The sequence below is a fragment of the Triticum urartu genome, chromosome 4, assembly GCF_003073215.2.
Source record: "Triticum urartu cultivar G1812 chromosome 4, Tu2.1, whole genome shotgun sequence".
Taxonomy (NCBI): domain Eukaryota; kingdom Viridiplantae; phylum Streptophyta; class Magnoliopsida; order Poales; family Poaceae; genus Triticum; species Triticum urartu.
Genome location: NC_053025.1, coordinates 168998780 through 169070868, shown reverse-complemented (window position 1 = coordinate 169070868; position 72089 = coordinate 168998780).

Below are 72089 nucleotides of genomic sequence, written 5' to 3'. Positions count from 1 at the left end.
GCTCCCTGCATCCGTCCGGCCGTTCGTGTTGCTGCCGCTGGACACCAAGACCCGGGGCTCTTTAGCTGTTGCACGCTTGCAGTGCCTCCTCCCGAGCAGGAGCAGCTTGAACCGATGCCTCCGTGAAGCCCGATTGGGAATGTTTGTGTGCACCGGTTACGCCAAGACCCGAACCGACAAGTACCACGACATCCGTCGATTGCCAACTACCCCTACGCGTGGATACGCCAAGTTCCTCTTCGACCGATGCAAGTTCCGCTACCGTCGCCAAAACCCGAGACGAAGTACCCTGACAGAGATCGGCAAGTCACAAGATTGTCCTTGATATTGTCAAGTACCATGATGACCCTCGAAGAGTTCGGATTCGACAAGTTCGACTATGGAATGGGAACCACTACTTCCACTACCGCCGTCTTCGGAATCGCTAAGAACGTCAAGTTCCTCCACGACGCCCGACGCCTAAAACGATCATCGAACCGGAAATAACGCCAAGTACCAGGACGACGAGGACCGCCAAGTTCGTCTTCCGCCGTCTCCGAAATCGTCAAGTACCGCTATGAGATGTGCAACTACTTCCACGACGAAACGAGAACAACTACCGCCGTTGAAGGCCGTCAAGTGAACATCTACCGACGACGTGTACGACCTACTCCGTGAACGTGTACCACTATGTCCGGAAACCGTGAACCCGTCAAGTCCGACAATGTTTGTGTACAACTATCGACCACGCGCATGTTTCCAAGTACCCTCTCTAGATCGTCATGTTCGACTACCGATAAACATGTACCACTACCGTCGTCGAGATCGTGAGAACCTCTACCGTCGATCCTAGAGCATGCGAGATCAACTACTTCCACTACCGTCCCCTATGCACGCTCCGAAAGGTATAACCCCGAGACGACGTCCGTGAACAAATGCTTGCGATGTTTGAGATGCACCTGTTGTTTTGCACCATGTCCATATTGTCACTCGTTTCCTTGTCGCCAACTCATGGGACACCCGGAATCCGGGATCACCCCACCATCTTTTGCATGCTCCCTCCATTTTCCTTTTGCACCGGTATTTCCATGAGCTATCGGAACCTTGCCGTGGCACTGTTTCGTTATCGTTGCCGTGGCACCCCTTTTCTTTCCACCACGGTGACAAATGCTTCATAATGCTCTTGTCAACTTTTAATAAAAATTGCATAAACTTGCACATGTCATCCGCATCATGATAACAACAATTAAAATGTTTAAAGTGTTGTTGCAATAAATTACTAATGCATATGGGGATTTACCGGGTTTGTTGTTTATTATACCCGGCCCCATTTAAATTGTTTGGATAGTATAGTTTTGTTATGCTTCACCATCTTGCCATGCTAATCAACATTTAATATTGTTGGGTACATAAACGAGATCAAACTAAATAATGGATTGTGGTGTTTTGTCAATATGCATGCCGATGTATATTGACATCCACTTAATTTGTAGTTTTTGCTTGTGCATTTTTGCCATGTCGTGCCTATTTAAACCGGACATGCATCATATTTGGTTGTGCTTCATGCCATGTTTATGTGTTGGTTGTTTACTATGTTGTTTGCTTCTTTCCGGTGTTGCTTCTTTGGGTTAGTTCCGATAACATCGTGTTTGTGAGGATCCATTCGACTACGTCCGTTTGTCTTCTTCATGGACTCGTTCTTCTGACTTGCGGGATTTTAGGCAAGATGACCATACCCTCGAAATCACTTCTATCTTTGCTTGCTAGTTGCTTGCTCTTTTGCTATGCCTATGCTACGGTACCTACCACTTGCTTATCATGCCTCCCATATTGTTAAGCCAAGCCTCTAACCCACCTTGTCCTAGCAAACCGTTGTTTGGCTATGTTACCGCTTCACTCAGCCCCTCTTATAACGTTGTTAGTTGTAGGTGAAGATTGAAGCTTGTTCCATGTTGGAACATGGATATTTGGTTGGGATATCACAATATCTCTTATTTAATTAGTGCATCTATATACTTGGTAAAGGGTGGAAGGCTCGGCCTTATGCCTGGTGTTTTGTTCCACTCTTGCCGCCCTAGTTTGTGTCATATCGGTGTTATGTTCCCGGATTTTGCGTTCCTTACACGGTTGGGTTATAATGGGAACCCCTTGACAGTTCGCCTTGAATAAAACTCCTCCAGCAATGCCCAACATTGGTTTTACCATTCGCCACCTAGCCTTTTCTTTCCCTTGGGTTCTGCAAACTCAAGGGTCATCATTATTTTAACACCCCCGGGCCAGTGCTCCTTTGAGTGTTGGTCCAACCTGTCAGCCGCCGGTGGCCACCAGGGGCAACTCTGGGCTGGCCTACCGGAAGTTTGGACAATCTGAGTGTGCCCTGAGAACGAGATATGTGCAGCTCCTATCGGGATTTGTCGGCACATTCGGGCGGTGTTGCTGGACTTGTTTTACCATTGTCGAGGATGTCTTGTAACCTGGATGCCGAGCCTGATCGGATTGTCTTGGGAGAAGGAATATCCTTCGTTGACCGTGAGAGCTTGTGATGAGCTAAGTTGGGACACCCCTGCAGGGATTTGAACTTTCGAAAGCCGTGCCCGCGGTTATGGGCAGATGGGAATTTGTTAATGTCCGGTTGTAGAAAACCTGAAGTTGACCTTAATTAAAATGCATCAACCGCGCGTGTAACCGTGATGGTCTGTTCTCGGCGGAGTCCGGGAAGTGAACACGGTGTTGGAGTAATGCTTGACGTAGGTTTTTCTAGGATCACTTCTTGATCATAGTTGTTCGACCATGCTTTTGCCTTCTCTTCTCGCTCTCATTTGCGTATGTTAGCCACCATACATGCTAGTCGCTTGTTGCAGCTCCACCTCATACCTTTTACCCTACCCATAAACTTAAATAGTCTTGATCGCGAGGGTGTGAGATTGCTGAGTCCCTGTGACTCACAGATACTTCCAAAACCAGTTTGTAGGTGTCGATGATATCGTGCAGGTGATGCCACCGAGCTCGACGAGCTCTATGAAGATCGTGTTCTTTATGTTGTTCTGTTTTCCAGTTGATCAGTAGTGGAGCCCAGTTGGGACGATCGGGGATCTGTGTAGCATTTGGGGTAGTCTTCTTTTATTTTGGTTCTGTGGTCGGACCTTGAGTGTATCTGGATGATGTAATGCTTTATTCATGTATTGTGTGAAGTGGCGATTGTAAGCCAACTATGTATCATTTCCCCTTATTGCATTACATGGGTTGTTTGCGAAGATTACCTCACTTGCGACATTGCTTTCAATGCGGTTATGCCTCTAAGTCATGCTTCGACACGTGGGAGATATAGCCGCATCGAGGGCGTTACAGGTTGGTATCAGAGCCTTCCCCGACCTTAGGAGCCTCCTGCTTGATCGAATCGCTGGCGTTGTTGAGTCTAGAAAAATGTTTTGAGTCATTTAGGATTATATATATCGGAGAGTAGGATTCTTTTTACTCCTCAGTCCCTTCGTCGCTCTGGTGAGGCATCCTGACATAGAGTTTTGACTCTTCTCTTCTCAAATTTCACTAAAAAAAAATTTAGGATCAAGCAGGTATCTTGGAATCGTTCCGATGGTTTTGTGACGAGAACATTGTTCTTGGTGCCTCCTGTCATTTAGGGGTTGTGGCAGTGTCCCGGGGAGTTGAGCTCCGAGGTGTTGTCGTCACAATTTTATCGTTGCAGTTCTGGAATACCTGAGTTTAGTTTCGCCGACATTGAAAATCACTTTTATGTAGTTGTTGGTGAAATAACCTCGACGCCACCCAGTATTGGGGCGGGAGTTCGGGAGTATTGCCATAACTCATATAACGGATGCTTTTCGAAGGTTGAGGTAAATGATTTCCGAAGGTTTGTTGGTTATGTGTTGAAGGATGGATACAGCTGGATGTAGGATTTGTTAGTTTTGGGTGAGATATTATGCTTCCCCTGTATCCCCAACACCTGATTGCATAACCGGAAAATTTCGGGAGTTTATAAGTGGGAATTCAAGTAGCTCTTAGGATATCTTGCCGTCAGATGTATGATATGAAATTGGGGTTTGACGTCTAGTGGTCCGCCTATCCATGGTTGGTTTTACAGTGGTCTCGTTGTGTCTTAAAGAGTCCTTGGCTATGCCGACTCGGGGACGCTTCGTATGCCATGTGCACTGCCTTGTACATGACTGTGCTGTACGATCGAGCCCGTGTAGGCCCCACCACAAAAACTTCGGACAAAATCTCTATCATATGTTTGTTTCGGCTTATTTTGCAAGCCAATCCTTTGTTTTGTGTTGAGTTGTGGTATTCGAGTTGCTTCGAAGTCAAATGCTGATTCCATATCTTCTCTAAACGGTGTTCTCATACTCCGATGTGCATACCAATCCTTCATGATAATTGAGATTGTCATGTTAATTCTTTTCAACCGGCGTGTTTTCTCTTCAAGTGGATCCGAACATTTCAACATCCGCAAGATCAAGTATCAGTTCTTCTCAACGGTGTTTGTTTCATCCGTCTCCAAGTTGCCTTTGTTTTTCCCGCCCACCCACCTTTTTTCTTCAAGAACTAAGATTTCTTAATCTAGTATCATCTTATTGATGAGAAGCCTCTCCATTCTTTTTCCGTCAATGTTCTTATCCATCTATTCTCATGAAGATTCTAATGGAGCTTCAAGTTCGTCATTCTTCATTCTTTCTTCTCCGGTGGATTCAATTCAAGCTTTGTCGATCATATCTTTTCCTCGTTTCAATGCTTTTCTTATGCCGGTGCACCTCATAATAATTCACTTCTCACTATTCAATTGTTCTGGAGTGCTCAAGATATCTCGAAGATTCGTGTTTCCACTCTGCTTTCGTTCAAGCTCTTTCGAGATTGTTATCTCATTCAAGCCATTTAATTCAATCGGTGCATCTCTCTTTTCAAGTAATCATCTCAACGGTGTATCTTTTGAGTGGGCCCTAACCCAAAGGTCTTTTCCCAGGATCTTACCTGACTCTTCTTATTTTACCGGTGCTTCTCAATTTCTTTTCAAAGTTGACGTAAGAATGAAGCATCATCAGTCAAATGTCTTTCTCCAAGATCTTTCAATTTCTTTCACCATTGGCTCAACCTTTCTAATTTTTTATCCCGGAGTATCTCAATAATTCATGGTGGTGTTTCTTGTTGTCATTCTCGGATTTTGAAGACCGAAGAAGAGTTTCTCTTTAATCTTGCTCCATTCACCTCAAGATTCGTGGTTCTAGTTCAAGGCCATCCTCTCATAATTGTTTTGATTGTGAGAATTCTTTTCACCTATCCGGAGCAAATCAAGAGTCTTCTCAGTTTGTTTATCCGGAGTCCATCAATTCAGGTTTATTCATTCTCAGCTGTCAGTTATCATTCTCCAATCTTACAGATGCATCATTCAAGTATTCTCTTGTCAGCTCGTGACCTCTTCATTCTTATGTATCTAAATCCCCTCAAGTATCCTGATTCATTCTCTAATTCGTACCGGTGATTCATCCCTTTACTTAGTGCATTTTCAATTCTACCAGTGGCTCTTCCAAGATTCTTCTTCCTTCGTTATAATCTCAATTGACTCTTTCTTTCCAATTCCTACGGTGGTTCGTGCAAGAGTTCTCGTCATTCATCATCATATCAACTCTTTCGTTCTTTCCAATCCTACCGGTGGATCATTGAAGACCTTCTCAAGCTCAAGTTATACCTCTCTTTAATTCTTTCCACGAGAATAAGTAATATGTCAAATCCGTTGATTGTCATCAATTTAATTGGTGAAGGATAAGCATAATGTAATTCTTATTCTTGTTTCATCCATATGTTAATCTTTTCTTCCAGAGTTTGTTCACGATTATTATATTCTTGGTTTCAAGTGCTCGTCTTTCTTTCCCGGAGTTCCAAGCTCTAATTATCACGGAGATCCATCTAAATCATTACAAGGTTTCACCTTGTGTTTCCAACTTTTCTTTATTTTCGTTATTCTTTTTGTTTACCGGAGTTCTTCATGAAGGTTCTACATGATGGTTCATAAAGGATGTTATTTCTTCTCGAAGTTTTAATCGAGATTCTTTTCTAAGGAGCACAAGTTTTTCTTCATCTTGCAATCCGGAGTGCAATTCTTTCTTCCATATCATTGGAGGTGGTATGATGTCATTCTTGATAATTAGACTTCATGTTTCATGTTTCACAAGTTATCAAGAATGAGATATTTTAAATCCATCAACCTCTGCATTGGAATTATCTTGGGTTATATTTCACCTCAAGCTTTCCCTAAGGATTGTTGCTATTAATGGTGATAATATATGATCCAAGTTCTTCATCTATCCTCCCAGTGAAATAAGTTCTCGTCTCCTTGTTGATATCAATCAAATCTTTTCCGTGGGTGGCAAGTTGTCACCTCATATTGTTGAGAGGCCTTCTATAAGCACATGTCAAGCTTATCCTTTTCGTTGTTCGTTTTCCAACAACTCCGTTCGACCCTTCTCCTAAGATGCCTTTTCAAGCTCTTTTGTGGCAGATGTTGGCATTTTTCTTCTCCATTATCCTATTTCAATTATCTATCTTCTATTCTTATGTCCCGGAGGCATTGTCATGTTGCTCTTTTAAACCCATCATCTTGTTTTGTCAAAGATCACGTTCTTTTCATGCCTACCCATTTAACCGGAGTGTGTGCCTGCTTCTCAAGTTCTTTCATTTTATCAAGTCTTTCATCTCTTTTAACTGGAGTGCTTTCAACATTGTTCTTCTTCGTTGTATTCTTTCTTTTAATTTGTCCAACCTTTTCAAGGTTCTTTGGTCTCACTCGCTTGTCAAAGAAGCAACTTAGCTTTACCTCTCCTCTTTCTCTTTCGTTTTCCCTCCGGTGCCATTCTAGATCTCGACACAAGATCCTCTGATAGTGGTGGAGTGTTGTGACGCCCCAAGACCGATGCTCGAGAAGACTTACATAGGTTCCGGGTTTCTCCGTGTGTTTCATTCTTGCTTGCTCCTTTTATTTTGCATTGCATCATGTCATCATGTCATAAATCTTTTGCATCTCACTTAAATAAATTGCATAGATCGTTGATCTATTTAAATCGAGGGAACTCACTTGGTGGTTTCTCTTTATAACCTATCCTCCCGATAGTAGGGAGCTATATTCAATATTTCTTTAATTTGATATTCACCATAACACAGGTGCAAAAATAATCCTCATGCCTATTTCCACTTCGAGTTTGACCTTCAAATCTTGTCCACCATTCTGTATCTCTTTTATCGAGGTTCCTCTAAAAACCGAACATTTTTGGACCTTCCAAACCTCCACTTCCTATTCACCCATTTGTATTTAATTCAAATGTGTTTGAATCTAACCTTGCATCCATGCCAACTCCTATTTTCTTGGATTAGACTCATTTTTATGAGTTTGAGAATATATTCTTTCTCCTACCATCTTCTTTTCTCTCTTTTCTTTCTTTCTTTCTTGTTTTTTTCTTCTCTGTTTTTTTGTTCTAGAGTGAGGGAGAGAGCCCAGCCTAGATCTCAGACAGGCCCATCTGCGCCTAGGCGCAGCCCCCTCTCTTTTGGGCTAGCCTCCAAGGCCCAACCGCGCCCCCGGTAACCCTAGGCCCGAGCGAGACCCCATCCCGAAAGACCCCCCTCCTCCCCTTCGTTTCCTCCTCGCGCCGTCAGCTTAGGGAGATGCTCCCTCGATCCGATCTCTCTCCCTCCTGCCCGTTTCCTTCGATCCCGACCTCTCTCTCGATATCCCTCCAGCGCAGCCCCGTGCTCGATCCCTCCTCCCTTGATGCACCGCTAGAGAGGAAGAGAGAGACCAGCGTCGCGCCCTCGTGCTCGCAACCACCTCGCCATCCCGCCGCTGCGTCCGGTCACCGCCGGCAACCACGACCCGCGCCGCTCCTGCCATGGCCTCGCCTCTGCACCTCGCGTCCCGTCGCTGCCGCCCCATTGCCGCTTCATCCTCCGCCGTCCCCTGCACGTTCGTCGCCTTCCAGCCGCCGCGGGCTAGCGCCACCGCCTGCCAGCCTCCTCCTGTACTTCGCCCCCTTCTCTGCTCCCCCAGCCATGGCGCTCCGCCGCCCCTTGTCTCGCCCATGCTGGCGACCAGTAGCAGGTCGCCGCTCCACGCCGTCCGCCCCACCTGCAGCTCCTCCACCTCGTCTCTGCAGCCTCCCCTTCTGCTCCCTGCATCCGTCCGGCCGTCCGTGTTGCTGCCGCTGGACACCAAGACCGGGGGCTCTTTAGCTGTTGCACGCTTGCAGTGCCTCCTCCCGAGCAGGAGCAGCTTGAAGCGATGCCTCCATGAAGCCCGAGTGGGAATGTTTGTGTGCACCGGTTACGCTGAGACCCAGACCGACAAGTACCACGACATCCGTCGATTGCCAAGTACTCCTACGCGTGGATACGCCAAGTTCCTCTTCGACCGATGCAAGTTCCGCTACCGTCGCCAAAACCCGAGACGAAGTACCCCGATGGAGATCGGCAAGTCACAAGATTGTCCTGGATATCGTCAAGTACCACGACGACCCTCGAAGGGTTCGGATTCGACAAGTTCGACTATGGAACGGGAACCACTACTTCCACTACCGCCGTCTTCGGAATCGCTAAGAACATCAAGTTCCTCCATGACGCCCGATGCCTAAAACGATCACCGAACCGGAAATAACGCCAAGTACCAGGACGACGAGGACCACCAAGTTCGTCTTCCACCGTCTCCGAAATCGTCAAGTACCGCTATGAGATGTGCAACTACTTCCACGACGAAACGAGAATAACTACCGCCGTTGATGGCCGTCAAGTGAACATCTACCGACGACGTGCACGACCTACTCCGTGAACGTGTACCACTACGTCCGGAGACCACGAAACCGTCAAGTCTGACAACGTTTGTGTACCACTACCGACGACGTGCATGTTGCCAAGTACCTCTCCGGATCGTCATGTTCGACTACCGATAAACATGTACCACTACCATCGTCAAGATCGCGAGAACCTCTACCGTCGATCCTAGAGCATGCGAGATCAACTACTTCCACTACCGTCATCGCGAGAATGCCTACTTCCCTCTACGAACGAGATCCGTCCCCTATGCACGCTCCGAAAGGTATAACCCCGAGACGATGTCCGTGAACGAATGCTTGCGATGTTTGAGAGGCACCCGTTGTTTTGCACCGTGTCCATATTGTCACTCGTTTCCTTGTCACCAACTCATGGGACACCCGGAATCCGGGATCACCCCACCATCTTTTGCATGCTCCCGTCATTTTCCTTTTGCACCGGTATTTCCATGAGCTACCGGAACGTTGCCGTGGCACTGTTTCATTATCGTTGCCGTGGCACCCCTTTTCTTTCCACCACATTGACAAATGCTTCATAATGCTCTTGTCAACTTTTAATAGAAATTGCATAAACTTGCACATGTCATCCGCATCATGATAACAACAATTAAAATGTTTAAAGTGTTGTTGCAATAAATTACTAATGCATATGGGGATTTACCGGGTTTGTTGTTTATTATATGCGGCCCCATTTAAATTGTTTAGATAGTATAGTTTTGTTATGCTTCACCATCTTGCCATGCTAATCAACATTTAATATCGTTGGGTACATAAACGAGATCGAACTAAATAATGGATTGTGGTGTTTTGTCAATATGCATCCCGATGTATATTGAGCTTCACTTAATTTGTAGTTTTTGCTTGTGCATTTTTGCCATGTCATGCCTATTTAAACCGGACATGCATCATATTTGGTTGTGCTTCATGCCATGTTTATGTGTTGGCTGTTTACTATGTTGTTTGCTTCGTTCCGGTGTTGCTTCTTCGGGTTAGTTCCGATAACGTCGCGTTTGTGAGGATCCGTTCGACTACGTCCGTTTGTCTTCTGCATGGACTCGTTCTTCTGACTTGCGGGATTTCAGGCAAGATGACCATACCCTCGAAATCACTTCTATCTTTGCTTGCTAGTTGCTCGCTCTTTTGCTATGCCTATGCTGCGGTACCTACCACTTGCTTATCATGCCTCCCATATTGTTAAGCCAAGCCTCTAACCCACCTTGTCCTAGCAAAAAGTTGTTTGGCTATGTTACCGCTCTGCTCCGCCCCTCTTATAGCATTGTTAGTTGCAGGTGAAGATTGGAGCTTGTTCCATGTTGGAACATGGATATTTGGTTGGGATATCACAATATCTCTTATTTAATTAATGCATATAGATACTTGGTAAAGGGTGGAAGGCTCGGCCTTATGCCTGGTGTTTTGTTCCACTCTTGCCGCCCTAGTTTCCGTCATATCGGTGTTATGTTCCTGGATTTTGCGTTCCTTACGCGGTTGGGTTATAATGGGAACCCCTTGACAGTTCGCCTTGAATAAAACTCCTCCAGCAATGCCCAACATGTTTACCATTCGCCACCTAGCCTTTTCTTTCCCTTGGGTTCTGCAGACTCAAGGGTCATCATTATTTTAACCCCCCCCCCCCCCCCCCCCCCCCCCCCCCCCGGGACCAGTGCTCCTCTGAGTGTTGGTCCAACCTGTCAGCCGCCGGTGGCCACCAGGGGCAACTCTGGGCTGGCCTACCGGAATTTTGGACAATCTGAGTGTGCCCTGAGAACGAGATATGTGCAGCTCCTATCGGGATTTGTCGGCACATTCGGGCGGTGTTACTGGACTTGTTTTACCATTGTCGAGGATGTCTTGTAACCTGGATGCCGAGCCTGATCGAATTGTCTTGGGAGAAGGAATATCCTTCATTGACCGTGAGAGCTTGTGATGGGCTAAGTTGGGACACCCCTGCAGGGATTTGAACTTTCGAAAGCTGTGCCCGCGGTTATGGGCAGATGGGAATTTGTTAATGTCCGGTTGTAGAAAACCTGAAGTTGACCTTAATTAAAATGCATCAACCACGTGTGTAACCGTGATGGTCTCTTCTCGGCGGAGTTCGGGAAGTGAACACAGTGTTGGAGTAATGCTTGACATAGGTTGTTCTAGGATCACTTCTTGATCATAGTTCTTCGACCGTGCTTTTGCCTTCTCTTCTCACTCTCATTTGCGTATGTTAGCCACCATACATGCTAGTCGCTTGCTGCAGCTCCACCTCATACCTTTTACCCTACCCATAAGCTTAAATAGTCTTGATCGTGAGGGTGTGAGATTGCTGAGTCCCTGTGACTCATAGATACTTCCAAAACCAGTTTGTAGGTGTCGATGATATCGTGCAGGTGACGCCACCGAGCTCGAGGAGCTCTATGAAGATCGTGTTCTTTATGTTGTTCCATTTTCCAGTTGATCAATAGTGGAGCCCAGTTGGGACGATCGGGGATCTGTGTAGCATTTGGGGTAGTCTTCTTTTATTTTGGTTATGTAGTCGGACCTTGAGTGTATCTGGATGATGTAATGCTTTATTCATGTATTGTGTGAAGTGGCGATTGTAAGCCAACTATGTATCTTTTCCCCTTATTGCATTACATGGGTTTTTTGCGAAGATTACCTCACTTGCGACATTGCTTTCAATGCGGTTATGCCTCTAAGTCGTGCTTCGACACGTGGGAGATATAGCCGCATCGAGGGCATTACATCCCCCTTTGAGGTCATCTACGGGTTCAACCCATTGTCCCCATTGGACATTCTTCCTCTACCACTTCAAGAGCGCATCAACATGGACGCGAGTGCTCAAGTGAACTATCTCAAGAAGATGCATGAAGATACAAGGCACACCATTGAGCGCCAAGTACAACGACTCGCGACCAAGCTCACCTTCAACAAGCAACCCATGATATTCAACATTGGAGATCTCGTGTGGCTACACCTTCGCAAGGACCACTTGCCCAATGAATGCAAGTCCAAACTTCTACCACGAGCCGATGGACCCTTCAAGGTGCTAGCATGCTACAACAACAACGCTTACAAGATCGACCTCCCGCATGACAAGTACAACGTGAGCGATCTCTTCAATGTCAAGGATCTCATGCCCTACCATGGCGATGAAGATTTCGATCCAAGGTCGGATCTTTCCCAAGGGGGGAGATGATGTAGAGCATCCCACTGTGATCCACATGGATGTATCAACATCTCCACGATACCACTTGGACCAATGACAGGAGCTCAAGCAAAGGCTACTGAAGATAAGGTGAATGCGCTCCTCTCTGAACTACCACTTTCTACACATGCGACATGACTACTACCTCAAGTGGAAACACTATGTGTGATCAGGTACTTGGAGGAAGGCCACGGAGCAGCTACATCCAATGGATAGGACGGCGAGGACACCAAGTATGAGGGACAAGAAGAAGAGCTCCAAGAAGAGGTACATCCATCGGACGACCGCTCCAGATCGGACGTTCGGTCCCTGAAGGCCACGCCAGCCAGAAGAAGCCAGGCCAGTGAACGCTAGAGCGGCCAGACGTCCATCAAGGACAGGACGACATACAACTCCCAGCAACCAGATGTCCGGACTCCACCGGAAATTTGGCAGGTCCCCAACAGAATGAAATCAGCGGAAGTCCGATGCGACCGGGCGACCGACGACCAGGCGACTGGCCATCTTTGTAAATCTGGTGCCACTTCAACCGAGCCGAAATTATGGAAGCCCAGCGACTTTCGGACATCTGGACGACCGGAACCCATTGGACGTCTGGTACCTGTCTGCGCACAGTTTTGGGCCCGAGGCCCATGTACCCCTTCACTTCGCCCCCATTTGCACCAAGACTATAAATAGACCTCCTCCTCCTAGTTAGGGTTAGTGTTGTGATAGCTCATATGTGAGATAGAGCCTCACTCATCCATCCGGATCTACTCCACCGAGAGAGACCGTCGCCTCTTCGGAGAAGATCCATCTGGGATTCAAGACCCCTAACGGGAAGACCTTCAAGACCTCCTCACGGAGAAGAACGTGCTACTTGTATCGTCCCTTGTTGATCATGGATCATGTATCTCTTTTTTGTTTCGAGGATCTAGCATATGTGTGACCGAATCTTGTTGGTTTGAGTGATTCTCTTGTGTTTCCCCTCATGTTTTATCCTCGTGTTCTTCGTAGGATCCCCTCCAATCATGAAAGATCAGGTTGTTAGGGTTCTACCCTACATCAACACACAGTCACAGACACACAATATTATCCTTGAGCTAAGGTCACACAGACCTTGCCCAATCACTCATGGTAAGTCTTCAGATGACTTCCAAACCTTCACAGACTCGGTCACTCGGTGATCCATAATTCCTCTTGGATGCTCTAGACCATGACGCCTTACCGTCTGGAGGATGCATAGTCCTGAAATGTAAGAAGCGTTGGTTCCACACCGGAACAATCTCTTCAGTGATGCTCAATCACTTTTGGTTGTAGGTGTTTGGGTTTGGGTTTGGGTTTTTCCGCACTGATGATTTTCGCTCAAGGTCCTCGGAGGATGGGATGCTCTCAACGACAAGTGTCAGCTTCTGTCGGAGCAGTCAACCAACAAGTGGTTGTAGGGGGCAGCTATTTATACTCGGGGAGCAGCCCAACATGATAAGACAGAAATGCCCTTTAGTGATATGACCATTAGGTGGATAAGATATTTTGGGACAGCTGGCGCGTAGCACAGCAATGGTCAGAAATTTGTGCTCTCAAACTCCTCAGGGCTATCATGTTCCTAACTTGTAGGCAATCCGCACTGGCGAATTCCTAACTCCTTAGTCAGAACAAATTCCTCAGAGACCAGCAGATCTTCGTCTCTGTCACTGAAGAAATTGACTGAACTGTATGAGATTTCCAATGGTTTCACTTGAAAGGATTGGGTAGGTGTAGGATTTGAGATGAGCATCACTTGGAAACATTTCCTTAGTTTTACCTCGACCCCCTTTAACAGTACAGTGTTTCCTATGACTCAAGAAAGAGAAAATAAAACTACGAAAACAAAAGTCTTCACGCTTCATAACCCTCACGTCAATATCGAAGTCTTCAAGAAAACCAAAGTCATCAACTGAAGACATTCATTTTTAGTGGCCGACTTTCTTCGTAAATGTCAAACTCCTCATAGACTTATAGAAAATGTGTACACTCACAAACACATTAGTCTCTTAACCTATAAGTCTTCAATACACCAAAATCACAAAGGTGCACTAGATGCACTTACAATCTCCCCCTTTTTGGCGATTGATGACAAATAGGTTAAGTTTTCAATGGGGATAAACATATGGAGTGTAAATACTCATATTGAGGAATTTGATTGCAAGATATAGAAGAACTCCCCCTGAACATGTGCATATTTGAGGAATTTGCTTTGGATTGCAAATGCACATTGGAGAATAATATCATGGAGATCTCCCCATATATCTTGTAATCCATACACGCATTTGACATATGATATGAAGAATTTGAAATGCATGATGAAATATGGTGTCTGATGAAATTCAACATGCATGCATTAAGGTACTTGAGGAAATAAGCATGTGGAAACCAGTTCAAAACTATTCGAGCACCATGGGACTTAAGTTTACAACTCATCAGAGCAAACACCTCAGAAGATCAAGAGTTATAACTTAACAAAAAAGCCCATATATAAGACCTGCTTGAAGACTAACTCAAATTTCTCCCCCTTTGTCATCGAATGACCAAAAGGGACAAAAAAATGAGGACTAACGCCCCTGAAGAATAACATCATGAAGTCGATGGAGGATCGCCAGCGTTGTTGGGGTCGTCTGTTGAAGTAGGGCCTGCCATAGTGTCGTTCAAATCTTCAGCTTCATCCATCTCGCGCGATGAAGAATATGAACTTGTGACGAACTAAGGAAATTTTACCTTCTTGAATTTCTTTAAAGATGGCTCAGACCAGTCAAAGTCCTATTGAAATCCCATCTGCTTGAGGTCTTCATCACCGTAGAGGTGAGACAATATGGCCCAAGTGTGACTGAAGATTTCATGCGCATAGTAATGATTCTTCTTCATCGTGTTTTGCGTGACTATCATATTCTAAAGAATTGAGCCAAATTGATGCTTGACCCACTTGTAATTGTGATCGACCATCTAATGAAGACGTAGGAGAAGCTCACGATCAGCCATCACTCGTGGAGCAGTGGCTTGAGGAGTTGGCTTTCAAGCTTTTGCGGTAGAGTCTTGAGTTGCAGAGTCATCATTGGTGGAGTAAGATGCTGATTTGCGAAACTGACCATCCAATGGACGAGTGCCTTCATCAATAACAGCAGTTTTGCCTTTTTCATCAACTGAGCAAATGGTCCGCTTGAGGACTTCAATGGGAGGCAAATAGCTGACGTGATTCTAACAATCTGCCTTGTAGTCAATTGAAGACCTGGTTCTGATGAATTTCATAATCCATGGTGCATAAGCCTTCAATTAAAACGGTGATAGAGTAAAATTCCCCAAAGTCCTCATGAAGAAATCATGATAATTAATGGGAATCCCATGAATGATGTTGAGCAACAGATTCTTCATGATGCCAACAACTTCTTCTTCAGAGTTGTGGCCTTTGATCGAACTGAGAGTTTTGGTTAGAATGCGGTAGATTGTCCTAGGCACATAAAGCAAATCCATCACTAGGAAGGTGGTTCTTGGAGCTTGGCCAGCCTTCAAAGGCTTCATCGACACTTACATCAAATGATTTGAAAGTTCAGGTTCCTCATATATGAGGCTTGCGCCTTCAATAGGAGGACTGACTGGTATGGCGTGAAGCAATTCAAAGGCTGGGGCTTTGTAGTGAGTGTTCTCAGTCATCCAGTCAAGCACCCATGAGTTCACATTAGCCACATTTCTAGTGAGGTACAAACTGGCATAGAATTGAAGAATTAGCTGTTCATTCCAATCGCAAATGTTAACGCACAAATTCAAAAGCCCAGCTTCATGAAGAACATTCAAGACTGGCTGGAAGCAAGGGATGGATTCCATGTCAACATGCGGAATTTGATGGTGTTCAAATACCTTATCATTGTCAAATAGGAGTGAGGAATAGAAGTTCATCTGGCTTGCAATACAGAACTGCTTGCGTTGAAGTCTTGCTGAGTCATATGGATTGAAATCCGTGAAGAAATGGTGATCAGCGAAGAAATCATTAGCTTTAATCTTTGGCCTTTTAGCATGAGGATTTTGCTCCTTGGGCTGAAGATTTGTAGTTGATGGTTTCACAGCCTCTTGCTTCAAAATCTCTGGACCTGCTGCCTGAGGAATTGAAGCTTCAGGTTCTTTAGCACCATGTTGATTTTCAATTTCTTCAGCTGTTGTAGCTGGATTTTCTTCAGGAATGGAAAGAAGAGAAGTTTGACATCCTTCTGATCCTGTTTGTATTTCTTCAGTTTGCACAGGGGACTGAGGAATTGGATGTAGAGGTGTGGTCAATGGTCAATTGGGGCGAAGTCTTTCCCAATAGTAATCATTTAGCACATGAGTTGTTGAACCAATATCCACATCTTCTTCTTCCATTTCTTTAATGACTGCCTCTTCAGTTGTGAACTGAGGCATGTGCGATGATACCAGAGGTGTGGAAATAACATCTTCCACATCAATTTCTTCATCCAACTGCTCCGAAGAAGCAGCAGAAGGATTTTCTTCATCTGTGTCATCTGGAATGACATATTATTCACCAAATGGGACAATTCCCTTTGATGGCACAATAGAGATTGGAACCGCCTCAATTGGGTTAGTGAAGGAACTTATCAAAGTCTTCACTTCCTTGGGAGCTAAAGACTCTGCAGTCGTTGATGCTTTCCTTTTCTTCACAGCCGCCTTCTTTGCAGCTTGGGTTTTCTTCACTTCTAATGCAGAAGGAAGGTTGATATTCTTCATCTTTGATAACTTTGCAGGAGGAGCATATGAAGTTGGTTCAGTGTCTTCAGGCATGACTGATGCAGTCGCCCAGGCATGCTCAGTTTCTTCAGGCGCACCAGCAGATTGTTTGGTTGGCCTGGGTTGTTCTTCAGGCGCAGCATTACTAGTTGCCCCGAAAATTTCTTCAGGTGCTGGGATTTCTTTCGCAGCCCTGATACTTTCAGTATCATCAACAACCTGATTTTCATCAGATGTGCTAGCATTTTCTTCAGTGGGCTGAGCACATGCTTCAGCCTGAGGAATTTCTTGTTGCGATGGAGTAGCAACATTGAGCTTGCGGTTCTTGGAGATATTGACGAATCTAACCTTGGCATCGAGCCAGTCTGCATGATTTGTGTCAAATTCATCACCGAGGACTTTGATATCCTTTTGCATATTAACAAGTTCTTCAGGATACATATTCAGAACATTTTTCTTCAGAAATCTCTCCTTCTTGTACTGGGCCTTCTTGACCTGTCTGGCATTCTCATATTTCCATTTTTCTTCACTTATGAAGGCCGTCAACATGTGACTTTGACCATAAGTGAGGTTCCAGTCAGGTAGTGGTGTGTTGGTATCTTTGTGCCAGAGGTCAATGAAGTTGAGGATCTTCTTTGGATCGAGCATGAGAGGCACAAAACTGTCTTTGGCTCTAGCGGTACCTTTCTGCGAGTTCTTCATCATCAGCTTCATCGTATGAGACGGAATTTGGAAAGCCACTTACTTCTTATGAGGACTTGGCCTCGATCCTCGTCGAGCAGCAGCTTTGACCTTCAGGAAGGTTGGACCAGTTGAGGATTGTGGTGGAGCTGAGGAACTTGCAGATGCTCCAGAAGCAATTGAAAAACCTGCAGTCCTTTGGCACGTGGCAAGATGCATAGGTGTTGAGGACTTTTCAATAGGAGTTGAGGATTTTGTGGCAACAGAGGGAATTGGAGCTGCCCTTGAAGAAGTTTCCTGAGGAATTTCCCATGAGGGCTTTGAACTTGGCCGTGAGGGCATTGCTGTTGAGGAACTCAGCTTCATAGCTGATTTTTTTCGGCAAAGCCTTCTTAGGCTAACTTGCAGAGGCCTCAGTAGCAGCAGCAGTAGAATCTTCATTGAATTTGTTCACTACTTCTTTAGCCACTTTAGCCAATTTGGTTTGATGCTTTGCCCATTATTTGGGAAATTCCTCACCGCGTCTGATGCTTGAGGGATCAGCTTCTTGGCCTGGAGCCAATGGAGGTCTTGGACATGGAGGGTTGACAGCGAATTTCTTCGTGTACTTTGGAGTAACATAACGATATTTCCTCCATGCCATGGCCCATCTCCTCTCAATCCTCTGGATGCGCACTTTGCGTTGATTATTGGTTTCTTTCCCATGAGTAGCTTCATCAGGTGTGCAATATTCTTCATAGATATCATCAGGGCTTTCAAACATAGTGTTGGACTCTGGTCTATTTCCTCCCTTCTGAGGTCTTTTCCCGTCAGCCATTTTGTTTACTTGAGGATTTCTTAAAATGCATGTTTCTAAGTAAGTATGCAATTTATCTTAGAGGAATGCTGCAAATGAGTTAAGTTGATGAGAACCTAGTGATTCAGCAGCGGACATTTTGTACCTGTGAACAGAGTATAGGTGCGAAGAATTTGGAGACGTCATATGTGTTCTCAGAATTTTTTCAAAAAGGAATCAAGTTTGAGGAATTTGACCATGGGTTTATTGAGGAATTTCACTAAGCGTTCTTGACTTAGGTTCTAGAGTTTTATGGATTTGACAATCCACACAATTGAGGAATCTTGAAGAAAAACACAGCTTAGAGAAACAAATCAAAGTACATATGCAACTGCGTGTTTAAGGATTGGGAAGTTGAAGAATAAACACCTTTTGAAGATTTTGTGGAAATCATAGGAATCAAAGCAGGGCGGTAAAATCATATTTTAGTTAACCTAGAAGAAGAACACGACAAACTGGGAGTGGAGTTGGAGAAGTTCATCTGTTCAGATCTCCCATGCCCTAACTCAGCGACGAGAGATAGTTACGGCGGCGGAGTGAAGATTTCTACGGCCAACATGAGTACAACGGCGATGAGGTCGAGGCAGTGAAGCTCTTCCTCACGGGCGATGATGGAGAGTAGCGGGCGTGCTAGGTCTGAGAGCTCGAGCGAGGAGAGTAGCAGTCGAGCGGAGTAAATGAGGTTTGAGGAAGGGGAGGGGTATTTATAGCCACGCTAAAAAACTTCACGTCTGAAGATTTTGGATGAACATGCCCCTAACCCTTACTCTTCTAATGACATGTGTCACCCACGTACTGAGAGGTGGAGATTGTGGGGGATCGTGGGTGAGTAGTTCAATCCGCCGTGGGCTGCAGAACGGTTTGAGCGGCAAAAGCCAAAAATTCAGATGTGAAAATTTTAACACTTCGTTCGCAAATTCTTCAGCTGACAAGGACATAGTAAAGATTTTGAATGGGTTTCAAATAGAACGCACATGAAGAATTTGTGAACAGACTGGGTTGAGTTTAGCATAGAGGGGGAACGGGTCCAATCACTTTCACATAGAAGAAAAACAACTTGAAGAATTAGCAATAAGTGAATGTGGATGAGGACATGAAAACTCAAATATGCACCAGTTTAAAAGTTGAAGAATTTGCAAATATGATTTTCAACTTTTGCTGGTGGCGGGACCCACATATTTGAAGACACCGCGTACAATTGTCGTAGGGCTCCGAGAATTAAACTCTTCATTAATTTCTTCGCACTTAGAGGGTTAGTCTTCATTGATTAAAGAAAAACGTTAGTTCATGTGTTGCACATGTAAGTCATCATTTTGTATAAGTGTTAGGATGTGTGTCCTTTAAAAGTACATTCAAAGATTCTAAGATATTTAGCTCACACCGCAACTTGCTAAATATCGTCTCATCCAAGGGCTTTGTGAAGATATCCGCTAGCTGTTCCTCAGTCTTCACGTGGTTGATGGAGATGTCCCCTTCAACACATGATCTCAAAGAAAATGATGATGAATCTGGATGTGCTTTCTCTTCGAGTGCTGAACTGGGTTATGAGAAATCTTGATGGCACTCTCGTTGTCGTAGTAGAGAGGCATGTTCTTCATGTTGATGCCATAGTCCTTGAGGGTTTGCTTCATCCACAACAATTGAGCACAGCAAGAATTTAGCGCTCAAGATGTGATTCTATCCCAATCACGTGATGAATTCATGATTGAGGCACAATCGCATTTCGAGCACATAGCAAGGTGGATATCATTACAACTTACCATGTACAGAATAGATGAGAATACAAGATAAAGGATTACACTCACCACAAACTACAACATGAATACATGAATACATCAATACATATCAATCATCAAACAGAAGAGCAGGATCCGACTACGGATGAAATCAAACGAAACAGAAGAACAACATCCACCTTGCTAATCCCAAGCTCCCGACCCGAAACCTATCCCTAGATCAAAGAAGAAGAAGCAGAAGAACTCCAAAACAAGCAAGCATCGCTCTCGCGTCAGATCACCGCATTACCTATACCTCCACCTGTTGTTGTAGTAATCTGTGAGCCATGAGGACTCAGCAATCCCATTACCATGGGTATCAAGACTAGTAAAGCTTAATGGGTATGGAATGGTTAATTGGTGAGGGTGCAGCAAGCGCTAAGCATTTGTATGGTGGCTAACTTATGAGTAGAAAAATAAGAAGAGTTACTACGCATAACGGTCGCAACTAGTAATGATCAAGAAGTGATCCTGAACTACTTCTGAGTCAAACATAACCCCACCGTGTTCTCTTCTCGAACTCACTCAAAAAGAAGTAGTCAAACTTTCGAAGGTTCAAACCCTGCAGGGGTGTCCCAACTTAGTCCATCACAAACTCTCATGATCAACAGAGGAAAATCCTCCTCCCGGAACAACCTGATCAAGCTCGAAATCCCGGTTCACAAGACATTTGGACAATGGTAAAACAAAACCAGCAAGACCTCCCGACGTGCCAACACCTTGATAGTAGCCGCGCGTATCTCGTCTCAGGCCACGATCGGATGAACACTATTTATGACAGCCAAAAACCCGAGTTGCCCTAGGTGGCACCGCAAGTGGCTCTAGTTTGGACCAACACTCATGAGGACCACTGGCCCAGGTTGTTGATTAATTATCCTTGGGGTCCGAAAAGTACCTATGCAAGTTTTAGTTGTTACTAGGCAAATGGTAAAACCAATCTTGGGCCTTGCCGGAAGAGTTTTATTCAAAGCGAACTGTCAAGGGGGGCCCATAAACCCCGACCGTGTTAGGAATGCAAAATCAAGGAACATAACACAGGTATGACGGAAACTAGGGCGGCAAGAGTGGAACAAAGCACCAGGCAAAAGGCCGAGCCTTCCACCCTTTACCAAGTATATAGATGCATTAATTAAATAAGATATATTGTGATATCCCATAATATCCATATCCCAACGTGGAACAACCTGCAACTAGCAACGCTATAATAGGGGCGGAGGAAAGCGATAACATAGCCAAACAATGGTTCGCTAGGATGGTAGAAAAGATTAGAGGTTGCATCATGGCAATTGGGGAGGCTTGATAACAAGTGGTAGGTGGTGCAACATAGCGATAGCATCGAGACAACTAGCAAAGCAAAGACAGTAGTGGTATCTAGGGTAACAGCCATCTTGCCTGAAATCCCACTAGGAAGAAGACCGAATCCATGAAGTAGAAGAACCAACGTAGTCGAATGGATCCTCACAATCGCAGCATTACTAGAACTATCAAGAAGAAGCAACACCGGAAAGAAGCAAACAACATGGTAAACAACCATCACATGAACATGGCATGATGCAGAATCAAGTATGATGCATGTCCGGTTTAATGATTCATGGCATGGCAAAGTGCAACAAACAATACTACGAATTAAGTGGAGCTAAATATGCAACGAGTTGCATATTGACGAAACACCACATTTAATTATTTTAGTCCACTCTCGTTTATGTACCCAACAATATTAAATGTTGCATAAGTAAACTACACATTTAGGCAAGCTTAAATGAGTCCTAAAACAACAAACAACAATTCCAGAAAATCCTCATACGCAATTTACGAATTTGGTACTGTTCTGCCCTAGGTCGTATATTAAAGTTGTTAAACATAAAAATAAAGTCCACCAAGTTAATCTATGCATTTTTCTACCCCATTTACATATAAAGTTTACTTAATTCGGAGCTACGATTATTTAGTTATGAAATAAACTATTTTAGCATGTCATTTAAGCAAATTAAATTCAAACATTAAGTTAAACATTTTTAACATGGATGGGAGTTGCATATTACGAAACTAGATGAAATTCTAAGCATTTTACATGTTTAAATCATTTTAATCCAATCCATGGTTGTTGAGTTATTATATGCATGAACAATGAGGGTTTTTCTGTAAAACCATGAACCGTGGATAAATAGCTAAATTTGCGAGCAGAAAAAAAACAATGAACAAGCCGAAAGTGAGATCTGGCCTAGGGCATGGGGGAGATGCTCACATCGGGCGTTGAGGCCTTGGAGAGGAGGCCCAAGAGGGGCACTGGAGATGGCGGGGCTGGACGAGGCCGACACTCGTCGTCCTACGCTCGTAGACAGGAGGCAAAGCAGGCAGGGGCTTAGCGCAGTGGCTTCAGATGAAGTAGGGCGCAGCAGCGGCAACATGGGAGCGTGAAGCAGAGGCAACGGCGGCGGCTGGCGACGGACTCGGCGTGACGACGGCGATCTGATCTGGTGAAAACGAGGCAAGGGCAATTCGAAGCGAAGCAGTCAGCAGCGGTTCGAGCAGAGAAACAGGGGAGCAGCCACAGCAGGAATTGGCACGCCGGTGATGCTGGAAGTGGAGGAACGACGCGACGACGAGGGCGGTACGCTGGTATATGGTAGCGAAAGCATACATGAAGCCTAGCGGTAGGGGAGGCATGGATCCGGGCGGTGGAGGTAGCAGGCCGGCGACGACGACTGCTGTTATAGAGAACCAGAGAGTGAGAGATCGGGAGTGAGTAGAGACGGGAGGAAGAAAAAGAAAGGAGAAGGGAGGCGGGGCATGGCAAGGACCTGGTCCGACAGGTCGCCGTCGAGGCAGGGGCGATGCGGAGCTGCTGGTGTGGCACCTGGACTCTAGCGGGGCGCCCATGGATCGAGATGAGGAGGTGGCGGCCTTTGGCCTGGATGTAGGGGAGCACAGGCACATGCGACATGAAGGCACTGGCATCCATCGGATCTTCATCCACCGGCCTAGACCGACGCTCACGAGAAGGCGTGGTTGGCTGGCTTGGTTGGATCGAGGGGATGAGGTGGTTGGCCCAGTGGGGAAGGTGGATCTGGGGGGATCCCAAGGTGGGAGACGACCAGTGGGAGTGGCGGCGGCTGACACGGATGGATGGAACATTGATCCTAAAATTTAGGGTTGGGGGTCTATTTATAGGAAGGGGCTAGCTTGAGGTAGATTTTGTGTCATCCGATCGAAATCGGGTGGTTGAAAATAAATAGCTTAGGGGAGTGCAACAAAGAACCGAAGTTATTTTGGGGATGTTCGCAGACGATCCGAATCCAATGGTGATGACCACACGGGTCGGGTTCGAGAGAGGTTTTCGGAACAGGCAGCAAAGAGTGTGGGTTGTGCGAAGCGGTTACATGGCCAGACAAGAGGGAAGCAAAACCCAGTCGGTCTGAAAAAGTACACTGGGACAACAGGAGAAGCGACACTAAGAATGGATGCAAGTTTGAGAAAACATGCGGATGCAATGCGCATGATGCGATGATGAAATGCAACAAGCAAATAAAACACACGGCGACAACGAAGTAATTAGAAGGCATCTGGAGCAACGGTCTCGGGTCGTTAAAACTCTCCTCCACTTACAAGAGATCTTGCCCTGAGATATACGGAAAACGGAAGGGAAGAGGAAGTGGTAAAATAAGTTGCTTCTTTGACAAATGAGCGAAACCACGAACCTTCAAGGTTGAAAAGACATGAAAAGAACACTAGGGCACAGATGAATTGAAACCATTCTAGTTTAAATGAGATATCAACGAATGAGAAGGATATAATTTGGGCAATACTCTGGTAGAAAGAGAAGGAACTTGATAAGATGGAAAGAGCTTGAAAATAGGACGCAACACTCCGTTAAATGGATAAGCAAGAAAAGAACATGATCTTGACAAAATGAGATGATGGGTGAAGAGGGCAACATCACAATGCCTCTAGAATGAAAGAGTGGAATGAAAAGAACGGAGAAGAGAACAACAACTTCCACCACGAATGAACATGAAGGAGCCTTCCTACGAAGAAGGGTTGAACGGAGTTGTTGGAAAATCAACGACAAAAGATATGGTTTCCAATGGTCTTATGGAAAACATCCGAAAATTATGAGATGAAGACCAACCACTAACGGAATCAATTAATTTGATTGAGAACACCAAAGAGATGAAAAACTTCTTCCACCAAGATGATAAAGGGATAACTTTGATCATTGTTAAGCACCACAATTAGCAACATTCCTTAGGGAAGGCTTCAGGTGAAATCTTTACCAAGATAACTCCAACAAAGATATTGATGGATTTAAAATACCTCATTCTTGGCAACATGTGAATGATGAAACACGAAGGGAAATTGTCAAGAGTGACATAACACCACTACAAAAGATAAGGACGAAGAATTGCACTCCGGAATGCACGATAATGAATGCTTGAGCTCCTACAACAAGAATCTTAACGAACATACCGAGAATGAATGAAATCTTTTATGAACCACAATGTAGAACCTCCATGAAGAACTCTGGTATGAAAATAAATGGTAGGAAGGAGGTGAAGGTTGAAAAGAACAAGATGAAGCCTTGCAATGATTTAGATAGAGCTCTATGACGAGATAATGTGGAAACTTGGAACTCCTAAAAGGAAATATGAACAACTTGGAACCGAGAATATGATATCATGAAGGCACTCTGGAAGAAGGAATTAAATCACTTGGATGAAACAAGAATAATAATTATGTTATGTGTATCCTTCACCAATTAGAATTGATGACAAGCAAGGGATTTGACATACCACTTATTCTCGTTGAAAAGGGATTGAGGAGAGATATAGCACAATCATGGGAAGGTCTTCCACGAACCACCGATAGGATTTTTCGAAACAACGAATGAATTGATATGGTAAAAAAGGAAAAGGAATCTTGAACGAACCACCGTAAGAAATAAAAACGATTGAAGAAAAGTGAATGAATCGCCGAGAAGAATCTAGAAAATGAACGCAGATAGAGAATGAATCGTCGGGAAGAATTGGCAAATGAGCGAAGTTAGTTGAGGGAATTTAGACATAGGAGAATGAAGAGATCGCAAGCTTACTAGATAATCTCGAACGAAGCACAAGAAGAATATGGAGATGAACGAACAATAATTGGAGAACGAAGCTGAGAGCTTATAATGAAGAAATGTTCTGGGATGATGGCGTTTGGATGATAAAGAAACAAAAACAACTTCTGAAATTCTTCAGATGGGTATGAAAGAATTCTCACAATTGAAAACAATTATGAGGATGACATGAAGCTAGAACCACGAATCTTCATGAGAACGGGCCAAGATTTAAGAGAAACTCTTCTTCGATCTTCGACGCTGAGAAAGACGACGAGGAACACCACCAAATTATTTGAGACACTCTGGCATGATGAAAAGATAAAGAATGGGATCAAAATGGAAGGAATTGAAGGGAACTCAGAGAAGACATTTGACCGATGAGAATTCATTTTTGTGTCAAACATTTGAAAAGAAATTCAGAATAACTCGAAAAGAATTAGAAGACTCGGGTATGATCCTGGGAAAGACCTGTGAGTTAGGCCCCACTCAAAGAAAAATCGTTGAACGATTTTAAAGAGAGATTGCACCAGTTGAATTAAATGGCTTTAATGAGATAACAACCTCAAAATATCTTGAACAAATTAAGAATGGAAACACGAATCTCCTGAGATATCTTCTACACTCCGGAGAGAAAATAGAGAAAGTTGAATAAACAAGAGAGCCTTGGATAAGAAATTGAAAAATGGGAAAATATGTGAAACAAAAGGAAGAGATATGATCAACATCGAAGCTTGAATTTAGTGCACCAGAAAAGAAAACGAGAACGAAGAATGATGAGCTTTGAAGCTCCTGAGCATCTTCACAAGTAAACACCGGATAAGAACATTGAAGGGGAAAAATGGAGAGACTTTTCATGAATAAAATGGATACTTGATTAAGATTTATGAGTCCTTGAAGTAAAGGGTGGGATGGTGGGAAAACAAAGGTAACTTGGAACGAATGGAATGGACACCGTTGAGTAAACTGAAAATTGATCTTGCAAATGGAGAAAATGATAGGATCATCTTGAAGAGAAGCGCACCGGTTTGAAAAGAATTGACATGACAATCTCAATCATCAAGAAGGATTAGCACTCCCATAGAAATATGAGAACACCACTTAGGAAAGGGTATGGAATCAACACTTGACTTCTAAGCAACTCAAATATCACTACTCAGATCAAAACAAAGGATTGGCTTGCAAAATAAGCCGGAAACAAATACATAACCCTCATGCATTTGTAGGAAGGATGATCCTAGGTAACTACTTGAATTCCCACCTATGAACTTCTGAAACTTTCTGGTTATGCAATATGGTGTTGGGGATATAGGGAGGCACAAATATCTCACACAACTAACAAATCTTACACTCCAACTATATCCATCTGTCAACACATAACCAAGAAAACCTCAGAAATCGTGTACCTTAGACCTTCAAAAAACATCCGATATACTAGCTGTGGCAATACATCTGATTGCTTTCCCTAGTACTGGGTGGCGCCAAACTACTCTCACCACAAAGAGTATAGAAGCGTTTTCGATGTCAGTGTCCTCTGGTATTCCAGAACTGAAACGTTAAGCACTGTGACAAAAACACCTTAGAGATCATCTCCCCGGGACACTACCACAACCCCTAATTATCAGGGGGCACCAAGACAGAATTCCCATGATAATGATATCAGACTGATTCCATAATACCCGCGTGATCCTAAAAAAATTAAGTGAAAAAGGAGAGTAATGGAAATAAAAACACCAACGTCACGATTCCTCACCTGGGCGACGAAGGGGATATGGAGTAAAAAAGAATTCCCACTCTTCGATATATGGCCAAGACTCAAAATAGTTTTCTTTCTAGACTCAACAACAGCAACGGGTCAATCAATCAAGGGAGCTCCTACGGTCGGTAAGTCTCTGATACCAGCTTGTCAAGCCCAAGATGCGATTCTATCACAATCACGTGATGAATTCACAATTGGGGCACAATCTCATTTCGAGCGCATAGCAAGGTGGATATCATTACAACATACCCGGAACCTATCCCTTGATCGAAGAATAAGAAGCAGAAGAACTCCAAAACAAGAAACCATCGCTCTCGCATCAGATCATCGCATTACCTGTACCTACACCTGTTGTTGTAGTAATCTGTGAGCCACGAGGACTTAGCAATCCCATTACCATGGGTATCAAGACTAGCAAATCTTAATGGGTATGGAATGGTTAAGTGGTGAGGTTGCAGCAAGCACTAAGCATTTGTATGGTGGCTAACTTACGAGTACAAGAATAAGAAGAGTTACTACGCCTAATGGTCACAACTAGTAATGATCAAGAAGTGATCCTGAACTACTTACGAGTCAAACATAAACCCACCGTGTTCTCTTTTCGAACTCACTCGAAAAGAGACGGTCACGGTTACACACGCGGTTGATGTATTTTAATTCGGATCTGGTGTCAAGTTCTCTACAACCGGATATTAGAAATTCCCATCTGCCACATAACTGTGGGCACGGCTTTCGAAAGAACAAGCCGTGAATGGGTGTCCCAACTTAGCCCATCACAAACTCTCACGATCCACGGTGGAAAATGATCCTCCCGGAACAACCCGGTCAAGCTCAGAATCCCGGTTCACAAGGCATTTCGACAATGGTAAAATAAAACCAGCAAGAGCTCCCGACATGCTGACACCCTGATAGTAGCTTGTAATGCCCCGGATACAACTTTCCATATTTGTAACTCCAACTCTTGCCTTTTTCGGAGAGGTGTTGTGAGATTCCTTCGTGGTTGGGTTTTTGTTTTCGTTTCGCATTTTGTTCTTGTCATGCATTTCATATCATGTCATCATGTGCATCACATTTGCATACATGTTCGTCTCATGCATCCGAGCATTTTCCCCGTTGTCCGTTTTGCAATCTGGCACTCCTACGTCCTCCGGCGCCCCCTTTTGTCTCTTTTCGTGAGCGTTTGTTAAACATTATCGGAATGGACCGAGATTTGCCAAGCGGCCTTGGTACACCACCGGTAGACTGCCTTTCAAGGTTCGTGCCATTTGGAGTCTGTTTGATACTCCAACCGTTAACCGGAGAACCGTAAAGGCCTCGTGTGTGTTGCAGCCCAACACCGCTCTAAAGTGGCCCAATAACCCTTCCAAACCCCCTCCATCCTCTCGGCCGTTCGATCACGATTGCGTGGTCGAAGACTACACCTCATTTGGACACTCCCACCTCCTTCTACCTATAAATAGGTGCTCCCCTCCGAAAATTCACGCAGATGAAACCCTAGCATCGCTCCCATCACGCCGCCGGACGTTTGTTCCTCCGCCACCGAACATGTCCGCCTCCATGTCGCTCTGACCAACCAGGAGCCGCACGTCACCCTGCCGCCGCTTCACTCCACTCCGCAGCCGCCACGTCGCCAACCCCATCACCGGTCAATGCCTCCCACCGCGCGGGCCCGCCGAGCCCAGATCCAGCCCACGCCGGGCCGAACCTGGCCCAGATCCCGCCGCCGCTGCTCGCCTGCGTGCCCCGCTCGCTCTGCCACCGAGCGCTGCGAACCACGGCGCCGCCGCCCGCGTCCTCCCATCGTGCCTCGCCCGCACCGCCCGTCGCCTGCCCTCGTCGCCCGGCCACCGCCACCGCCTTGCCGCCCGGCTCCGGCGAGCCGCGCCACCACGCGGTGCCCCGCCTCCGCCTCCTTCCCTCGTCGTCCGGCGCCCGCCGCCCCAGCTCCGGCGACCTCTCCTTCGCCCTCTCCAGCTCCATCTGTCTCCCTCCTCTTCTCCGGCCTCAACTCTGACAAGCCTAGTTTCCCGTGCGGTCAAACCCTAGATCTGTTTCGCGGGGTAAAAATAACTCTAAGTCTTTTTCCCTCACATTTTATTGCTCTGTTCTACGCAATATAACTTCATGGCCGTTGCTCTGTTTTGTCTGCATGAGATATCAAAATGTTCATCATGATGTGCTCTTCATTTTGTTTCATTGTAACATGCTTGTTTGAGTCCATCTTGATGCCTAAATCATTGATGCAAGAGTGCTATAAATTGTTAGGTGTTGATTCTTAGCAGAGTATGAGCATTTGTCATTTTTGCTACATTTATTGTGTGCTGCATACGGGCATGAGCTCTACATGTGTTTTGGTCTATGCCATGCCATATTTACAGGGGTGTATGCCATGTATTTTTGTGATCTTTGTGGTGACTAGCACAAGCATGCAAAGTAGATCTCGTGATATTACTGATTTCGGAGACTTAGAATTTCACTAAGTCATTGCTCTGCTGTTATTTTTATGCCATGTATTCATGATGCTACAGTGAGATCCATGCTTCTTTTGAGTATCTTCAGTAAGGATGATTTGGACATATGGTTGGGCTCTATCCATCCATGTCCCTGTTTGCAATTATGGAGTGCCCTAGCATGACTTAATATTGCTCTACTTTTGCTATAAAATGTTCCGGGCAGATTGTTTACATGTTAATCAATTTTGCCATGGATGTTGTAGTTGATCCATGCATGCTATAAACTTGTTCTTGCCATGGTTAGCCTTACGAACATGTCTTCTTGTTGATGCTATGCTTATCTTGTCATGCAATGCCTTGTGTGGAGTGAATCGAGCTCGCAAACATGCCTTCATAATTCTGTTATGCCATGCTCAGTTTTCTGCTAAGTCTGAATCTGTTAACGAATCTTGCTATGTTTACATGGGTGCCATCATATCTTCTGATCCTTTTTGACTCATGGCCAGTAAGGGACTTTTGTTCTATGCTTTGAGTAAATTCATTCCATGCCTTATATTTCTATGTTTTGTTCCTGTAGCTTGTTGTTTGCTTGCTCTAAACATGGCTTCCTGATGTTAATTCCTGGCATGTTGATATTTTCACCAAGTCTGTGAAACTGATATCTTTTGCACTTTTGCCATGCTTGTTCGAACCTGTTCTTGTGTGATTTAGCCATAGCTCAGTGTTCATCTTTTGTCAAGCATCTTGAGTAGATCGCAGCCATGTGCTTTGTTGCTATGTTGGAGTGCAGTAGCTTAGTTTCTTGTTGCCTTCTAGTTGGCATCGTGCTGTTAATTGCAGAATTGTGCCATTCTTGTTTTGCTTGCCATTTGCAAACCGTGCATCCGATTCCGGTGATCTTTATATCGATTTCGACCGAAATCATCTCATCTTTCCAACGGCACACTTGGTTTGCCAAGTTGGGGCCTGGTTGAATCTTTCCCTTCCGAAGCACGCATATGCATTGCATATCACATCCCGCAGGGCATGCCATGTTTTGCATCATGTTGCTTGCGCATTGCACCGTGATTGATTGTTGGTCCTTTTTTTTGTGTTCTTGCTTTGGGTAGATCCAGGAGACGATTTCGTGAACGTGGAACCCGTTGAGTACGCTTACGAGGATCAATCTTTCGTCAACTCGGAGAACTTTGCAGGCAAGATGACCATACCCTCGAAATCACTTCTATCTTTGCTTGCTACATGCTCGTTCTATTGCTATGTCGCGATACCTACAACTTGCTATATCATGCCTCCCATGTTGCCATGTCAAGCCTCTAACCCACATTTCCTAGCAAACCGTTGTTTGGCTATGTTTCCGCTTTTGCTCAGCCCCTCTTATAGCGTTGCTAGTTGCAGGTGAAGATGGAGTTTGTTCCTTGTTGGAACATGGTTATTGTTGGGTTATCATTATTATATCTTGTTCACTTTAATGCACCTACATACTTGGTAAAGGGTGGAAGGCTCGGCCTTATGCCTAGTGTTTTGTTCCAATCTTGCCGCCCTAGTTTCCGTCATACCCTTGTTATGTTCCTTGATTTTGCGTTCCTTACGCGGTTGGGTGTTATGGGAACCCCTTGACAGTTTGCTTTGAATAAAACTCCTCCACCAAGGCCCAGCCTTGGTTTTACATTTGCCTAACAACCTATCACCTTCCCTTGGGTTCTGCAGACTCAAGGGTCATCTTTATTTTAGCCCCCCCGGGCCAGTGCTTGTCTAAGTGTTGGTCCGAACCGAGTAGACTGCGGGGCCTCCTCGGGGGAACTTGAGGTTTGGTTTTACTCGTAGGATGTCTCATCCGGTTGCCCTGAGAACAAGATATGTGCAGCTCCTATCGGGATGTCGGCGCATCGGGCGGTCTTGCTGGTCTTGTTTTACCATTGCCGAAATGTCTTGTAACCGAGATTCGGAGTCTAATCGGGTCTTCCTGGGAGAAGGAATATCCCTCGTTGACCATGAGAGCTTGTGATGGGCTAAGTTGGGACACCCCTGCAGGGTTTTTGAACTTTCGAAAGCCGTGCCCGCGGTTATGGGCAGATGCGAATTTGTTAATATCCGATTGTAGAAAACTTGACACTTAACTTAATTAAAATGAATCAACCGCGTGTGTAGCCGTGATGGTCTCTTTCCGGCGGAGTCCAGGAAGTGAACACGGTTCTTGTGTTATGCTTGAACGTAGGTAGTTTCAAGATCACTTCTTGATCACTTCTAGTTTACGATCGTTGAGTTGCTTCTCTTCTCGTTCTCATTTGCGTATGTTAGCCACCATATATGCTAGCGCTTGCTGCAGCTCCACCTCACTACCATGTCCTACCTTTAAGCTTAAATAGTCTTGATTGCGAGGGTGTGAGATTGGTGAGTCCCCATGACTCATAGATACTTCCAAAACAGTTGCACGTGCCGATGATACCAGTGCCGGTGACGCAACCCAACTCAAGTGGGAGCTCGATGAAGATCTTGATCATCGTTTTGTTTCGTTTCTTATTGATCAGTAGTGGAGCCCAGTTGGGACGATCGGGGATCTAGCATTTGGGGTTGTCTTTCTTTATTTGGTTTCGTAGTCAGACCTTGATTGTATTCTGGATAATGTATGATATTTATGTATTGTGTGAAGTGGCGATTATAAGCCAACTCTTTATCCCTTTCTTATTCAGTACATGGGATGTGTAAAGATTACCCCACTTGAGACATGCCTATTATGCGGTTATGCCTCTAAGTCGTGCTCCGACACATGGGAGATATAGACGCATCGTGGGTGTAACAAGTTGGTAATCAGAGCCTTCCCCGACTTAGCAGCCCCCTGCTTGATCGAATTGCTGACGTTGTTGAGTCTAGAACAAAATGTTTTGAGTCTTATAGGATTATATATATCGGAGAGTAGGATTCTTTTTACACCTCAGTCCCTTCGTCGCTCTGGTGAGGCCTCCTGACGTAGAGTTTTGACTCTTCTCTTCTCAAATTTCATGAAAAAAAATTAGGATCACGTGGGTAGCTTGGAATCGTTTCGATGGTTTTGTGACGAGAACATTGTTCTTGGTGCCTCCTGACATTTAGGGGTTGTGGCAGTGTCCCGGGGAGTTGAGCTCCGAGGTGTTGTAATCACAATTTTATCGTTGCAGTTCTGGAATACCTGAGTTCGTCGACATCGAAAATCTCTTTTATGCAGTTGTTGGTGAGATAACCTCGACACCACCCAGTACTAGGGCGGGAGTTCGGGAGTATTGCCATAACTCGTATAACAGATGCTTTTCGAAGGTTGAGGTAAATGATTTCCGAAGGTTTCTTGGTTATGTGTTGAAGGACGGATACAGCTGGATGTAGGATTTATTAGTTTGGGTGAGATATTATGCTTCCCCTGTATCCCCAACACCTGATTGCATAACCAGAAAGTTTCGGGAGTTTATAACTGGGAATTCAAGTATCACGTAGGATTTCTTTCCAACAGACACATGATACGATATGGGATCTATCGTATGTTTGTTCCGGCTTATTTTGCAAGCCAATCCTTTGTTTTGTTTTGGTTTTTGGTATTCGAGCTGCTTCGAAGTCAAGTGTTGATTCCATACCTTTTCTAAGTGGTGTTCTCATATTCCTTTGGGAGTACTAATCCTTCTTGATCATCCAGATTGTCATGTCAATCCTTTTTCAACCGGTGTGCTTATTTTCAAGTGGATCCGATCTTTTTCATCATCTGCAAGACCCAATCTCAGTCTTCTAAACTTTGTTTGTTCATCCGTCCCAAGTTGTGTTGTTTTCCCACCCTCCCACCCTTTTCCTTCAAGGACTCTGATTTCTTATCCAAGTACCCTTTTATTGTTGGGAAGTCTCTCCATTCTTTTCCGTCAATGTTCTTATCCAGTGATTCTCAGGAAGATACTAAGGAAGCTTCAAGTTAACCATTCTTCGTTACTTTTTCTTCTCCGGTGGATTTAAGTCAAGCTTTGTCGATCATATCCATCCCTCGGTTCAAACGTTCTCTCATGCCGGTGCACCTCATAATCATTCCCCGCTTGCTATTCATTGTTCCGGAGTGCTGAAGATATCTCAGTAGATTTGCGTCTCCATTATCAATCCGTTCAAGCTATTTCGAGATTGTTATCTCATTCAAGCTATTTAATTCAACTAGTGCAATCTCTCTTTTCAAGCAATCTCTTCAATGGTGTATCTTTTGAGTGCGCCCTAACCCATAGGTCCTTTCCCAGGATCTTACCTAACTCTTCTTGTTCTGGAGTTACTCCCAAATTCTTCTTCAAGTTTGACGTAAGAATGATTTATCATTAGCCATATGTATTTCTCCAAGATCTGTCAAATTCTGTTCACCGTTGGCTTAACCTTTCTATTCGTCATCCCGGAGTATCTCAACAATTCATGGTGGTATTTCTCGTCGTCATTCTCGGATTTGAAGACCGAAGAAGAGTTTTTCCTCCAAATCTTGTCCGTTTCTCTCAAAGATCCGTTATTCTAGCTTGTTGCCATCCTCTCATAATTGTTTTCGATCATGAGAATTCTTTTCAACCATCCGAAGCATTTAAAGAGTCTTTTCAGTTTGATTCTCCGAAGACCATCATTTTGGGTTTATTCATTCTCAGCTTCAGCTCTCATTCTCCAAATCTTACCGGTCCTTCGCTCAAGTATTCTCTAATCAGCTCGTGATCTATTCGTTCTTTTTATAATTATTCCCGGTGTTTCTTTATCTTTTCTTTGTTCATTTTCAATTCTTACGGTGGTTCGTTCAAGATTTCTCTTCCTTCTTATCATATTAATTTATCCGTTGTTTCAGTCCTACCGGTGGTTCGCAGAAGACCTTCCCAAGTTTGCGCTATATCTATATTAATCCTTTCTACGAGAATAAGTAGTATGCCAAATCCGTGTGTGTCACCAATCGAAATTGCTGAAGGATAAGCATAATGTAATTCTTATTCTTGTTTCATCGAGTAAATTCAATTCCTTATTCCGGAGGCTCATCAAATTATCGGTTTTATTGTTTCATCTTTTCTTTCCTCCTGGAGTGCCAAGTTTTTTCGGTTATTTCATTGCAAAGCTCCATCTAATCATTGCAAGGCTTCTCCCGCAGTTCTTCTCAATTTCTCTTCTTTTTATCATTCTTTTATTACCGGAGTTCTTAATGGAGGCTCTACATGGTGGTTCGTCAAGGATTCTTTTCATTCTTCAATTGTTCTTCAAGATACCTTTATGGAGATTATCTTGTGCCATATTTCACCTAAAGTCGTTCATTGGGAATGTTTCTCTTGGTAATGCCTACCTATGAACCAAGTTTTCTTATCACCTCGGTGGAAGAAGCTTTCTAATTTTTTTTCTAGCCCCCAATCGAATCTTTTCTGTGAGTGGCAGGTGGTCACCTCATAATTTTGAGATGTCTTCTATAAACCCATATCAAGCTTATCCTTTCGTTGTTGATAATCTAACAACTCCGTTCTAGCATTTGTTATAAGCGTGCTCTCCCAAGATCTTGTTTTCCATCCATTCATTCCATTCCATTCTTTCAGTTCTTCCGGAGGCATTGTGATGTTGCTCTTTTCTCTCATCATCTCGAATGGTGAGGATCATGTTCTTTTCGTGCTTATCCACTTAACCGGAGTGTTGTGTCCTCTGCTCTAGTTCTTTTCATCTTATCAAGTCTCGCATCTCTTTTCAACCAGAGTGTTGTCCGAATTTGTTCTTCCTTGTTCCTCTTTGCTAACGGAGTATTTTCAACTTCGATCATCTCCGTTGTATTCTTTTCTCAAAATGGTTTAACCTTTCAAGGTTCTTTGGTTTCACTCGTTTGCCAAAGAAGCAACTTAGTTTTACCTCTTATCTTCCTCTTCTTTTTCCTCTTGTGCCATCCTAGATCTTCGGACGAGATCCTCTCGTAGTGGTGGAGTGTTGTAACGCCCCGGATACAACTTTCCATATTTGTAACTCCAACCCTTGCTTTTTCCGGAGAGGTGTTGTGAGATTCCTTCGTGGTGGGGTTTTTGTTTTCGTTTTGCATTTTGTTCATGTCATGCATTTCATATCATGTCATCATGTGCATCGCATTTGCATACATGTTCATCTCATGCATCCGAGCATTTTCCCCATCGCCCCTTTTGCAATCCGGCACTCCTACGTCCTCCGGCTTCCCCTTTTGTCTCTTTTCGTGAGAGGGTGTTAACCATTCTCCTAATGGACCAAGATTTGCCAAGCGGCCTTGGTACACCATCGGTAGACCGCCTGTCAAGTTTCGTGCCATTTGGAGTCCGTTTGATACTCCAACGGTTAACCGGGGAACCGTAAAGGCCTCGTGTGTGTTGCATCCCAACACCCCTCTAAAGCGGCCCAATAACCTTTCCAAACCCCCTCCATCCTCTTGGCCGTTCGCTCACGATCGCGTGGTCGAAGACTACACCTCATTTGGACACTCCCACCTCCTTCTACCTATAAATAGGTGCTCCCCTCCGAAAATTCGCGAGATGAAACCCTAGCATCGCTCCCCACGCGCCGCCGGACGTTTCTTCCTCCGCCGCCGGACGTTTCTTCCTCCGCCGCCGGACATGTCCGCCTCCACGTCGCTCCGACCAACCAGGAGCCGCCACGTCACCCCGCCACCGCTTCCCTCCACTCCGCGGGCGCCACATCACCAACCCCGCCGCCGGTGAACGCCTCCCAACGTGCGGGCCTGCCGAGCCCAGATCCAACCCGCGCTGGGCCGAACCAGGCCCGGATCCCGCCGCCGCTGCTCGCCCGCGTGCCCCGCTCGCTCTGCCGCCTAGCGCCGCGAAGCACGGCGCCGCCGCTCACGTCCTCCCGCCGCGCTTCGCCCGCACCGCCCATCGCCTGCCCTCGTCGCCCGGCCACCGCCATCGCCTCGCCGCCAGGCTCCAGCGAGCCGCGCCACCACGCGGTGCCCCGCCTCCGCCTCCTGCCCTCGTCGTCTGGCGCCCGCCGCCCCAGCTCCGGCGACCTCTCCTTCACCCTCTCCAGCTCCGGCCGTCTCCCTCCTCTTCTCCGGCCTCAACTCCGACGAGCCTCGTTTCCCGTGCGGTCAAACCCTAGATCTGTTTCGCAGGGTAAAAATATCTCTAAGTCTTTTTCCCTCACATTTTATTGCTCTGTTCTACGCATCATAACTTCATGACCGTTGCTCTATTTTTTGTGCATGAGATATCAAAATGTTCATCATGATGTGCTCTTCATTTCGTTCCATTATAACATGCTTGTTTGAGTCCATCTTGATGTCCAAATCGTTGATGCAAGAGTGTTGTAAATTGTTAGGTTTTGATTCTTAGCAGAGTATGAGCATGTCATTTTTGCTACATTTATCGTGTGCTGCATATGGGTATGAGCTCTACATGTGTTTTGGTCTATGCCATGCCATCCTTACACGGGTGTATGCCATGTATTTTTGTGATCTTTGTGGTGACTAGCACAAGCATGCAAAGTAGCTCTCGTGATATTTCTAATTTCAGAGACTTAGAATTTCACTAATTCATTGATCTGCTATTATTTTTATGCCATGTATTCATGATGCTACAGTGAGATCCATGCTTCTTTTGAGTATCTTCAGTAAGGATGATTTGGACATATGGTTGGGCTCTATCCATCCATGTCCCTGTTTGCAATTATCGAGTGCCCTAGCATGACTTAATGTCGCTCTACTTTTGCTATAAAATGTTCCTAGCAGATTGTTTACATGTTAATCAATTTTGCCATGGATGTTGTAGTTGATCCATGCATGCTATAAACTTGTTCTTGCCATGGTTAGCCTTATGAACATGTCTTCTTGCTGATGCTATGCTTATCTTGTCATGCAATACCTTGTGTGGAGTGAATCGAGCTCGCAAACATGCCTTCATAATTCTGTTTATGCCATGCTCAGTTTTCTGCTAAGTCTGAATCTGTTAACGAATCTTGCTATGTTTACATGGGTGCCATCATATCTTCTGATCCTTTTTGACTCATGGTCAGTAAGGGACTTTTATTCTATGCTTTGAGTAGATTCATGACATGCCTTGTATTGCTATGTTCTGTTCCTGTAGCTTGTCATTTGCTTGCTCTAAACATGGCTTCCTGATGTTAACTCCTGGCATGTTGATATTTTCACCATGTCTGTGAAGCTGATATCTTTTGCACTTTTGCCATGCCTGTTTGAACCTGCTCTTGTGTGATTTAGACATAGCTCAGTGTTCATCTTTTGTCAAGCATCTTGAGTAGATCACTGCCATGTGCTTTGTTGCTATGTTGGAGTGCAGTAGCTTAGCTTCTTGTTGCCTTCTAGTTGGCATCGTCCTGTTAATCGCAGAATTGTGCCATTCTTGTTTTGCTTGCCATTTGCAAACCGTGCATCCGATTCCGGTGATCTTTATATCGATTTCGACCAAAATCATCTCATCTTTCCAGCGGCACACTTGGTTTGCCAAGTTGAGGCCTGGTTCAATCTTTCCCTTCCGACGCACGCATATGCATTGCATATCACATCCCGCATGCCATTCCATGTTTTGCATCATGTTGCTTGCGCTTTGCACCCTGATTGATTGTTGGTCCTTTTGTTTGTGTTCTTGCTTTGGGTAGAGCTGGGAGACGAGTTCGTGAACGAGGAACCCGTTGAGTACGCTTACGAGGATCAAGCTTTCGTCAACTCGGAGAACTTTGGAGGCAAGATGACCATACCCTCGAAATCACTTCTATCTTTGCTTGCTAGATGCTCGTTCTATTGCTATGCCGCGATACCTACCACTTGCTATATCATGCCTCCCATGTTTCCATGTCAAGCCTCTAACCCACCTTTCCTAGCAAACCGTTGTTTGGCTATGTTACCGCTTTTGCTCAGCCCCTCTTATATCGTTGCTAGTTGCAGGTGAAGATGGAGTTTGTTCCTTGTTGGAACATGGTTATTGTTGGGTTATCATTATTATATCTTGTTTACTTTAATGCACCTATATACTTGGTAAAGGGTGGAAGGCTCTGCCTTATGCCTGGTGTTTTGTTCCACTCTTGCCTCCCTAGTTTCCGTTATACCGGTGTTATGTTCCTTGATTTTGTGTTCCTTACGCGGTTGGGTGTTATGGGAACCCCTTGGCAATTCGCTTTGAATAAAACTCCTCCAGCAAGGCCCAACCTTGGTTTTACATTTGCCTAACAACCTATCACCTTCCCTTGGGTTCTGCAGACTCAAGGGTCATCTTTATTTTAGCACCCCCCGGGCCAGTGCTTGTCTAAGTATTGGTCTGAACCAAGTAGACTACGGGGCCACCTCGGGGGAACTTGAGGTTTGATTTTAGTCGTAGGATGTCTCATCCGGTATTGCCCTGAGAACGAGATATGTGCAGCTCCTATCGGGATGTCGGTGCATCGGGCGGTCTTGCTGGTCTTGTTTTACCATTGCCGAAATGTCTTGTAACCGGGATTCCGAGTCTGATTGGGTCTTCCTCGGAGAAGGAATATCCTTCGTTCACCGTGAGAGCTTGTGATGGGCTAAGTTGGGACACCCCTGCAGGGTTTTGAACTTTTGAAAGCCGTGCCCGCGATTATGGGCAGATGGGAATTTGTTAATATCGGGTTGTAGAAAACTTGACACTTAACTTAATTAAAATGAATCAACCGCGTGTGTAGCCATGATGGTCTCTTTCCGGCAGAGTCCGGGAAGTGAACACGGTTCTTGTGTTATGCTTGAACGTAGGTAGTTTCAGGATCACTTCTAGTTCACAATCGTTGAGTTGCTTCTCTTCTCGCTCTCATTTGCGTATGTTAGCCACCAGATATGCTAGTGCTTGCTGCAGCTCCACCTCACTACCCTGTCCTACCTTTAAGCTTAAATAGTCTTGATCGCGAGGGTGTGAGATTGGTGAGTCCCCGTGACTCACAGATACTTCCAAAACAGTTGCAGGTGCCGATGATACCAGTGCAAGTGACGCACCCAGCTCAAGTGGGAGCTCGATGAAGATCTTGATCGTCATTTTTTTTTCTTGGTGATCAGTAGTGGAGCCCAGTTGGGATGATCGGGGATCTAGCATTTGGGGATGTCTTTCTTTATTTTGGTTCCGTAGTCGGACCTTGATTGTATTCTGGATAATGTATGATATTTATGTATTGTGTGAAGTGGCGATTGTAAGCCAACTCTTTATCCCTTTCTTATTCAGTACATGGGATGTGTAAAGATTACACCTCTTGCGACATGCCTACTATGCGGTTATGCCTCTAAGTCGTGCTCCGACACGTTGGAGATATAGCCGCATCATGGGTGTTACATAGCTGTGCGTATCTCATCTCAAGCCGTCCCAGGTGGCGCCACAAGTTGTTCTAGTTTGGACCAACACTCATGAGGACCACTGGCCCGGGTTGTTGATTAATTATCCTCGGGGCTCGGAAAGTCCCTATGCAAGTTTCAGCTGTTACTAGGAAAATGGTAAAACCAATGTTGGGCCTTGCTGGGAGTGTTTTATTCAAAGCAAACTGTCAAGGGGGGCCCATAAACCCCGACCGTGTTAGGAACGCAAAATCAAGGAACATAACACCGGTATGACGGAAACTAGGGCGGCAAGAGTGGAGCAAAACATTAGGCAAAAGTCTGAGCCTTCCACCCTTTACCAAGTATATAGATACATTAATTAAATAAGAGATATTGTGATATCCCATGATATCCAAGTCCCAACATGGAACAACCTGCAACTAGCAATGCAATAAGAGGGGCTGAGCACATGGGTAACATAGCCAAACAATGGTTTGCTAGGATGGTGGAAAAGGTTAGAGGCGGCATCATGGCAATTGGGGAGGCTTGATAACAAGTGGTAGGTGACGCGACATAGCGATAGCATCGAGATAGCTAGCAAAGCAAAGATAGTAGTGGTATCTAGGGTAACGGTCATCTTGCCGGAAATCCTGCTAGGAAGAAGACCGAATCCATGAAGTAGACGAACCAACATAGTCGAACAAATCCTCACAATCGCAACGTTACCGCAACTATCAAGAAGAAGCAACATCATAAATAAGCAAACAACATAGAAAACAACCATCACATGAACATGGCATGATGCACAATCAAGTATGATGCATGTCCAGTTTAGTGATTCATGGCATGGCAAAATGCTACAAACAATACTACAAATTAAGTGGAGCTCAATATGCAACGAGTTGCATACTGACGAAACACCATATCCCAACAATACTAAATGTTGCTAAACATGGCAAGTGGTGAAGCATAAGTAAACTACACATTTAGGCAAGTTTAAATGAGGCCGAAAAGAACAAACAACAATTCTGGAAAATCCTCATATGCAATTTATGAATTTTGTACTGTTCTGCCCTAAATAATATTTTAAAGTTGTTAAACATCAAAATAAAGTGCACCAAGTTAATCTATGCATTTTTCTACCCCATTTACATATAAAGTTTACTTAATTCGGAGCTACGGTTATTTAGTTATGAAATAAACCATTTTAGCATGTCATTTAAGCAAATTAAATTCAAACAACAAGTTAAACATTTCTAACATGGATGGGAATTGCATATTATGAAACTAGATGAAGTTCTATGAATTTTACATGTTTAAATCATTTTAATGCAATGCATGGTTGTTGAGTAATTATATGCATCAATAATGAGGGTTTTTCTATAAAACCGCAAACCCTGGATAAATAGCTAAATTCACTGGCAGAAAAAACAATGAACAGGTTGAAAGTGACATCTGGCCTAGGGCGCAGGGGGGATGCTCACATCGGGCCTTGAGGCCTTGGAGAGGAGGCCCAAGCAGGGCGCCGGAGATGGCGAGGCTGGACGATGCCCATGCTCGTCGTCCGGTGCTCGAAGAAAGGAGGCGAAGCAGGCAGGAGGCGAAGGAGGCGAAGAAAGGAGACGAAGCAGGGCGCGACAACGGCAGCAGGGGCGCGGAGCAGAGGCAACAGCGGTGGCTGGCGACGGACTCGGGGCGACGGCGGCGATCCAATCTGGCGAAAATGAGGCAGGGGCAATTCGAAGCAAAGCAGTTAGCAGCAGTTCGAGCAGAGAAACAGGGGACTGGCCACACCAGGACTTGGCACGCCGGCGACACTGGAAGCGGAGGAACGATGCGACGACGAGGGCAGCGCGCCGACGTGTGGTAGCGGTAGCAGACACGTAGCCTGGCGGCAGGGGAGGCACGGATCCGGGCGGTGGAGGTAGCAGGCCGGCAGCGACGACTGTTGTTACAAAGAACCAGAGAGTGAGAGGTCAGGAGTGAGTAGCGGCAGGAGGATGAAAAGGAAAGGAGAAGGGAGGTGGGGCATGGAAAGGACCTGGTTTGGCAGGTCGCCGTCGAGGCAGGGCGATGCGGAGCTGCTGGTGCGGTAGCTGGACTCCGGTGAGGTGCCCATGGATCGGGATGAGGAGGTTGCGGCCTCTGGCCTGGATGCATGGGAGCACAGGCGCATGCGACATGAAGGCACTGGGATTCATCGGATCTTCATCCACCGGCCCAGACCGACGCTCACGAGGAGGCGTGGTTGGCTGGCTTGGTTGGATCGAGGGGATGAGGTGGTTGGCCCAGTGGGGAAGGTGGATCTGGGGGATCCCAAGGTGGGAGACGACCAGTGGGAGTGGCGGCGGCGGAGACGGCTGGATGGGACATTGATAAAATTTAGGGTTGGGGTTCTATTTATAGGAAGAGGCTAGCTTGAGGTAGATTTTGGGTCATGTGATCAAAATCGTGTGGTTGAGAATAAATAGCTTCTTGGAGTCCAATAAAGAACCAGAGATATTTTAGGGATGTTTGGAGATGATCCGAATCCAATGGTGATGACCACACGGGTCGGGTTCGGGAGAGGTTTTCGGAACAGGCAGCAAAGAGTGTGGGTTGTGCGAAGTGGTTACATGGCCAGACAAGAGGGAAGCAAAACCCAGTCGGTCTGAAAAAGTACACTGGGACAACAGGAGAAGCGACACTAAGAATGGATGCAAGTTTGAGAAAACATGCGGATGCAATGCGCATGATGCGATGATGAAATCCAACAAGCAAATAAAACACTTGGTGACAACGAAATAATTAGAAGGCATCTGGAGCGTCGGTCTCAGGTCGTTACAAAGAACTAGCAGCAATGTACTCAGCTTCAGCAGTAGAGAGTGATACGCAGTTCTGCTTCCTCGGGGACCAACATACTAAGGATCGTCCAAGGAAATGGCATCTGCCTGATGTTGACTTGCAATCCACTCGATCACCAGCATAGTCAGAGTCATAATATCCAATGAGATCAAAAATCAAGTCCTTGGGATACCATAGTCTAGGTGTTGGAGTCTGAGCTAGAATCGAAGAATATGTTTCATAGCCTTATGGTGTGATTCCTTCGGTGTAGCTTGAAAATGGGCACACATGCAAACACTAAGCATAATATCTGGCCTAGATGCACATAGAAACAATAAAGAGCCAATCATGAAGCTGTATACCTTTTAATCGAAGTCTTTAACATTTTCATCGGTGCCTAGATGGCCATTTGTGGGCATAGGGATTTTGACGCCTCTACAATCTTGCATGCCGAATTTCCTCAGCACATCCTTGAGGTATTTTCTTGATATAAAAAGATGTCATTGCATTATTGGCGGATTTGAAGACCATAGAAGAATTTAAATTCTCCCATCATAGACATTTGATATTCCTCACTCATCATATAGGCAAATTCGTCACTGTAACGTTGGTTAGTACAGCCAAAGGTAATATCATCGACATATATTTGGCACAGAAATAATTCATCATCATATGTTTTGGTGAAAAGAGTTGGGTCAAGTGAACCGTGTTTGAAGCCTTTCTTCATGAGGAATTCCTTCAATATATCATACCACGCCCGAGGGGCCTGCTTGAGGCCATCGAGGGCCTTATTGAGTCTGAAGACTTTGTTAGCATGCTTAGGATCTTAAAAACCTGGTGGTTGAGCAACATATATACTTCTTCCTCAAGCTTACCATTAAGGAATGCACGTCGTCACATCCATTTGATATAAGAAGATATTATGTTGGTTAGGATAAGCAAGCAATATGCGAATAGCCTCAAGTCTAGCAACAGGTGGAAAAGTTTCGTCGAAATCAATTCCTTCAACCTGTGTGTAGCCTTGAGCTACAAGACAAGCGTTATTCCTCACCACTAGGCAATTTTTGTCTTGCTTGTTGCGGTAGATCCATTTGGTACCGATGATAAGGTGCTTGCGAGGGTCTGGTCGCTTGACAAGCTCCCAGACATTGTTGAGCTCGAATTGATGTAATTCCTCTTGCATCGCTTGTATCCACTCAGGCTCCAGAAATGCATCATCAACTTTGGTGGGCTCTATGATAGAGACAAAAGCAAAGTTCCCACACAAGTTAGACAAATGTGAAGCTTTTGAGCATGTGAGAGGACCTGGTGCATTGATGTCGTCGATGATTTTCTCGATCTGCTGATGAGGACATCAATACCATTGTTACACCCACAGCCCCTACTGTTACATATACTGGACCAATTACTAGAGCTCGCGCACGCCAATTAAATTACCAGGTACTTTCGTTTCTTGGTAATGATTCTAATGTTCATGAGATTATGATGCTGCCTAAATTGGATACAATTGTTTTGCTTTCAAATGAAGGGCCTAGCTTGGAGAAGGATGAACATTGGAGCAAGAACATGCATGAAGTTGATGGCATGCGCAAGGGGATCAAGAACGGAGTTACAACTGATGATTTCAGGACTTTGAAGCCGCCATAAGGAGTGCATGAAGCCATGGACGAAATATACAAGATGCCACTTCATAATATTCGTCCATAGGCTATTCTAGGTGCTGCGTCACCTTATTAATGGGCCAGGCCCATGTAATTTCGAAATACTTAAGTATAGGCTATTTTTAGAGTCCGTATGTGTGGGGAAACGAGAGTTAGGGTTGGATTCGGACCCCACCCTCAAGGGCCACGAAATTCCCCTCTCTTCCTCCATATATACAGCCCTTAGGGCGTCGTTTAGATTTTGGGTTTTGTTTAGATTAAAAGTTCGCCATAGCTGCAACTTCGCGTACTTCGTTTGTGTCCAACGACCAGACCAAGACGTCACAGAACCCCACCTTGATCAATAAAGCTTTCATCTTATATTCGCAATATCCAGATTGCAATCTCAGTTTCTTGCTTGTTCTTCGTTTGCTCGCAGGAAACAGGCCCTCGTGGTCAGGTTGATCGTGCTCCGGCGTGGTCAATAACCCCTCGGAAGTTGGTTTAGCGATTGCTAAGGCGCGACGTCTCGCACGTTCGTAGTCGGAGTCAAGGTCGACTCCCACAGAAAACGATAGCCACCATCTCATCGAAACATCGGGACACCTTTGCCTCTATCATCTGCACTTCATTTGCAACGCGAGGATGAGCAGGTTTACGACGTTAATTGGGCTCAGCATCTTCTTCAGAGCGATTGTCCTAAGACACACCAGCATGATTTTCTTCATGTTTTGGAGTGAGTTCTTCAGCAGATTCTTCAGTGGGTATGGCATTCTCAGTAGCCTTGAACTTGATAGATTCCTCAGGTGACATTTCATCTACCATAGGAGGTAGGTGCTCTCTTTGCGAGCCGTTAGTCTCATCGAACCACACATCTACAGTCTCAACAACCTTGTGGTGATAGGTGTTGAAGACTTTGTAGGTGTGCGAGTCCTTTCCGTAGCTAAGCATAAGACCCGCATGTGCTTTCGGTGCAAATTTAGAATTGTGATGAGGATCTCTAATCCAGCATTTAGCACCGAAGACTTTGAAATAACTCACATTGGGTTTCTTGTTAGTGAGGAGTTCATATGAGTTCTTCTTGAAGAATTTGTGAAGATATGCCATGTTGATGATGTGGCACGCAATGTTAATTGCCTCAGGCCAGAAGTGATGAGGTGTCTTGTATTCATCAAGCATAGTTTGAGCCATCTCAACAAGAGTCCTCTTATTGCGCTCCACGACGCCATTTTGCTGAGGAGTGTATGGGGCAGATAACTCGTGAGTAATACCAAGTTCATCAAGATAGTCATCAAGACTAGTATTCTTGAACTCGGTCCCATTGTCACTTCGGATGTGCTTGATCTTCACACCAAAATTCATCGAGGCCCTTGAGGAAAATTGTTTGAAGACTTCCTGCACTTTAGGTTTGTAAGTGATGATATGCACCCACGTGTAACGAGAATAGTCATGAACAATAACAAAGCCGTATAGAGATGTTGCATTTGTTAGTGTGGCATAATGAGTAGGGGCGAAGAGATCCATGTGAAGAAATTCAAAAGGATGAGTGGGAGTCATGATAGTCTTCGAGGGGTGCTTGTATTTGGTCATCTTTCCAGCCTCACAAGCCCCGCAAAGATGGTCTTTGAGGAATTTGACACCCTCGATGCTAATGACGTGCTTCTTCTTCACGAGAGTATGTAAGTTCCTCATACCAGCATGACTTAGTTGTCCATGCCATAGCCAGCCTTCTAAAGCTTTTGCAAGTAGACATGTGGCATGCTATGGTCCTGCAGATAAATCAACAATATACAAGTCTCCTCTCCTAAAGCCTTCGAACACTTTAGAATTGTCAAATTCCATTAGCACAATGCAACGATATTTTCCAAAGATGACAACCATATCAAGATCACAAAGCATTGAGACAGACATGAGGTTGAATCCTAAGGACTCGACAAGCATGACTTTGTCCGTGTGTTTATCCTTTGAGATCGCAACCCTACCTAGACCCAATACCTTGATTTTGTCTTTGTCAGCGTAGGTGATATGCTTCAGATGCGATGGAGATAAAGCAGTGTCCATCAATAAGTTCTTGTAACTGGTCATGTGATTTGTGCATCCACTATTGAGGACCCACTCAGTAGCTTTGGGTTGTTCATCATACAGATGAATTAGTGCATCTTACGAACTCATATACTTCATCGGTGAACAATATGACATCAAATTCATCAGATTGAAGTTCATCAAGCAGTACAACAAATATAGCAATTTAAGGACATGAGAAATGAGTAATTCATTTATTCATTATTAGCTTGCGTCCTTTCAAGCATATTCAGGTCTCCAGCAAATTCTTCAAACGTTCAAGTTCGTCTAGAGACATGACCCTGCATAAGAGGTTAGTTCTTTTTCTTCACCACCCACATCTGGAGGGGTGGCAAAGAGTTCATCGTTCTTTGAGCTCCATAAGATAATTGTGGCATTGAAGCCAGTGAACTTCATTTCACAGAAGAGGGGTTAGAGTAAGCATATGAATAAGCAGAGAAATTCCTGGAGGACTTATGAACATAATGATTTGAAGAACAATGCATATAATCATAGCTCTTAGATTTTCCCTGCAAAACAGAAGCGTTAGCGATTATGATCATATGAGGATTTTGGATCCACGTGAGGAATTTGATCCATATGAGGAATTTGGTCCATATGAGGACTTGGATCCATATGAAGAGATCTGAGGTTCCTATTCTTCACAGGTGGTGTCATGAGGGCATTCACCTAAAGACTTTCAAGGCGCCTTTTGGGAACCCAGATTTTCTTCATGGGGGGAGCATTCCTGCAATTAGTTCCAACATATGTAGAAAATACTTCACCATTCTGATTTTTGGACAGTTTATAGTTGGAGTCAAATGACTCATCAGATGAATATGAAGATTCACATGTAAAGCCAGATAAAGTGGATGGATCTATGGGAGGTCCTTTTGCAGCAACCCATGTGGTTTTGGGATACTGCTCAAGTTTCAAGTAGGTCCCATCAGCATTGAGTTCCCTCTCAAAGGCAATACCCTCTTTCCTAGGGTTTCTGTTGAGAATCTGCTTGTTAAGCACATTACAAAGAGCCTGTTGCCCTTTGAGGCTTTTGTACATGCATGTCACATACAATTCCTTCAACCCTGCATTGTCAAGGATACTTGTGGTATCCTCAGATGAGGAATTTGTGACCACATAGACAGTTGAAGAATTTGCAGTAATAGAAGCATTGGAACTTTCATGTGAAGAATTTGTAGATTCACATACAATGCATTTCAAACATGGTGGAATGAATTCATCCTGAGCGGAATTGGTCTGTTGAGCAAGCAATGAATCATTTTCCTTCTGAAGATCTTCATGACTCACCCTTAGCTTCTCAAGATCTTGCTTTCTTTGAAGAAATTCATAAGAAAGCTTCTCATGGTCAGCTAAGAGAGTGTTGTGATGACTTTGAAGGTTATCAAACTTAGACTGTAGTCGCTGAAGATTTTGAGTTGAGTTTGAGTTCGATCCATTTCCTCGCCCAACAGGTCATCGCTTTTGTATAGCAGATTTTGAACCTTTTGAAAAGCCTTTTAGTTGTTTGACGACAAACTTAGCAAGTTTGCAATAGCTAGGTTTGAGATTTTTATCTGATTCATCCTCACTTGATTTATAGGAGCGATATTTGAGTACCTTGGCACCTTTTGGCATGAAGAATTAGGTGGGAGCATAGTCATCGTCGCCGTCGTGAGCAGTGTTGGGGAAGCCATTTTCCTCAGTGTTGAAGATGGACTTGCTGATGAAAGCAATAGCGAGAGCTAGGCTCGCCACACCAGAGTCTGACTCCTCAGATTCCTCATTTTCCTCTAATGCGGAGCATCCTATGGTCATCCCCATGGACACTACCTCGACTATCCAAGCTCCAAGTGGACCCATGACAAGAGCAAGAGCTCGTGCTATTCAATTTGAGGTGACATCACTCCTACTTGAGCTCCCTTTACATTCTAGTGAGACATGGCTACTGCCTAAGTCCGAAACACTATGTGTGATCAGGTAAAACGCACAAGCCATGGAGCCGACAGCTGAAGAAGAAGGAACACACGTCATCTCACTATTCAGCCCTGAACCTTCGGCCAGAGCCCGGAACTTCTGGCCTCCGACGACCCAGACCAGCCCGGGTGTGACAACTCTCTAGTTAGCCCGGAACCTGCCTAGAACCTGGCCCGGACCTTCCGGCCACCAAAACCTCCGGCCTGCCCGGACCTTCCGGCCCCCGGACACCAGCCAAGCTCCCACCGTGCCAACTCTTTGGTTACGCCAGACCCTGCCTGGAACCTCCGGCCAAGCCCGGAACTTCCGGCCCTGCCTACGCGAAGTGACTTGGGCCGACGCTCGTGTACCCTTTTGCTCCTGAGACTATATATACTCTTCTCCTACCTATGTTTTAGGGTTAGCGTTGTGATAGATCATATGTGAGATAGAGCCTAGCTCATACATCCGGATATACTCCATCGAGAGAGACCGTCGCCTCCTCGGAGAAAATCCACTTGGATTCAAGACCCCAAACGGGAAGACTCCTCAAGACCTCCTCACGACAAAGATCATGCCACTTGTATCGTCCCTTGTTGATCATGGATCTTGTATCTCTTTGTATCCCGAGAATCTAGCATATGTGTGACCGAATCTTGTTGGTTTGAGTGATTTCTCTTGTGTTTTCCCCTTGTGTTCCTTGTGTTATTCGCGGGATCCGCTCCTTTCATGAGAGATCGGACGTATAGGGTTCTACCCTACATCATCTTGGTATCATGAGCCACATTGATCATGATTTCAGAGCCTCTCTCTTTGTTTTCTAGCCTAATTTTGTTCTGATTCATCCCAATTTCAAAAATCCCCACAAAAATAGCCCTCCCATTTTTTTTGTGATTTGTTGGTGTGATGAAGTTTTGTTGGATTTGATCCGTTGATTTTGTGTGTGGCACATAGATCTAGCTTCTCCACCCTTACATCCACCTAAAATTTTCTTTCCCCTCTCGGATTTAGGTTTTTCCCAAAGGTTCTCCGCCCAAATCCATGATCCCCAACTTCCTGTTCTTGCAGAATCATGACCCCTGGAACTTCCGGCCCCACTCGGACCTTCCGCCCACTATACCTTCCGGCCCCATGATCGAAACCTCTGGACCCTGGACCTTCCGTCTTGCCCGGAACTTTCAGCCTAGACAGAAAGTTCGCGCATCTTTGACGACTTCCGCTAGTTCGACATCTTCAACTATGGTGCAGCGGCATCTTCACCAATGTACTGAAGACTGTGCACTACGACATCGACAACAATCACATCATTTTGACACTCTCGACCGTAAGCAAGGACGGTAACTTCAATGACATCTCTGTCTACGCCTTGCCATTGCATTGATAACCTCCCATACCCGTCCTTTTTTTGCGTCACTTACCCATCTAGACTAGCCTTTGAGTATTTCCGGCAATGTCACTTGTGCACATTAGTGATCATACTTCCCGTTGCATACTTACCATATCATCTTGGTACTTATCTTGCTATCATCTTTTGTGTCACAAAGTTAACATCAAATATGCAATTGCTATCTTGGTTCGTGAAGTTTTGCATGAGAAAGAGCTCAAAAGAGAAAGAGCCAAACAAGCTTTTAAGCAAAAGAGAAAAGATAAGCAAAGAGCTTTTAATCAAGAACCATAGCATCATACTACATTAAGATTGTCATACTCGGTCATTTTGGATCATATCATAGAAATACCATACATATAGCATACTTGGGATAGACGTCGTTGCATTTTTACTTAGTAGATTGTGCACAAGTTTCATATCCGCCTATTGAGAAATCATGCTATCATCTCTCTAGAGTTGTGCAACAAGAGCATTTTCGTGGACTCCACATTTTGGCTCACTCCTTGGTTGCACGACCCCTTTTATCTATCCTTGTGTGTGTTTCCGTGTCCCATATCTTGCTATTGGTATAGTTGTCGCATTGCAAATTTGCGAATCTTTTGCAACATTATTGAGTCTCACTAACGATTGCATCAATTTTGTGCCACCATCCTAACTGAGCTCCACTATGAGCTTTATTTGTGTAGGTGTGAGAACCGACAAGAATTGGGACCAATTGTGCTATTTCCTTGATACACATTTGAGTAATAATTGATCCATCTTCAACATCGGTTAAGGTACATTTGGTATAAGTTCTTCTCTTTCTCCCACTCACATATTTGCTTGGAATGATGGATAGGCCAAGTACTCCTACCAACCCACACTTCATCGAGCAAGACGACGACATGTCTTCCTATGTCACAAAGAGCCACCTCTTTGGTGCACAATGATCTTTGCATCAAGAGCACCAATTAATGAGCGACCGCATCAACCATCTCGCCACCGACTTACACCTCTCCGAGCAACGTACAAGAGACTACTTTCACAACAAGCTCGACGAACAAAAGCAAGAGAGCAACGCAAGAATGGACGAGTTTCGTGCCTTGTTGGTCAACCGCTCTTCTACAAATTCCTCCTACTCAAGACAAGCTGCTCTAGTCGACACTTCGACGACACCATCTTCGGCTCAAGTACTCCAACTTCGAACACTCTTCGACGAGCCGCGCGTCAAGATTGTCAAGCAAATCGCAATCCCCTACACGACACCGATCATCAAGAGCAACTTCGAGTGCAAGAGCATCGACATCACCAAAATCAAGCTACATTCGTGCAAGCAAAAGAACAAAAATGTCTACGCCAACAAGAGGAAGAACGAGCACGATAACACCAAGACGAGCAAGATGCCGAGGCATAACGTCAAGAACAACAACTACGAGAAGCTCGAGCCCTTGAAGCACTAAATGCTCTCCGATATACAAATCGTGGCGTTGCCAATCGGAACCGCAATACACGTCTAGAAGAAGAAGCACTTCGTGATGAAGTTCAAGAGAGAAGATATCAAGCACGAGTGCATCGTGAAGTTCCCCAAGCTCCTCAACAAGATCTTCGACAAGAACACCAAGTTCGCCAAGAGCAAAATGAGGTTGACAATCCTCCACATCGAGAGCAACATGAGGTTGAAAACCCTCTTTGTCAAGAGCAACGTGAGGGTGACAATCCTCCATGACAAGGGCATCATCATCCCCGACCCCAACACAATGAAGAGCAACGCTACGGCAAGCTAAAGTTCACCATGCCCAAGTTCAACGGAAGCAATGATACCGAAGAGTACCTTTCATGGGCATTGAAGGTTGAAATTTTTTTCCGTTTGCACAACTACGAGGAAGAAAAGAATATCGCCATGGCATCCCTTGAGTTCCAAGATTATGCCCTCATTTGGTGGGATTAAATCATTGAGCGCCGATGTAGCGACCAGACCTCAAACAGTCTGATCTCTGTGCTCCGGTGTCATCCCTGGATCAGTAATGCTGACACCACACAATACTCGGAGGATTTATAGCAGAGTAGCAATCACACACTTATTACATCGAGTGTCTCAAAAGAGAACTTATTACAATAAGTATGGCTTAAGGCCATCTAATAACGATAACAGCGGAAGGCTTGGAAGATAAGTGAGTCCATCAACTCCAACGGCATCACTGGGTATAGAACCACGACCTAAAACTCCTTAATCGTCGCCTGAAAAGTCTGCAACATTAATGTTGCAGCCCGAAAACGGGTCAGCACGTGGAATATGCTGGCAAGGTAACACATAGAGAGTAATGGAATGAAACAGCTATACTATATGCATATTTGGCTGGTGGAAAGCTCTATGGTTACAGTTTTGCGTAAAGCCAATTTTCCCCTACTTCAAAGGAATAAAATTTAATTACTATCATGGTGGTTGTTAAACATTGAGAATGGTTGACAGCATTCTCAATCCCAATTAAGCATCATTAAACATAACCCAACAAAATTAATTTAGAGTAACATGTTGAGATTCACATGAAAATCCAAGTACTAGATACTCAAGATGTCCATAACCGGGGACACAGCTAACCATGATTAGTTTATTACATTCTACAGAGGTTTGCGCACTTTTCCCCACAAGACATGATCGCCTCCGTTTGGTTTCTCGCACTACATGGTGTTTGAGAAGACGGATGGCCGAGACATAGTCTTTCAGAAGCGCTAGCACCTTACGATGGGTAGACCGTACCACCTACATCCCCTACATCTGCTAGTCTACCACTGTAAGAGTTCGCACGACTTAGTCAACTATGCTAGAGCCCATAATAGATTGTGGCTGCACACGGAAGTTTCTAGTATGAATAGTCTCATGATCCCTTTGAGCCTGGGTGGCGGTCCAAAAGAAAACAGGCAAGTCCTGGAATACCCAGGTGCCTCAATCCACCCAGATGTGTGTTTAAGTTGCCACCTTAGATAAACCATTAATTAACAATCTCACATCTGTCATGGATTTCACTCACCCAATCCACGTCTACTAGCATAGCATGGCATAATAAGCAAACGTAGAAGTAACTCCCAAAGGTTTGATAATAAACAGGTAATAGGTACTACCTCATCTACTTCCCATCCCACAATTTAATTAGATCCTAATCAGCAATGTTTGAGGATTGATCTAATGCAATAAAACTGGGTAGTAGAAAAGGTATGATCAAAGTGTTACTTGCCTTGCTGATGATCCACGAAACCTAACGATTCGAAGTAACAGGCGGCGCACTCCGGGTATTCTATCGCAGACAAACAAACAAGCATACAATAAGTACTCATCTAATGCACAGGTAAAACTCAAATAAGAGATCTAACCAGAAGGTTCAACTTAAGAACTCCGGTTGGCAAAAAGAATCAAATCGAACGAAGCAACGAAAATCAAACTGCGAAAGAAAACAACTTCATTCTAGTAATCTGGATCTAGGGAAAATTTTACAGTAACAAAAACTTGTTTAAGTTGGTTAAACGGATAGAGGGTTTCGAGACGAATCCCTAGGTGCTTGAATCGCCTGATTCCGATAAACGAGCGAAAAGTTAAACTAAAACGAAAATCGGATTAGGAATCGCGATCAGAAAAATCGTGGATTTAATCCGAGAAAAAGAAAAACGACGAACGCTGATTTTATTTTATTTTTCTCTTTTTTTTCTTCGGCACGGAAAACGAGGCGCGACAAACCTCGGGCGGCGGGATCGTCAGCGGCTGCGGCTCCGGCGGCGCACGCGGATCGAGGCGAGGCTGATGGTGGGGCGGCTCGGGGCGGCGCTATTTAAAGGCTGCCCCCGGGCGGTGTCCTGCTCGGGTACGGCCCGAAGTCGGTTCGTTTTTATTTTAATTATTCCGCTCGGAAGAAAAATAAAAAGAAATATTAAACGGACTCCAAAAATTCCGAAATAAATTTTCACGGGCTTCTAAAATCAAGCCGCACAAGGTGAACATTTATTTGGGCCCTAAATGCAATTTTGAAAAACGCACATTTTTCCTAAATTCAAATAAAACACCGAAAAACTCCGAAATAAAATCTTATTTGATTTTTTATTAAATCCTTAATATTTCTTTATTTTGGGAAAGTCATTTTATTCCCTCTCTCATATTATTGTAATAGAAATAATTGATGATAAAATAAATAAAATCAAAAGATCCTATTCTCAAAATTTGAGAGAACTCAAATATGAAAATATCGAAATCCCCAACTCTCTTCGTGGGTCATTGAGTTGCGTAGAATTTCTAGGATCAACCAAAATGCAAAATAAAATATGATATGATATGCATGATGATCTAATGTATAACATTCCAAATTGAAAATTTTGGATGTTACAAACCTACCCCCCTTAAGATGAATCTCGCCCTTGAGATTCGGGTTGGCTAGAAAATAGGTGAGGGTGGTCCTTGAGCAAATCTTCCTCTCGCTCCCAGGTGGCTTCATCCTCTGTGTGGTTGCTCCACTGAACTTTGCAAAACTTGATAACCTTATTGCGAGTGACTCGACTGGCAAACTCGAGGATCTTAATTGGTTTCTCCTCGTACGTCAAATCGTTATCCAACTGAATAGTTTCCAATGGCACTGTGTCTCTCAACGGTATGTCAGCCATCTCCGCGTGACATTTCTTTAACTGAGAAACATGGAACACATCATGTACTCCTGACAATCCTTTGGGCAATTCCAACTTGTAGGCCACTTCTCCCATACGCTCCAAAACTCGATATGGTCCTACAAATCGTGGCGCTAACTTCCCTTTAACTCCAAAACGCTTTGTTCCCCGAAGTGGAGATACTCGAAGATAAGCTCTGTCTCCGACTTCGTAAACTGTCTCCTTGTGTTTAGAATCCGCATAACTCTTCTGTCTGGACTGGGCTACCTTGAGCCTATTGTGAATCAGCTTCACCTTCTATTCAGACTCTTTAATCAAGTCAGGACCAAACAATTGGCGGTCTCCAACTTCATCCCATGACAACGGTGTCCTGCACCTCCTTCCGTACAAAGCTTCGAAAGGGGCCATCTTTAAACTGGTTTGGTAACTGTTGTTGTAAGAGAACTCTGCATATGGCAAATTATCATCCCAACTAGATCCATAATCTAGCGCACAAGCTCTCAGCACATCCTCCAAAATCTGATTGACTCTCTCGGTCTGTCCATCTGTCTGTGGATGAAAAGTTGTACTGAATTCTAGCCTGGTTCCCAAAGTTTCGTGCAACTGCTTCCAGAACTTTGAGGTAAACTGGGTTCCTCTATCTGATACAATACTCCTTGGAACTCCATGCAAACATACGATCCAGGTCATGTATATCTTTACCAACTTAGCACTGGTGTAAGTGGTCTTTACCGGGATGAAATGAGCTACTTTCGTCAATCGATCAACTACAACCCAAATCGAGTCATAGCCTGAACGAGTCCTGGGCAATCCCGTGATAAAATCCAAGCCTAGCTTATCCCACTTCCATTCGGGTATCGGCAATGGTTGTAACAATCCTGCTGGCTTCTGATGCTTTGCCTTTACTCTCTAACATACATCACAAACTGCTACATACTCCGCTATATCCTTCTTCATTCCGGTCCACCAGAAAATATCCTACAAATCCAGATACATCTTGATATTTCTTGGGTGAATTGAATACGGTGAGTCATGTGCCTCTTGCAAAATCAACTTCCTGATCTCCGGGTCATTGGGCACATAAACGCGGTCTTCAAACCATAGGGTGTCGTGCTCATCCTCATGGAATCCTTTAGCTTTTCCTTTGCTCAGTTTCTCCTTTATAGCGGCAATCTCTTTGTCAGCTTTTTGAGCTTCCCTGATTTTATCCATCAAGGTTGACTGAATCTCCAATACTGCTACATAGCCTCTCGGAACTATTTCCAAACCTAGTTCACGAAGATTTTCGGCTAACTCCCTTGGTATTCCTCCCGTCATTAACGTATTGACATGGCTCTTACGGCTTAATGCGTCAGCTACTACATTAGCCTTTCCGGGGTGATAATGCAATTTCATATCATAATCCTTGATAAGCTCCAACCATCTCCTTTGTCTGAGATTTAACTCCTTTTGTGTGAAGATGTACTTCAAACTCTTATGATCCGTGTACACCTCACAATGATTTCCAATGAGGAAATGTCTCCATGTCTTCAATGCATGCACTACGGCTGCTAACTCCAAATCATGTGTGGCATAATTTAACTCATGAGGCTTCAATTGTCTTGAGGCATATGAAACAACTCTCCCTTCCTGCATAAGCACTGCTCCAAGTCCTCGACGTGAAGCGTCGCAATACACCTCATAATCTTTGGTCTGGTCTGGCAAAATCAACACGGGTGAGGTAACCAAACATTTCTTCAACTCCTGGAAACTGGCCTCACACTCCTCTGTCCATATGAACTTGGTATCTTTCCTTAACAACTCAGTCATAGGCTTCGCAATCTTTGAGAAATTCTCAATAAATCTCCGGTAGTATCCCGCGAGTCCAAAAAAACTCCGGATCTCTCCAACTGTTGTTGGGGCTTCCCACTTGGTCACGGTTTCAACTTTAGCGGGATCTACTGCTATACCTTCTCCAGATATAACATGTCCGAGGAATCCTACTTCCTTCAACCAAAACTCACATTTGCTGAACTTGGCATATAATTGATGTTCTCTGAGCTTTCCAAGTACCAAACGCAAATGCTCCGTATGTTCCTCTTCATTCTTCGACTAAACCAGGATATCATCAATGAACACTACGACGAAATTATCCAAAAACTCCATAAACACTTTGTTCATCATGTTCATAAAATGGGCAGGTGCGTTAGTCAGACCAAATGACATAACGATATACTCATACAGCCCATACCTGGTGGTAAAAGTTGTCTTCAGAATATCCTGTTCTCGAATCTTTAACTGGTGGTATCCTGATCGCAGATCGATCTTGGAAAATACCTTAGCTCCTTGCAATCGATCAAACAGATCATTGATCATTGGTAGCGGGTACTTGTTCTTGATCGTTACTTCATTCAATCCTCGATAATCAACAACCATCCTTAACGATCCATCCTTCTTCTCCACTAGAAGTACTGGCGATCCCCAAGGCGAAGAACTTGGGCGAATATATCCCTTATCCAGTAACTCTTTAATATGCTTCTTAATTTCCACCAAATCATTTGCTGGCATCCTATATGGTCTCCTTGATATTGGACCTGTGCCTGGCAATAGCTCAATCAAAAACTCAATATCTCTATCCAGTGGCATGCCTGGCAAATCTTCTGGAAATACATCAGGGAAATCCATTACCACTGGTACTTCCTCCTGCACAACTCCTGTTAGGATATTTACTTGAGTCCTCTTTGGCACATGCCGGGATACATACTTGATCCTTCTCCCTTCTGGGGTGGTAAGAAAAATTGTCTTACTAGCACACTCAATATTCCCTTCATACATTGATAACCAATCCATGCCTAATATCATATCCAATCCTTGAGATTCCAATACTATTAGGTCTGAGGGAAAAACATAGTTACCAATCCTTAATGGTAACCGATCACACCATAGACTAGCCACATATTCTGCTCCGGGCGAGGTTACTAACATGGGTGACCTAAGGGCTTGGGTTGGTAGGTTATACTTATCCACAAATCCCCTTGAGATGTATGAATGCGATGCACTAGTATCAAAAAGAACGAGTGCAGTAAATGACTTAACCAAAAACTTACCTATTACTGCATCGGGCTGAGCTTCAACCTCCTCCACGCTAACGTGGTTCACCTGCCCCCTATTAAAAGGGTTCGGCTTCTTCCCAGAACTTCCATTACTATTTCCATTTTGTAATTCAGGACATTCATTGGCATAATGTCCTGTCTTCGAACACTTAAGCAAGTGACTTGGCTTAGGTCCTTGGCTGGGGTTGATGGGTTGGTGCGGTTCTGGCCGTTGCTTCCTCCATTGCCATTACCATTCTTGGTGCCATTGTGATTGTGCGAGCTACCTCCTCCATGGGTATGCTGAAAATGTCCTCCCGGTCTAGGGGTAAAACGTGGCTTCTGCTGAGCTCCTGAATTATACTTTCCTTGTCCATACTTCCTCTTGCGATTCTCAATCTGCTGCTGCTTCCCTTCAATCATAAGAGCACGATCTACCAACTCCTGGTAGTTGTTGAAGGTTGCTACCATCAACTGCATGCTCAGCTCATCATTCAATCCTTCCAGAAACTTCTCCTGCTTAGCTGCATCCGTAGCGACGTCATATGGGGCATAACGTGCTAGCTTACTAAATTCCTCCACATATTGGCCAACTGTCCTTCCTCCTTGGTGCAAGTTGCGAAACTCACGCTTCTTCATGGCCATAGCTCCTGCTGAAACGTGTGCAGTACGAAAAGCCTGCTGAAACTGGTCCCATGTGACAGTGTCGACTAGTAAAGTGGCTGTGAAATTCTCCCACCATGATGCTGCAGGTCCTTCTAACTGATGTGCGGCAAACTTCACCTTCTCCGCATCTGTGCATCCTGCTGTGGTCAACTCCCTAGCTGTCTTGCGGAGCCAATCATCTGCTACTATCGGCTTGGTGCTACTGGAAAACACCGACGGATTCAGCCTAAGAAAACGGGCTAATTGGTCAACAAGTGGTGGTGGTGGTGGTGGGTTGTTGTTGTTTTTCCCCTGATTCTGATTCTGGACTAGCAACTGCATCAATGTGTTCTGTTGCTGGATCAACTGGGTGAGCTCCAGTGGAAAGTTAAATCCGGGGTCACGTCTCAGAGGCATCTAAGGGTTTTAGAAGAGATGAGATATAAGAATAGAGGGGGGTCTAAAGAGAAAACACTACCCATATGCACATGAGGCAAAACAAACAATTCACTTCAATCAATCAAACAAGGGCATACAATCGATCTATCTATCACAAAAGTGCTCGGACTACTATATTTACAAGGTGGACTACTACTACTACTGATGAGATGGTCTACTAGAAATATTCTATGGTCGTTCACTCCATGATATCTGCTCCAGCTTCATCAACATAGTCATCATCGCTACTATCTGCTTCCGAGTCGGTGCCGTCGATGATGATGTAGTCTTCCGGGCTAATTTCCTGAGGTTCTTCGTCTTCATCTACTGGCGTAGGGTCTCCCATAAATATTCCAATCTTCTTGATCAGGTCGTCATTCTTCTCCACCAATACTTCAATTTCCTCTTCATAATCTTCACGTCTAGCCTTGAGTTCTTCCTCCAGTTCCTTGATTCTAGTCTTTGCCTTCTTCAGGTCTATTGTGTCGGCGCACATCTGGTTCTCCTGTCGTCGAATGTGCTGGTTTAGCTCCTGGATAAAAGCTGCAATTGATCTATCCTTCCTGGTGCTGATCATCTCCCAGTGCTCATCCCGGCGCCCACAAATCTGGTAGATAGTATCCTTGAGATCCTTGCGGTAGACTTCTCCAATGCGTCCCATGGCGATGTGAGCTGCCATGCTCTTTCCTAGACTCCAAGTTGGTGCATCAAAAGAAAATTCTATGGGCTAAGTGACTGGCATAAACGTCCTTCCTGGAACTTGAACTTGAATCATCCAGCGCTCTTCTTCAGGTAAAGTGGCGTTGTAGGTTCCCGTGAAGCTTGGTACTCCTATATTCAGGTATCTAGTGACTTCCTTCAAGTGGCGTCCAAAGGGTGTATCTTCATCCGGTTGCGTGAACTTATTCCTTGCATCCGCCATCCTAAAGAATAGAAAAGATGAGAGGTCATAAGAGAAGAGAGTGAAAAGTGATCTAGGTCTTGTGCTTAGTGGTCGTGTCCTACAGTCAGCGTGTGCTCTGATACCATCTCTGTAGCGACCAGACCTCAAACAGTCTGATCTCTATGCTCCGGTGTCATCCCTAGATCAGTAATGCTGACACCACACAGTACTCGGAGGATTTATAGCAGAGTAGCAATCACACACTTATTACATTGAGTGTCTCAAAAGAGAACTTATTACTATAAGTATGGCTTAAGGCCATCTAATAACGATAACAGCGGAAGGCTTGGAAGATAAGTGAGTCCATTAACTCCAACGGCATCACTGAGTATAGAACCACGACCCAACATTAATCGTCGTCTAAAAAGTCTGCAACATTAACGTTGCAGCCCGAAAACGGGTCAGCACATGGAATATGCTGGCAAGGTAACACATAGAGAGTAATGGAATGAAACAGCTATACTATATGCATATTTGGCTGGTGGAAAGCTCTATGATTACAGTTTTGCGTAAAACCAATTTTTCCCTACTTCAAAGGAATAAAATTTAATTACTATCATGGTGGTTGTTAAACATTGAGAATGGTTGACAGCATTCTCAATCCCAATTAAGCATCATTAAACATAACCCAACAAAATTAATTTAGAGTAACATGTTGAGATTCACATAAAAATCCAAGTACTAGATACTCAAGATGTCCATAACCGGGGACACGGCTAACCATGATTAGTTTATTACACTCTGCAGAGGTTTGCGCACTTTCCCCCACAAGACTCGATCGCCTCCGTTTGGTTTCTCGCACTACATGGTGTTTGAGAAGACGGATGACCGAGACATAGTCTTTCAGAAGCGCTAGCACCTTACGATGGGTAGACCGTACCACCTACATCCCCTACATCTGCTAGTCTACCACTGTAAGAGTTCGCATGACTTAGTCAATTATGCTAGAGCCCATAATAGCTTGTGGCTGCACAAGGAAGTTTCTAGTATGAATAGTCTCATGATCCCTTTGAGCCTGGGTGGCCGTCCAAAAGAAAACAGGCAAGTCCTGGAATACCCAGGTGCCTCAATCCACCCAGATGTGTGTTTAAGTTGCCACCTTAGATAAACCATTAATTAACAATCTCACATCTGTCATGGATTTAACTCACCCAATCCACGTCTACTAGCATAGCATGGCATAATAAGCAAACGTAGAAGTAACTCCCAAAGGTTTGATAATAAACAGGTAATAGGTACTACCTCATCTACTTCCCATCCCACAATTTAATTAGATCCTAATCATGCAATGTGTGAGGATTGATCTAATGCAATAAAACTGGGTAGTAGAAAAGGTATGATCAAAGTGTTACTTGCCTTGCTGATGATCCGCGAAACCTAACGATTCGAAGTAACAGGCGGTGCACTCCAGGTATTCTATCGCAGACAAACAAACAAGCATACAATAAGTTCTCATCTAATGCACAGGTAAAACTCAAATAAGAGATCTAACCAGAAGGTTCAACTTAAGAACTCCGGTTGGCAAAAAGAATCAAATCGATCGAAGCAACGAAAATCAAACTGCGAAAGAAAACAACTTCGTTCTAGTAATCTGGATCTAGGGCAAATTTTACAGTAACAAAAACTTGTTTAAGTTGGTTAAACGGATAGAGGGTTTCGAGAAGAATCCCTAGGCGCTTGAATTGCCTGATTCCGATAAACGAGCGAAAAGTTAAACTAAAACGAAAATCGGATCATGAATCGCGATCAGAAAAATCACGGATTTAATCCGAGAAAAAGAAAAAACGATGAACGCCGAATTTTTTTTCTCTTTTTTTTTCTTCGGCACGGAAAACGAGGCGCGACGAACCTCGGGCGACGGGATCGTCGGCGGCGGCGGCAGCTCCGGCGGCGCGCGCGGATCGAGGCGGGGCTGATGTGCTAGGGTGGCTCGGGGCGGCGCTATTTAAAGGCTGCCCCCGGGCGGTGTCCCGCTCGGGTACGGCCCGAAGTCGGTTCGTTTTTTTTAATTATTCCGCTTGGAAGAAAAATAAAAATAAATACTAAACGGACTCCAAAAAATTCCGAAATAAATTTTCACGGGCTTCTAAAATCGAGCCGCACAAGGTGAACATTTATTTGGGCCCTAAATGCAATTTTGAAAAATGCACATTTTTCCTAAATTCAAATAAAACACCGAAAAACTCCGTAGTAAAATCTTATTTGATTTTTTATTAAATCCTCAATATTTCTTTATTTTGGGAAAGTCATTTTATTCCCTCTCTCATATTTTTGTAATAGAAATAATTGATGATAAAATAAATAAAATCAAATGATCCTATTCTCAAAATTTGAGAGAACTCATATATGAAAATAACGAAATCCCCAACTCTCTCCGTGGGTCATTGAGTTGCGTAGAATATCTAGGATCAACCAAAATGCAAAATAAAATATGATATGCATGATGATCTAATGTATAACATTCCAAATTGAAAATTTGGGATGTTACAGCCGAGAGGCAAGAGGTGAACTACCCATCACAACTTGGGCGCAAATGAGGGATGTCATGAGAGCACATTTTGTCCCAACCTACTACAACCGCGAACTCTTCAAGAAACTCCAACTCCTCAAGCAAGGAACCAAGAGCGTTGAAGAATACTACAAGGAAATGGAGATTGCCATGATAAGAGCCAATGTAATGGAAGATGTTTAGCAAACTATGGCACGTTTCTTGAATGGACTCAATCACCCTATCAAGAAGATTGCCGACTTCCAACCATACTCAAACCTCATCGAGCTAGTGCATCAAGCTACCAAAGCATAACGTCGAGTGCAAGATGACTTCAAGTATGCCAAGTTTTCATCCAAGTCCTATGGCTTCTCCAACTCTCAAGCTTCAACAACTCCAGCACCTTCTACCTCAACCAAGCCATCTACAAGCAACGGCGACAATTCAAGTTACAAGAAAACTTCGACGACCTCAAGTCGTCCTCCTACTACAAACAACTTCAAGCCGAAAGCTTCATCATTATCTACTCCAACCGATGAATCCATCAAGACAAGTTCCTTCAAATGCTTCACATGCGGCGGTCAAGGCCACAAGTCCTTTGTGTGTACCAACAAGCGCACCATGATCTTCAACGACGATGGTACATACGGCTACATGAGTGAAGGAGAAATGGAAGCCCCTGAGAAAGTGGCCATGCACGGACAAGTGAACGACGGTGAAAATGATCAAGTATTTTGTGACGAAGATTCGAGCCCTGCTCTCATTGTTTCCAAGGTCTTGACACTTCAACATCAACAAGATGAAGACCAAAGATAACATAACTTCCACACCAAGGCCGGCATCAATGGAAGGTTCGTGAAGGTCGTCATCGATGGAGGGATTTTCCATAACTTAGCAAGTGAATAACTATGCTCCAAACTACAATTGGTCAAGATGAAGCACCCACATCCCTACAAAGTTCAATGGCTAAGCAACTCCGGCACTATCTAAGTCGAGCATATGGTGCAAGTTTCTTCCAAGATCGGAGCATACGAAGACACTTTGGAGTGTGATGCCGTTCTAATGTCCGTTTGCCACCTCCTCCTAGGACGGCCATGGCAATTTGACCGAGGCGTCATCCACAATGGGCGTACAAATCACTATAGCTTCAAAATGAAAGGAAAGGAATATGTGCTACGACCTATTCTCCAAGCCAAGTGATCGCCGACAAGCAAGCCACCCATTGTGGAGAGAATAGTGAGAGAGCGAACCACCAAAAAGAGAGTGAGCGCCACAAGCCCAAATTGAGTGCCTCCATGATGAGCGACAAGAAGAACTTAGTCCTATTTGCCACCAAAAGTGAGATGAGAGAAGTATATGAGAACCCATCAAGTGTCATGCACAATGTCCTTTTATGCAGGGACGAGGCACCAAAAACTAACAACTCTCACAATCTACCTTTAGTGTTATCTTCTCTATTGCAGGAATCCCAAGTTGTCTTCCCCGACGAGCTACCTCCACTACGAGGCATCGAACACCGCATCAACCTCATCCCCAGAGAACCCCTTCCTAACAAGCCTTGATACCACATCAATCTCGAGGAAACTAAGGGGATCCAATGGCAAGTACAACAACTCATCAACAACGGAGAAGTACGTGAAAGCTTGAGCCCTTGGGCCATCCCGGTAATCCTTGTTCCCAAGAAATATGGCACATATCGCATGTGTTCCGTCCTATCAATGCTATTAACATGCGTTATTGTTACCCTATTCCACGCCTAGATGATATGCTAGATAAGCTTGGTGGAGCCGTAATTTTCTCTAAAATTGATCTTAAAAGTGGCTACTACCAAATACGCATCCAAGACGGTGATGAACGGAAAACCGAATTTAAGAGCAAATTGGGTATATATGGATGGCTTGTTATGCCAATGGGTTTATCTGAAGCACCCGGTACTTTCATGGGACTCATACATTTTGTTCTTCGACCCTATATTGGTGTATTTGTTGTGGTCTATTTTGATGATATCCTTGTTTTTAGCAAATCTCTTATAAGATCATGTCACCCATCTTAGAACCGTGTTGCAAACCCTTAGGAAAGAGTGCCTTTATGCTAATATGGACAAATGCCTTTTTGGTGTTGATAAGATTGTTTTCTTGGGTTTTGTTGTGTCTTCTAAGGGTGTTCATGTAGATGAATCTAAGATCAATGCTATTAAAACTTGGCCCCAACCAACAAATTTGCAACAAGTGTGAAGTTTTCTTGGTTTAGCCGGTTTCTACCATAGATTTGTGAAGGATTTTAGCACCATAGCTATACCTTCACATGCTTTGAGCAAGAAGAATGCACCCTTTGTTTGGGGACCATCTCAACATGCCGCGTTCAATGAGCTTAAGAATTTGCTTTCACATGCTCCTTTGCTTGCTTTGCCCAACTTTGATAAACCTTTTGAGATTCATTGCGATGCTAGTGGTTATGGCATAGGAGGTGTGCTAATGCAAGAGAAGCGCCCAATTGCTTTCTTTAGTGAAAAACTCTCCGGAGCGCAACGCAATTATCCCATATATGACAAAGAGCCATATGCTTTAGTGAGAGTCTTGCATGTTTGGGAGCATTATCTCCGCCCTTATGAGTTCATTCTTCACACTGATCATGAAACACTTAAGTACCTTAAGGGTCAAACTAAGTTGAACAACCGTCATGCTAAGTGGAGTGAATTCATTGAGTCATTTCCTTATGTCATCAAGTACATCAAAGGTAAGGAAAATGGTGTAGCGGATGCTCTTTCCTGCATATGCATGCTTGGTACCAAACTTCAATTGAATGTCATTGGCTTTGAGCACATAAAAGACTTGTATGCGCATGATCCTACTTTTGCTATTCCTTATGCTAAATGTTTGATGCGTACATCTTGGGAGCGATATTACATCATAGATGATTATCTTATGAGAGCTAAAAAAATATGTATTCCCGAGTCTTCTCTTCGTTTGTTACTTTTGCAAGAATAACATGGAGGAGGACTAATGGGACACTTTGGACGCGACAAGACATACGCTACGCTCCCCAAGAACTATTTTTCGCCCAAGATATTCTGCGACGTCTCCCGCTTCAACAACCGGTGCTCTACATGTTGCAAAGCTAAGTCTAAAGTTCAATCTCATGATCTTTATATGCCCCTTCCAATACCATATCACCCATGGGAAGATATAGTATGGATTTTGTCCTTGGTTCGCCTAGAACTAGAAATGGGAAAGATTCCGTGTTTGTTGCTGTGGACTGATTCTCTAAGATGGCTCATTTCATTCCTTGCAACAAGATAGATGATGTGTGACTCCCGGATAATTAAGATACAGTAATCAAATACTAATGAGGCCATGTCACCACTATTAAATTGAGTTCAAATTCAAAATTTGAAATTAAAGTCAAAATTAATATTTCTCCAAACCACAAAACTAAAATGTAGGTTGGGCTGCAAATATTCACTAACTAATTGTCATATAGGAAACAACATTTTAGAAAATATTAAAAGGCCCCTAACCATTTTTAGAAAAACTACTCCAGCAGTAGTTATATGGACTTCCAAATTAAAATAAATATGAATGCTTTTCAAACTAATTTGCCACTACTAGTGCTAACTCAAAACCTTACCTAATATTATGGTGCTAAATTGTACATTTAACTAAAATCATTTGTTAGCTCAAATTATTATAAAACTGTAGGAAATAAATAAACAGTAACAGAAAAAGGGAAATAAAAAGAAAAACAAGAGACCTAAACCTACTGGGCACCTTGGCCCATTTAAATAAAATGGCCCAGCCCACCATCCCCACCTGCTTCTTCTTCCTGCTGCTCACCAGGGGCTGGGTGGTCGCCGTGTGCCTGACCACGTCGCGAATCGGCCACGTGCCAGCCATCGGTCATATCGCCGGCATATACAAGGCTGCCCCGACCCCCCTAGCAAACCCTAGCCCTCTCCCTTATCCTCCCTCGCGCCGTTCTCTCCTTCGCAACATACAACCGAACGGCGCCCTCCATGGCCGGCGTAGTCATCATGGCCACCGGCATCCCTGTCGCCTGAGAAGATGTCCAGGAGGACCACCACCCTCGACTCCGTCTATCCCGAGCATCGAATCGAGCCGGGATGTCTCATATGCTCGCCATCAACTTGGTCATCTCCGCGTACATCGTCTCCGTCCACCGTCGTTTGCCACTACTCCAGTCCATCCCCGACGCATCCCCGAGCACACTGACTTGCCCTACAGCCCCGTTGTGAGCTTCCTTCGATTTCCCCTTTGTTTTCCCGTTGATTTCGTGCCGTACCACAGAAGCCTACAAGCACCGAGCTCCGTCGTCCGCCATGGCCGGACCTTGCCATGGCCGCACCCGCGCTCTTGCGTGCACCTACTCGAACCCATCCCGCGCACCCGAGCCACACGCTGGCCGCATCCCCAACTGTGCCGGTCGTGCGCGCCTACTGCCGCACCCCATCTCACCTCCTTCTGCCGCGGTGCCGCCCCGCTGCCGTTGTCTGCTACTGCCGCCGCTGCCCCACCGTGCCTCGTCGCTTCCCGCCGTGAGCGTGCTCCTCCCCTAGCTGCCGGCGACCCACCGTGCCGGCCGCATCCGCCGCTACCTCCGGCGAGCCCTGGCCACGCCCGCGTTCCCTTGGCCTCGCCGTTGCCGCCGGTTGCTCTGCTGGCTCCTCCTCCTGTGCTGTCGCCGGTGCCTGACTGTGTCCGCGCCACTTCCACCGCACCGAGGCCGGGCCTCGTCCCGCACGTGGCCTCGCCTCCCCGCCAGCTGCTCCTGTTGTTGGCCATGGTCGAGCGGCCATGCGCGCGTGCGCGCGTGCGTTCTGTGTGTGTGCGTGTGTGTATTAGGTTAGCCTAGTATTAGATTAGTACTAACCTAGTCTGTAGCAAATGACATGTGGGTCCTCCTTGATTAGATTAAAGAAAATCAAATTAGAAAATTTTAAGACACTGACGTGTGGGACCCCCGGGCCCCGTTGACCAGTCACCGGGTCAACGTTGACTGCTGACTTTGTGCACTACTGAGTGCACTTCACCGGGTCACCGGGTCACCGGGTCACCGGGTCAACGTTGCCCAGTCAGCAGTCAACGGGGCCCAGTGGTCAGCCTTTGTGCACTACTGAGTGCACTTCACTGGGTGCACCCAGCCTCTCTGTTATATCTCTTTTGATTTAATTTAATTGAAATAAATCCAGAAAATGTTTAAATCTTTGAATATTTCCTATAAAATAATCCGTAATTCAGATGAAAAAAATTTATACATGAAAGTTGCTCAGAGCAACAAGACGAATCCGAATACGCAGCCCGTTCGCCCGCCACACATCCCTAGCATAGCGAAGACACAACTTTCCCCCTCTGGTTCCTCTGTCTGAAAACGCGAAACACCAGGAATACTTCCCGAATATTTCCCCCCTTCGCTGGTGTCACCTATCCCTACGTTAGGTTACCCCTAGCACAACGTATTGTCGTGTCTTGCTTTGTGTTACATTTTATTACTCTGTTATTTGTTGTGTTCCCCCTCCGTTACTTCTTTTTGGTAGACTCCGAGACTACTGCCGATGTTCGTGTGTTCGACTACATTGAAGATGACCCCTCCTTCTTGCCAGAGCAACCAGGCAAGCCCCCCCCCCTTGATCACCAGATATCGCCTCTTCTCTGTACTGCTTGCATTAGAGTAGTGTAGCATGTTACTGTTTTCCGTTAATCCTATTCTGATGCATAGCCTGTCCTTGCTACTACTGTTGTTACCTTTACCTGCAATCCTAAATGTTTAGCATAGGATGCTAGTATTTCATCAGTGGCCCTAGATTCTTGTCTGTCTGCCATGCTATACTACCGGGCCGTGATCACTTGGGAGGTGGTCACGGGTATATTCTATACATATTACACCTGATACATGTGGTGACTAAAGTCGGGTCGGCTCGTAGAGTACCCGCAAGTGATTCCGATGTTGGGGGCTGAAGGGGCAGGTGGTTCCATCCAGGTAGTGGTGGGCCTAGGTCCCCGATGGCCCCTGACTATTACTTTGTGGCGGATCGACAGGGCAAGTTGATATTACCTAGGTGAGAGGTGGGCCTGGCCCTGGTCGGCGTCCGCAGTTAATTCAATTAACATGCTTAATGAGATGTTGGTATTTGATCTGGGTCTGGCCATTGGCCTATACGCACTAACCAACTACGCGGGAACAGTTGTGGGCACTCGACGTCGTGGTATCAACCGAAGTCTTTGTGATGTTAGCGACTAGGCGGCGCGCGCCGGGTTGGACTTGAAAGCCTGCTCTTGTATAAGGGAGCCTAGGTCTGCTCGCCGGCCGCGTTCGCAATGTGCAGGTGTGCAATGGGCGATGGGCCCAGACCCCTCCGCCATAGGATTTAGACTGGCGTGCTGACCTTTCTGTTATGCCTAGGTGGGGCTGCGATGTGTTGATCTTCCGAGGCCGGGCATGACCCAGGAAAAGTGTGTCCGGCCAAAGGGGATCGAGCCTGTTGGGAAATGTGGTGCACCCCTGCAGGGAAGTTTATCTATTCGAATATCCACGTTCCTCAATAAAAGGACAACCCAGAGTTGTACCTTGACCTTATGACAACTAGAATTAGATACTTAATAAAACAGACCCTTCCAAGTGCCAGATACAACCCGGTGATCGCTCTCTCACAGGGCGACGAGGGGAGGATCGTCAGGCAGGAATTATGCTATATGATTATACTTGGTGAACTTACCATCTACTCTCTTCTATATGCTTCAAGATGGAGGCTGCCAGAAGTGTAGCCTTCGATAGGATTAGCTATCCCCCTCTTATTCTGCCATTCTGCAGTTCAGTTCACAGATACTACCCATTTCATTGATACCAATGCATATGTAGCATAGATCCTTGCTTGCGAGTACTTTGGATGAGTACTGACGGTTGCTTTGCTACTTCTTTTTCCCCTATTCCCGGTTATTGCAATCATATGATGGAGTCCAGGAGCCAGAGGATCCCAAGGATGATTCTGCGTGGAGTTCGACTTCGAGGAGTAGTTAGGAGGTCCCAGGTAGGAGGCCTTGCCTTTTGGATTGTTGCTACATTTGTGCTAGCCTTCTTAAGGCAAACTTGTTTAACTTATGTCTATACTCACATATTATTGTTTCCGCTGACTCTTTTGTATTCGAGCTTATGTATTTGAGCCCTCGAGGCCCCTGGCTTGTAAAATAAAGCTTGTATTATTTTAATTTGTGTCTAGAGTTGTGTTGTGATATCTTCCCATGAGTTCCTGATCTTAGCCGTACATGTTTGCGTGCATGATTAGTGTATGGTCAAATTGGGGGCGTCACATGATGCTTCACATGTTGCAAATCTTTTTTGTAGAGAAATATTGCATCTCCATGGAGTACCCAAGACGATTGTCTCGGACTGCGACGCCAAGTTCTTGAGTTACTTTTGGAAGACTTTATGCACCAAGCTCGGAATCAAGCTATTGTTCTCTTCGGCATATCATCTGCAAAGCGACGGCCAAACAGAGGTGACGAACCAAACACTCAACACTCTACTTCGCGTGTTCATCAAGAAGGACATCAAGGAGTGGGAGGAGCGTCTACCCATCACCGAGTACGTCTACAACCAAGCAAGACATTCGACTACCGACAAGTTCCCCTTCGAGTCCGTCTACGGTTTCAACCCGTTGTCCCCATTGGACTTTCTTCCTCTACCACTACAAGAGCGCATCAACATGGACGTGAGTGACTGGGTGAACTACCTCAAGAAGATGCATGAAGATACAAGGCACACCATCGAGCGCCAAGTACAACGCCTCGCGGCCAAGCTCAACGTCAACAAGCAACCCATGATATTCAACATTGGACATCTTGCGTGGCTACACATTCGCAAGGAATACTTCCCCAATGAACGCAAGTCCAAACTTCTACCACGAGCTGATGGACCCTTCAAGATGCTTCAATGCTACAACAACAATGCCTACCAGATAGACATCCCATGCGACAAGTACTCCGTGAGCGACATCTTCAACGTCAAAGATCTCTCCCCATACCATGGTGATGAGGATTTCGATCCGAGGTCGGATCTTTCCCAAGGGGGGGGGGAGATGATGCGGAGCATCCTATGGACATCCCCATGGACACTACCTCGACTATCCAAGATCCAAGTGGACCCATGCCAAGAGCAAGATCTCATGCTATTCAATCCAAGGTGACATCACTCCTACTTGAGATTCCTTTACATTCGAGTGAGACATGGCTACTGCCTAAGTCCGAAACGCTATGTGTGATAAGGTACAACGCACAAGCCATGGAGCCGAGAGCTGAAGAAGAAGGAACATGCGTCAACTCTCTGTTTAGCCCGGAACTTCCGGCCAGAGCTCGGAACTTCCGGGCCCTGGAACCTCCGGCCGACTCGGAGCTTCCGGCCTCCGATGACCCATACTAGCCCGGGCACGACAACTCTCTGGTTAGGCCGGAACTAGCCCGGAACCTGGCTCGGACCTTCCGGTCCCCAGAACTTCCGGCCTGCCTGGCCCTTCCGGCCCCCGGACACCAGCCAAGCTCCCACCATGCCAACTCTCTGGTTAGGACGGACCCTGCCCGGAACCTCTGGTGCCCAGAACTTCCGGGCCTGCCTGCGCACAGTGACTTGGGCCGAGGCCCGTGTACCCTTTCGCCCCCGAGACTATATATACTCTTCTCCTACCTACGTTTTAGGGTTAGCGTTGTGATATCTCATATGTGAGATAAAGCCTCGCTCATCCATCCGGATCTACTCCACCGAGAGAGACCGTGCCTCCTTAGAGAAGATCCACTTGGATTCAAGACCCCTAACGGAAGACCCCTCAAGACCTCCTCACGGAGAAGATCGTGCCACTTTGTATCATCCCTTGTTGATCGTGGATCTTGTATCTCTTTCTGTTCTGAGAATCTAGCATATGTGTGACCGAATCTTGTTGGTTTGAGTGATTTCTCCTGTGTTTTCCCCGTGTTCCCCTTGTGTTTTCCCCTTGTGTTTTCCCCTTGTGTTCCTCGTGTTCTTCCCGGGATCCACTCTTTTCATGAAAGATCAGACGTATTGGGCTTTACCCTACATCATCCTCGGATTTAGCTTCAGATTCCATTTCCTTGCCTGAATGCCTGAGCCTTTTTGGAACTGCTCTTCTTATGAGATGAAGACTTTGAAGATTTTGATGATGAGGACTTTGAAGATTTGTTCTTCTTCGAGTAGTCTGAACTATCATCCTTGTACTTCTTCTTCTTTGATTCCTTCGCCCACTAAGGACAATCAGTTATGTAGTGGCCAGGTTTCTTGCATTTGTGGCAAGTCCTCTTCTTGTAATCGTGGGATGAGGAATCTGATCTCATGTCATCACTTCTTGAAGATTTTTCAAAGCGACCATGTCTTGGAAACTTCTGAATTTCCTCACAAGCATTGCTAGCTCCTGGCTTAGTTCTTCAGGATCACCAAGGCTTCTATCAGAATCTTCTCCTTCAGATGAGGAAACTGCCTTGGCCTTTAGTGCATGTGATCTTCCATAGCTTGGCCAATAGAGATCTCTCTTCTCAGCTAGATGGAATTCATGAGTGTTCATCCTTTTAACGATATCAGCGGGATCTAGTGACTTGTAGTCTCCACGTTCTTGAATCATTAGTGTCAGTTTATCAAATGAGGAATCAAGTGATCTCAGCAATTTCTTCACCACCTCATGGTCGGTGATATCAGTGGCACCAAGTGCTTGAAGCTCATTTCAGATGTCGGTGAGGCGATCGAAGGTTTGCTGAACATTTTCGTTATCCAGTCTTTGGAAGCGGTTGAAGAGATTGCAAAGAACATCAACTCAAGAGTCACGTTGAGTTAAGACTCCTTCATTGACCTTGGACAACATGTCCCAGATAAGCTTTGTAGTCTCCAAAGCACTCACTCTGCCGTACTGCCTTTGCTTGGATGGCCATATATGATATTTTTTGCTTGAGAGTTGAGTTGCTTGAATCTCTTCACATGAGCAGCGTTCACTGAAGGAGTGATGGAGGGAACGCCATTTTCCACCACGTACTAGAGGTCATTGTCAATTGCCTCAAGATGCATGCGCATCTTATTCTTCCAGTAGGGGTAGTCCGTCCCATCGAAGGTAGGACACCCAACCAAGATCTTGATCATGCCTGCAGTCGACATAACTAAAACTCCAGGTGGTTAAACCAAAATCACTTAGAAAAAGGAAGTATCTTGCTTTGATACCAATTGAAAGTGCGTTATATTGACTAGAGGGGAGTTAATAGATGATTTTTACAAATTCTTCACTGAGGAAATTAAACTTGAGGAATTTGCTAAGCGAAGAAATACAAGCAGCAGAATAAGTACTTAGGTGCAAGCATAACATGGCAGTAACACAGTCATCATGATGATATGAAACAAGCACATAATACGGGTAGCGCGTAAACAGGATAAACAGGCAGAAGACA